We start from the raw sequence: 53,715 nt of genomic DNA, 5'->3' as shown, positions 1-53,715 counted from the left end.
TAGTTGAACAAAATAAAGCATGTTTACTTACTTTTTACTTTAAAACTTCAATTCAGAATTTACTACGTGCTGCTTAGAAATGTGTTAATGATTCAGTTTAAAAATCTATCATCCTCCATTCAGTATTTTTATAACATAAAAACTAAAAGGTTAGCCCATATTACAAACAGAGAAAGAGAGAGTGCTTAAGTTTCTCCTCCCATTCTCTCGTGCCTGTGTTGACTCTCGCGCTGTGGTCATGTGACTGACTCAGAGCGAGAGCGAGCGAGCGAGCGAGAGAGAGAGAGAGAGAGAGAACTTCAGTCTGTATCTCTATCAGCACTCCTCACTCTCTGTACGCAGCTCGAATGGACTGGACTCTTCGTGACTGAAGGCGAAACTCAACACGTCTCCGCGGGCAATGCCGGAGTTCCGACAGTTTGTGGAGTTTTTCTGATATTCGCCGACGTAGTACAAGACATTTTTTTTAGCGTTCACCTAACTCTCAGTGCCACTCGTAACAGCGGGGTGTTCGTTTGTAGCCTCATCAGCCAGTGGTTGTCCATAACTGAGCTGTGTTTCTGAAGAAGGGAAAATAAAGTATCCGTCGTAGGTTGGAAGCAGGAGTTTGGGGAGAGAGCGTGTGTGTGTGTGTGTGTGTATGTGTGTGAGTGTGTGTGAGAGCGAGCGAGCGACAGAGAGAGAGAGAGACTGAAGGAACGGAGGGAACAAGTGGCCCCCACAGCTTCGGGACGCCGTGCTCTTCTCCCTCCAACCAACGACCGCTTTTCGAATTTTTAGAGGTAGCCTGTTAAATATGGTGGGGGAAATGGAAACGAAGGAGAAGCCCAAGCCCACTCCTGACTATCTAATGCAGCTCATGAACGACAAGAAACTGATGAGCAGCCTGCCCAACTTCTGCGGCATTTTCAACCACCTAGAGAGACTACTGGACGAAGGTAAACACGCTTTTCTCTCACATTCCGATAAACCCGATTTTACTGTAGACTGACCGTGTACAACTTCAGCTGTCGTTTGTAAATCCAAGCTCGTCTGCGTGAAACTTTTTTGAACGGCTGTTGTTGTTAACGGTCGATTTTTCAAAAAACTTTTTGTCGTGTTCATGGGTTTTTATTCACAATCTTTGCTCTACACACGGGTTACGGAGAGGCTCACATCTCCCAGACGTGGTGCTGGATGCGGGTGTGTGTTAGATCCATTTTCTCGGATCGCATGAGGCAACTCCCCATAAAACCGCCCTGTAAACTTTTGACTGATTTAACCCCTTATACCCCGAGCACAGTTTGGCTACGTGAACCCACAACTCACGTTCTCATAACTACATAAGCATACACTTTTGGTGTTTTATTAAAATGATTTTTTTTTATTTAAAGCTCTTAGACTATAGCCTTTATTGTACGTTTCTGGTTCATATTTCTAGGTTAGGGTTCGTAGAATTCACAACTTCAGCATGACTACACTATGAAATTATGTCTTAGGGTGGAACTAATGATGTCCATGCTGGCTACAGTGAGATCCATGCGATGGCAGTATGTGAAGAATGTGTGAGGGAGGTGTTGGTGTTTTGAGAGCGTTTAGATTCTAACGTTCTGCGCATGCGCTCTATCTGTCGCCAGGGGGCTCTGTTGAGTTCAGACGAAGGGCGTGGAGCCCTGGGCCCCTCACATCACCCTTAAAGCTCCACAGCAAACTGGAGCTCTGTTGGGTGGAAAAGTGAGTAACTTTTCAGATAGTTTCCTCTTAGGCCCAAGAGGCTGCCTTGGTTAGCTGTGATTTTGTTAGATGACCACACTAAAGAAATAATCACTTGAATAGACAACTGAGATATTCATACATTCAACATGGATATTTTAAATATTTTTAACAGGGAGTTATAATGGTATTAGAATCATATACACATTTGCTTGATGAGGTTTTGATATCAGATTTGTATTTGGCTTGAAATATCGGTATCACACAGATGTTTACGTAGGATTGACTTTTCTTACTAATATATGGAAATCAAATTCTGTTTCTAAAAGAACTAGGAACTCTTTAAATGCTTTAGTCACATTGTTTAGCCTGAATGCAGATTATAGAGTTGTAGTCAGAATGCTGAGGAGAACTGTCCATTTCCTTTTCCTGCACGTGCTAAGCATACATAGCTCCTGGCCATGGCTTATTTTCTTCTCAGTCCATTGCTAAAGTTAATGTATCATAAACAGTACCTCTGTATGTGCTCGCCTGAAGAGAGCGGCGCTTTGACTGATTTATATCTTCAGTATTGGTCAGAAGGGATGGAGTCTATTCAGAGAGGCTGCTTGAAATGCACAGTCTCTTGACTATTTTACCAACTCAGAGATTGTGCCATACTGAAGTCTTCAGATAAAGCCGTGTGTCACAAATAACTTTACTAAGCTTGTGTTTTCACTTCCCCTATTGGAGTCTAGTTTTAGTCTGCTTGCAACACTGAGCAGAGGGAACTGGAGGATGAAATGAGACAAAGGTCTTTAGGAGTTGAATTTAAAGTTTGGTCTGCAAATAAGCAAGCAGCAAGGACAGCATTCTTAAACCTGCTCTTCATTCACACTCTCGCACTGTAACCAGTGGCAACCTGAGATTTTGTGTGCTCTTTTTAATGCTTTGTATCTTACAATGCACTTTTGATAGTTTGGTTGTGAGTTTTTGTGATGTTAATTTCCTTTTATGCAACCAGCCTTATACAATTGTTTAAAATCCATGTACATTATGAGCTTTTCATGCAATGAGAATTAGATGAAAATATAGAATACCTTTTTTTGCATTAGGAATTTTAGCACACAGTTGTACATGTTGAACAAGATTTATCATCATTGGCTGTTGCGTCACTAAAGAAGAAGCTTAATGAGGATGGTATTTTCTTAGAAATGTTACATTTGTCATTGCTAATATTTGGTGGCCCAGTGAGAATAGCACATGTGCATATATTGTGTGTTTCATGTTCATGTCTTTGTGCTCTCTCTTCGGAACAAACATTCTGCTTTTATGCAGCCAATTGAATTATCTGAGTAATTAAGCCAGTGGGGAGCCAAATATCTGGGACAGAATCCAGAGCCATGTCGAACCTGTGCATGGAATGACAGCCTTATCTGTGTAATTCAGATAGCATGGAGGGGTTGTACTGCATGCACACCCAGAAGGCCCCTCTGTTAACATTTGGCTCAGCACAAGTTGCTGACCTCTTGACAAGCAGAAGTGATTTTAGAGCCAAGTGGTAATTATAAGCAGTATTATTGACAGTGTTTATTGAGGTTGCTTGATGAGATTAATTGTGAACAGTATTTCTGCTCTGCTCAATATATTCTTAGACACAATAGAATATGTAGACTGTATACTGTTTTTCTGTTGAATTAGTTTTGTTTATTGTGTAGCTAATATAATTCAGACTCTCAAAATCAAATACTCTACATCAAGTATTGTCTGCCCATGAAATTATTTATTATTACACATAAGTAAGATGTAAAAGGGGGGAAAAAAAGTAAAGGTTTTGCTTGGCCAAGGATCTCTTTCTGCTGCCTGGATCTTTTCAAATATAACGGTATGAAAACGCCACTTATATTGTTAACCTTTTCTTCTTCTGCAACAAGTGTTTCTATTTTTACATCTAAATAAAGTAGTTTCACATAGGAAGTGACTTCAGTGGCTCACATTGTGCTTTGGCACACTTGAGGTATTGTCATATTTGAATGGTTGATATGTCTGAAAGGATCCAGTGCATTATTACAAATGGAAATAGTAAAAGTACATATTAGTATCACTGTAAATCTCACATAACAGATTTTTTTTTCTCATAGATTAGTGTTCATGAACTGTCCTAGACTCTTATGAGATTTCTCTAATTTTAGATCAGTTACTGGGTGTGCTTATGCATGCACCCATATTACTTTAAAAAAATAGACTCAACTACCTCACTTGAAACCATGGAAATGAATGTTTATTGCTTTGGCAACCCCCAAAGTGTGAGTTAATATATGAAGCACTGGACTGGCTCAACCTGATACAGTTTGAATGCTAAGGGTCTGGCTGTTTCTCAAAGCAGTAGTTCCTTCTACAGTCACTGGACCAGGGACCACTTCCAGTCTATTTCAGGACCACTTGTAATCTATTTCTAAATGGCCTCTGATAAACAAAGTGTAAAGTGAGCTTGTCTGTGATGTTTTAACCTTTGATTGTACTGGCATGTTCTTTTGCCTAAGCAGGGCCACAGCCCCCTCTAACCTGAACACACTATATGAACACCATGAGCATGCACACACAGTTTGTGACAAACACCATAATTCATGAGGAGGGTGAGTTGGGGGGACATGAGAAAACTGTACTTGGGTAGGAAGTGTTCATTCCAGTGAACTGTGGCAGTGTTTCATTGCTGTCAGCAGGCTTCGTCCACTTCTCCAGATGACTCGAGTGAGCGTGTCACCAGTGTCACAAGATTGTCCACTCAATAGGCAGGGAAGAAGCAGATTTTTAAACAGGAACACACTTGCCCTTGACATGAAGCACAATGTATCCAGTTGAAGACATTTTATTGGTCATTTAAATGCTCAGTTTCTTTCAAGACACTCCTTGTCAAACTAGATGCAGTGGTATGATTATGATGAATGAATGAATGAATGAATATACTACATAGTATTATATAGTACTATATTTTAAATATATCCTACTCAATGCATTTATTAATGTGTCAGTAAACATGCAAAATATTATCACATATATACCTTAGAATCTTAAATGTAGCAAATCTTGTGTAAAGCAAGTTTTCAGTTGCCAAATGCAGGCATATAACTGCTATTACTATCATTTTTGCCACCAAATCTACTCTGATGTTGACTCGAATTTCTGGCCTTCCAAGGGGTCATCTAACAGGCTTCACTCTCACTTCATAAACTAAAGAAACAATCATTAAGATTGCAGTAAAGACTCTCCCAAATGGAAAAGGCAAGTGCTCAGTAACCAGGGCATGTTTAAACAGAAAAGAAATAAGTGATATTTTATGTGGAATGTGTTGGTGCATATTTAAGTACGTTTGTTCTGATGTGTGTGTGTGTGTAGATCTCATTCACTGTGAGACATTTTTGACCTTTTGATCTGTGAGCACATGTGACACGAATGCTCTTTGATTTGAATTGCATTAAGCCATTACCTTCTTAGCCAAGTCCTGTGACACAGAGAGAGGCCTGAAGATGCAGGAGAATGCAGGGAGTGAGGAAGGCTCACTAGTCCATTAGCCTCCCTCCGAAAGGGAGGAGGTGCAGTCAGAGAAAATGTCAGTAAATACATGGTCACTGTCGTATCACAGGTTTGTATCTACAAAATCGTACATTTACAGGAGAAAATCTTCTTAAATTTAATACACTTAAGTAGTAGTAAAAATGTAGTTCTTATTGGTCCATTCACTGTGGAATGTTAAAAGTTACTGGGCTGTTCTCTGTATCCATATAGGAAATTTCAGCAATGAAAACAAAACATCTACTGTGAGGCATGTTTTTGATTTCCAAATGACCTGGATTTTCCTGAGGGTTCTAGGGCTAAAACTGTCTCTATCTACCACGGTTGACCCTGGCCTGATAACACCTTGATACAAGAGGGTGATGTTGGATGAGGGTATAAAAGCTCAGTAGAGGTTTGAAGATAAGCTGAGTCAGACCAGGCTTACACCATTGTTATTATATCATCAGGTAAATAAGACTGTTTGTTGGTGTCTTTATAATGTTCTCATAGAAAGAAACAATGTCTCCTTTCAGTGGCAGGTGTCAGTTCAAAATATGTGAACCAGGGCCAGGATGCTACAGCTATGATCTCATCCTCCAAGCCTGTAGTTTGTCTGTTGTGTCGTTAAAGTGCGTTATCCTTATCCTTTCAGGGCTGATCTGTTTGATAAGATTGCTGTGCTGATAAGCCAGTGTGTCGTTTTTGTCTCTTTGATCACATCATTGCACTAGTCTTTTTGTACCCCATTCCACAGATGTGAGTGCTTGTCTCTGTAAATACTCAGCACTTATCTCCCCCCACTAAATGCCACCTTGCTGGAGGCTGAAGTAAGGCTCACCATTGAAACTTGTCTTTCCTTCGAGCTGCTCAGCCTAAAGGGAGACCCTGTCATCAACCCACAATCCCATACATCATAATAGCTCTATCTCCATGGCTGCCTCTTCCAATCACATCACGTATGGTGATCTCATACTGGTCACAGAGCCACAGTCTCATGCTAAGAGCACAGCTTGGCTATCAGCAAGCACATCTTCTTGACAGAAAACACAGCTAGGTAATGTGGTGGGAAGATAGGAACAGGGCAGAGATCCTGAAAGACAACAAGAAGGCTGAAAAGCAATGTGTTTTGCTTTAGACAAAAGACAGGTCCATTTTATCATGTTATGAAGTAAACTGATAAGTTGTTCATTGGTGGAACTAAGAAATAAATAACAATGATGTTTTCTGGCCTTGTCTTGGGTGTGGAGTTCTGGGTCAGCTCCAGTAGTGTGAGAGTTAAGTGAGAGCACTTTCTTGGCAGTACAAGTGTACCCAGATGGTTTCCCTGTTTGAGGCCTGCTCTTTCATCCCTCTAGCAACCTTTCCATCCTCCAATTTACCTTTCTTTAGCACATATTATATCCATTTTTCGTGAACCCATAATTTCTGTGTGCTATTTAAATGCAGAATCCATAATGGGCATTATAAGGAATCACCTCATACATGCTGGGGTGTTTTTTATTTTATTTATTTTTATATATGTTTTAGCAGTTTTTAAAGGGGATGTATACCCTTTACCCACAAGATAAAACAGTTACCACTATTCAGGGTCTTAATGAAACATCTGTGACATGCTTTGATCAAAATGGCACAAGGATCAACCACATAACAATTTTCTAACCCTGTATAAAGAGCACTGTTAAGAAAAACTGGTTTCAGTCCCTGTTTAGATTGTACCTCGGTGTAAACCAAGGGCAAGTCACCCAACAGTGAAGCACGAAGCACAGAAAGGCTGGGTTTTAGTCATTTTTGCTTTGCTGCCTGCCTTCTCCTTTCTTTTTTTTTTATCATTTTTAAATAGTACATTTATTTTTCCATTTTGCTCCATTTAACCCAGTGCTGTGATTGGAGATCCTCTGATGCGAAGGCGGTACAACCCTGAAGTGCCTGATATCTACATAAGGAACAGGACAGAGTCAGAATGACTCATTGCAAGTTTCCATGTTTACAGACATAGGCAGATCACAAAAAAACTGGACTAGATTGTCTTATTTCACAGTTTGTGGGCTGGTAGGAGCTACACATCCCGAAATGAATGTGCTAACGCACTCAGAAAGTGATTTCTTAACTATGTCCCCTGTTAAAATTACAGCTCAGATAATGTATCGGAGGAATGCGTAATAGAGACAAAGATGGCTCTTCCTTGTTGTAAAAGTGTTCATATTTGCAGATTCAGGCTCTGAGCTTGTCCAGCAGCACTGTGCCACTGACTCTTAAATCACAGTTTGTGACAGTTTCAGAGCAACCATATGACAAGAATTTAACGCCAGCTCTGGTACTCAGGGCATACTTATAATTAGCTTTGTAGTCGCAGGAGAAATACTTCACTCTGTGTCATGAGTCATTCGTTTTCTTCATATGTCTATCTGCTGTATATGCTAATGTTGTTTCTCTCTCTCTTTCTTTTTCTATCTCTGTGTAATTTCTGCATTAGCTCCTAGTGCAGGATTTGTAGAGTTAAGTGACCTCTTTGTCTTCAGCCAGAAAGTCCTTCAGTCATGATGGTGGTTAGTTGTATCTGACAGTGGAAATATTTCTCTACACCACTGTGGAATCTGTCCTGTATCTCCCATTAAAATATACTCAGTTCTCTGCGCGCTCAGATCTCTGACTTTGACTCATTTGGATACTGATCATGGAATTTTCAAGATTTCAGATTCTACTTCCACAGAGAATAAATATGGTATATTTTTTCCTGCAGAGGTCTGGACTTTGTCTCAGTCCCCCTTTCAAGTTTTCATCAAACCAATCCTTTTGAATTTATAGAGAAAAATGCAATTCATTTATGCAGTTTCATGGTCAAAAAGAATCATAATGGGGGCCTCCATGGACTATACATGCATAATATATCAGCATTTCCTCATACCATATCAAAACATAAAAAGAGGTATTGGAAGCTGCTCAGCTAATCCTCAATTATTTTATTAATGAAAACAGTCATATCAGTCTGATCATGTAAAACAATCAAGGTTTTCATTCTTCTGTGTCAGGAAATAAATGTCAAATTCCAGCACTTAATGTTTCCACCTTTTGCTTTTATTGCATCCATTCTATTTGAGAGACTTGGTTTCAGTTTTTAAGTAAATGAGAAGAAAGGATTTTTCCACATTTCTAAATGTTCAGTCTTAGAAAGTGACATTTTCTACTTCTCATGATCCAAGAAAACTTAAAAACAACTGTTTAATAGCTGGGTTTTGAGGTGTCCAGTCCATTCTTCTAAGAACACTAGGTATTTTTCCCTATTCCATTCTCAGTAACAGCTTCCTGGCAGCTCTACTTCCTTTTCAACCTATAGTAATGAATCGTCATCTTTAAGTGGAAGGGCCTACCAATTTTGGAACTACCAGTTTTGTATCCTGTGTAAGCCATATCATTGTTGGCTTTTTAAATGAGCGGCTTGTTTTGTCAAATGTTTGTCAGGTATATTTTCAGTTTATAATAGAAAATACATGAAAAAATGCTGATTATGCAAAGACTTATGAGTACTCTACATCACAACAAAATAAATATTTTAATAGGTATTTATGCACTCATTAGTATCTGCACATCTTTGCTATAAAGTTGCAAAACATGGCAACATGTCATTATACATATGATTACAATGTTACATTATAAGATTAGAATAATTGAAGCGTTTGTCAGTAAGTGTATATTTTTGAGGCACCGGACGCCACTCTGGATGGTGGAGGTGATATTTATGCCTTATGGCTTATGCCTTAATGATGTAGACATTACATGATAGCATACCAGAGCCACTGTATCATGGTGGAGCATTGGGCTGGTGGACTCAGATGGCAGTAAACAAACACAAACTGTAATTGAGAAGTCTCTCTCTCTCTCTCTCTCGCCCCCTCTCCCGCTAATGATGGTCTGCAGTAGGAAGGGCTGTATGTAATGGCTCTCCTGTGCTGACCAGCAGTCTGTAATGTTTGTTTTTAGTGCTGCTGAAGGTTGAGGTAATGACAGCTCAAGTGGAGGTGACAATTATTTCACCTTCATTCTGCTGAGGACAAAGGCTTTTACACCTCTCATGCTGCCACAGACAGTAGTTTGTGTGGGGGGTGTTGTGTTGGAATGTATGTGTGCTTCCGTACATTAGTCAAGCAGGTTGCTAAAAGCTACTTAGTTTGGAACATTGAGGCTGTTGGAATTTTTAGTTGAGCAACACTAAATATAAACCTTTGAGAGGAGGCTTGATCGCCTTCTAAAAATGTACATAATTATCCTCTGCAGAAATCTTCTGGACAGTACTATAAACTGAAGAACTTGTGTAATGCTTTCCACTGTGTTATGCTTTTGCACTTCCTAATTATATTTTTATTACACTCAATGTATAGCGTTTTCACCTTAAGAACATTTTACTGAATTGCAGTTGCTTATGAATCTCAACACAGGCCATATTTTTGCTGTCTGGCTTTGCTTTTACCTTAGTCAATAAATAATGAATTCTGTGGCAATGCTGCATCATTAACATTAGACATTGTAAGGGATGTCTACGATCGTGAGGAAATGCAGTTCTCTCTAGTTGTTTACGTTTAGAAGCTCTGTGTCTTTGGAACGGTGTGTTTTGAGGGGGGAAATTACAGCTGTTTGTACGTCGCTGAAGTTTAACTTGTCTGTTAATTTTTATTCACTGTTTGAATTACCCCAGTAACCCAAGTTGGTTAGTTTTGTAGCACTTTTGGTAATGCAGTTAGCTGTCTGTAGACTTACGAGACATTTCCACCTTAAGTGATCAGGATCAGCAAAAATGTCAATATTACCCACCTGTGGCGCAAGAGCAGAGTATATTCTCATCAGGTTTGTGCTTTTTAATGTTTGAAGTTCTTTCCATTGTCTAAACTGTAGATGCCTCTGCCAAGAGCAGAGAGAGACATACTGAGACAGTTTGTTTTTTACTCATTTACAGAGTTCATAAACACATTAGTGTTTTTTTTTTTAAATAAAAAGTCATTTTTGATTACATCGTGACTGTCACTTTTAATACTACACATAAGAGGAAACCTTTTTTATAGTTCAACCGAATCTTTAAACATCTGCTGTTAGAAAACACCATAAAGCTGGATTTCTGGAATAACCAGTGAAATTGTCATTTAAAATTTTCACCTTTTTAACGATTCACTGTTTATGGGGCTGCAATACCATGCCCCAGGGTTGGTAAATTCAGGATTTCACATCATAAAGTGCTTTTGGAACAATCAAGGTGAAATGTCTACCCTGTAAATGATAGTCGTGTTGAGTCTATGATTACCCATTAACCTTTTGGGGTCTAAGGACATATTCTCAATTTTCTGAAATTCACCTTTATAGTACTTGTATTATAATATATTGCCCACATGTTTTATATCAAAATGTTCAGAACAATCTCAGCTCTCTCATTAAGAGAGGCCCATGTGACCTAGAGCATTTTATGAAAAGATAATCTGTCTCTAACCCTGAAAATCTTAAATCCGATTTTTTTTAGAAAATCTTTATCTCTTGTGAAAACATCCCTTTTACTTATGTGGATGATTTGTTTGGTGATTGAAATAGATTTATCAGAGTCTTAAAAACAAATGAATCCACCATTTAGACACGACGAGAGGCAGAGGAGGCGTGTCTCCAGCTCATTCATAGTTTAGTAACTCGGGATGTACAGTATCGCATACATCGGGTAATTTCTGCACATTCAGAGAGTGTCTAAACTGTATTTCTGCGCTGTGCTATTGCTAAGATATTAATAGAAATATCGCGTATGGTCGTATTTGATGCGCCGGCATGTTCTTCGACCCCAGAGGGTTAAACAAAAATGGAAATGAACTGATTAAGACACTTTTTTATCAAGCTACTGTTAATTAAAACATGTAGCTAGCAACTCATTCTCTCAAATCCATGTTTTTGTGATATTTCAGGCTACATTGGTTAAAGAACAAGATTAGGTTCTGTCTCTGATATCTAATCCAGCATTTTGTCCAGGTGTCTGCCTGACGGTGAAAGTGGATGTCACACTTGTATCATGCCTATTTAATGCACAGTTTGCACATGTGCTGATTTATGTGTATGAACACTTGCCTGGGTTTTTTGGCTAACGTTAAGAGACTGTGGAAACTTACACTGTCTAGCCTCTTCTGACTGTCCCTGTGGAGGCAAAGGGGTCTGAAGGAAGAGGGTAGTGTAATGTCTCGTAGCAGATCATGTTGCTGTAAGTTTGCTCAGGCCTCAGATGTACTTCATCTGGGAGAATCCGCTGGGACCCCCTCTGGCTATGACTGACTGGACTCAGGGTTACATTAAGATTACATTAATCGGGTAGTCTGGCCTGCACTTTGATGTAGTCATTCCAAACCTTATTGTACATCATAGCAAATCCATTCTAATATAGAGTTTCTTTTGTCTAAGAGCTTTTGTTAAATAATGATCTTTGTCTTTGGAGCTGGTCTCGGGTGAACTGCATGTATTTCAGTAGAGAGCACTCAGAGGGTTGATGTCTGATTGACTTTTGCAAATACTTATGATGGTTTGCATTTGCATGACTGGTTTGGTTCACTTGCCTTGAGGGAGTTGTTTGAATTCACAAGCAGCTCTTATCAAAAGTAACAGTCATAATTAGCAAGAATAACATTTCGTGGTACTGATAGATGCAAAGTAGTTATCATGTATTTGTTGTGTATAATTTGTACTGGTTTGTGCAGGATTAAGGAAAATTGTACTAAAAAAGGAATAATGATTTCCTGTATTTTGAAGGTCTGAAAAACTGTTTGGCAGTGGCACTGAATATTGGTCTAACTTCCAGTTGTATTTGAACAGGTCTTAAAATTAGGCTTTTATATACACTGTGGTTCGTTTGTTTCCTGCCTTAAGTAAGCACTCTGTGAGTTGACCTACATAACCCTCATGGAGATTAAGCCCAGTTTGATCTTTTACCTTAAGCTCTGACTTTGTCTTGAAATCTCTTGTGAATTCACTCTCTGCCTTTTTGCTCCTACAAGTCCATTTCTCCTCAGTGCCTTTGCGTAATTGGCTTTTTTATGGCTCTGTTTGGCAGAGATCGGCCGGGTACGGAAGGACATGTACAATGACACACTGAACGGCAGCACGGACAAAAGGACATCGGAGCTGCCAGACGCCGTGGGGCCAATTGCTCAGCTCCAGGAGAAACTCTACGTGCCTGTAAAAGAATATCCAGACGTAAGTGGCACTTCATTACCAATCCTATGAACATTTACACACATGAGAAAGATTGTGCTTCTGTGTGTTCCTTCTCTTCAAGAATCACTAGGAGCGTAACAGAACGCCAATGTAGATATCCTTTGGATCTCTAATGTATTGTAAGGGAAAGGAGGTTAATGTGGAATGCCATATGAAAACATTAGTTGAATTAAAAAAAGTCACAGAAGGCTGGTATGTCATTCATGCTTTATTTAAAGTGCTCTCCGGTATTTCTGGCTGGATATACACTGCAGTAGGTTAGTGGACATTTATTTAATCCACTGTTTGTAAAATCCAAACAAATGGTGTGACTTTTTTAGTGTTATTGCAGGACAGAGTTTGACGCCTAATCCACTTGAAAGTGTTTTGAAATCTTTGCATCTATAAGCTGCTTAAAACCCTTAAAGCAATAATTAGAAATACAGGCTACTTCAGATGTCTTCTGTCGGATGAATTTTGGGTGTGGATGCGTGAAACAAATGATGCTGCATTGACAGGCTTTGCGGAGGAGGCTGCCTGCAGATATGGGAGCTGGATCATTATTGTAGAGATTTTTAGCTCTTTCTAAATGTAAATTCGGTTCAGTCTACAACTGATTATTGGATTCTTTTTTTTTTTAATAAAAACAAATTCTATTGGAATCAACTGAAAAATATCCATATACAGCCTGTGTCCCAAAACTTCATGAAAAATTGCAACTTAGCTTGAATGAAATCCAGTGTTGAAAATCTTTGAGTGAATAGTTGAAGTTGTAACTTAGGGACTGGTATTGTTTTAAAAGTTCTTTAATTATCTCCCACCAGACTCTTTATTCAGAAGATCTGTATTGGCCTGGAGCTGATTGATCCAATTAATTTATTCCTGCTAGTACAGCAATAATCAAAGGAAAAAGAATTACCATTGTAAATATTGCTTAAAACATACACTTGCAGCCTCTTGTTGCTCTTTCATTATTGTGTGACAGTGCTTGTAGTCTTGTCAGCAATTAGTGTTGCAGATAGAAACTCCATTATATGTCTTTAGCTAAGCATTCTACTTCACTGTAATCTTTTTCTGGACTTTTCTGTCCCTCAGAAAATAATGAAGGGACAACAGAATGCTTTTCTATTGCAGATTATGCAATTTTAGGAAGTTCGTGACAAATATTTTAAATTTGTTTTTCATCTCACAATTTTTAAAATTAGCCTGTATATGAGTGGTCCTCAGTGTCAGTTCTTGGTAAGTGTTGATACAAAAGTGATATTGAGGGCGGGGTAACTCCTGAGAATCATCTCCTGTCAGAGGGATATAAAAATACTCATATCTATAACTGGAAATATAGCTATCTTGAATGAATAAATGAATTGTGTGTTGAGGATTCCTCAGGATTTGTTTCTGGTATCTAGTATATTAAGCAAAGTACTGTTTGACAGCTTACATGGAACATCACATTGTTATTGAGTTATTGAGGTCACAAACTTTGTAAAGTAACACATTTGTAGGAACAACACATCAGACTCTCCTAAGGGGGCCACATAGCTGCATTTTTTTTTCTTTTAAAAAATAACCCCATTTATATTTTTATTTTTATCTGTCTCTCTCTGTCTCTTTTTGGCCCAGTCCTGTTGTAGATCAAATGAAGAAATACAAATCCTCAGTGCCTAAGGGATCGTTAATCACTGTGCTTGTTTTGAGTGTGACTTTTTCTTCCTGAAACACAATCAGGATTCTGATAATCCCACAAAAATCTGTCAGGCTTCCCACAATACCTCTGCAGCGGCAGGGTCACATGCCCAGGCTGGAGAGGGTGGCACGTATAAACTCTGGCTCCTGTGTCCTCTCTGGTCCAGCTAATTAAGAAAGAACCATCTAGAAAGTTATTACTGCCTCTCCAGCACCTGCCCTCCATGGAAATGAAAACAAATGAGAGCTTTGAAGGAAAAAAGAGCAAGAGAGAGATGCAAGCAGCAGAGATGAGAAGTGTTTACATTCAGCCTCTGATTATTTTTTCATTCGGCTTGCATTCTTTCTCTCACTTTGTGATAAAATCATTGCAAGTGATTTTGAGACTGCTGGACCCTGCCTCTCCCTCTCTCTGTCTGTCTGTCCGTCTCTCTCTCTGTCCATCTCTCTGTCTGTCTGTCTCTCTCTCTCTCTCTCTCTCTCTCTCACTCACTCTCTCTCCCCATTCGCTTTTTCTCTCTGTTGGGCGGTAATGAGATTTGTTCAAAGCTTTGTTGTTGTTAATTGAAAGCAGAATTCAGATGAATTTTTGCAAAACTGGTAAACAGCGCAAGGGAGAAAAAAGGTCCTGATGTGAAGAATTCAATTATGTGTATCGTTATTTGCTTTTCATTAATATTCTCTGAGCATGTTTGTTTGTTTGGGATTCAGCCATGCTTGAAGCCCTCGAAAATGGTCTTTATAATGGAATGGTCATATTTCATGAAATAGCAACATTTTTCGAGAAGGAAAACAGATTTTTAATTTGAATGTAGTGTAATGTAAAAAGTTTTTAATCTAAATAATTTTATCCCATTTGTATTGATCCATTCATTGTGAAATTGTCACTCAATGCAAAGGGCACCTAGTATTTTCAAATAGAGAAAAACGTTAGATTTTTTGTTTTTGCTAAGATATTTTGATTTTATGTCAACTATATAATTCATAGTGATGTATGCGCATAAATACACACACTTGCATTGTACATTGTAAATTATTATAATAGTAGTTATACCAGTGCAATTAAATTTGCACAAAACACTGAACAACAAAACAACAGGCCCTTTGCCATGAGTGCACAGTAGTGTGATGAGCTCAGCTCTAAATATACAGCACAGAGGGGCTCCGTGGCCACAGCAGCTGTGATCAGCCGTAGAGAGGAGATGGGCTTTAAAAGGAAGAGAATGCATTGTGACCCTGAGAGAGAGAGGCAGCTGCTTGGCTTATCACTCAGCCCTCGTGACAGATAAGGTTAAACACTCGGACAGTGGCCTAGCCGCTAGTCTGCAACGCCAAAAAACACAATGTATTATTCCCGGCCCTGACACTGCTGGAGATGCAGCCCACTAAATCACGCCAGGGCACAAATAACTGCTTTAACTTAGGTGACCGAAGTGATCACTCAAACCCTCTATATTCCCTTGTACAAATCCCTGCTCTGAGCCCTGCTGTTTGCTCCCAGGAAACAGCGGTTAGCGTGTCAATCAACACTCTTAATTCTGTTTACTGTCACAGTGATGTGTCCTTTTTTCCTGCTAGGTCATTTGTAAGCCTTTGTCAAGTGTGTGCCAAAGACTAGAGTGAGCTCTTTCACACAAAGAAATGAGGTTACTCAACATATTTTTGTTATTGTAATTGTGAGAGAACCTTTTAACTTGTTTTTTCATTATTTTTTTGACACAATTCAGAAATGCTTCTTTCAATTTGTGTGAATGCTTTATTATGTACAGAGCAATATAAATGGTACAAATGACATGGAACTTGGAAAGATGTGAAGTTAAAAATGTTTTCTTCTTACATTAATGTGCCATTTCACAACTGTAAAGAGCTTCAATAAAAACAAAGTGCAAAAAAAGTAGAAATCCTCTTGAACCTCAAATGACTTAAGTGTGAAGACTGATGCCTTGTGTGTGAGGTATACGATTTTAGACTATATTTTCTCGAGAGGCCCTTGAGTGTGCATCCATTCTTGGCACCATCTTTGATCCTTTCTTTTTTACTCTGTAATGATGTGCCTGTGTGAATGCACATGTGCTAATTTTTCATAGTCTTTCTCTGTTCTCTCTACTGTGCCTCAACGATTTTACATTAGCTGTGTGCCTTTTCTTTTCCTTTAGATCTTGCCACATTTGTAATTCTGCGTAAAACTGATTACTGCTTTTTTACATTCATAAGAGAACTAGGAACTGTAAATTTACTAAAAGTCAAATGGTTCATTTGAATTAAAATGTGTTCCTCATTAACTTACAGAGTAAGTGCATAAGTAGTTGAAAGGCAAATTGTGGAAAAGATTGATCATTTTTCATTTCAGTATGACTCTTCATACTGAAATGAAAAATGAGCAATCTTTTCCACAATCTGTGAAGAGAACATGTTGCTTATCACAAATATCAATTTCATGTCATTTAGAGAGAGGTGCGAAAGAGTTAGGTGTGAAATGAATGCTCTCTCTCTCTGTGGTCATGCCCCGATGTCAATCTCTCACAGACATGAGAGAAATGTTGCCAACTGAGCGTGTTTAACAGGAGAGATGTTGTGTTAGCGCATCATTTATGACAGAGTGGAAAATAGAATATTATTTCTGGGTTGTGTATATTAGGGTTAGGAGAAACACATTCACAATAATTTGCTTTAAATACAGTCTTGGTGTACTTTATATTTGTGGTGTTTCATTCATTGTTTGTAACTGCTTATCCAGTTCAGGGTCACGATGGCTCCGGAGCCTAGCCGGAATCTATGTGGTATTTGGCATTGTTAACAGTTTTTAATCAATTCATTCATCAATTCTTTTTGCTTTTGAACAAAAGTAAAATTATATTAATAAAAACCTGGGGGGTGGCCATCTATTGATTCCCAAATAAAGACAGCCCTCTCAGTAAATTATATTATAACTGATACAGAGTATAATTCCCTGATCCCAGTGCTAATCTATTTTAAATCACCATACAATGTCTTTACCCATTAGCCTGAAATAAATTCTTAAATACTTAAGGTGTTTTTTTCCATATATTTTCAAAACAAAAATGTTCTGGCTATTAAGGAAAATGAGAAAAACAATGTGACATCTAGGGATGCACTGATATGAGGATTCTGGGCTGACGCTAATATTGTATATGTATGTATTTGCCAATGCCGATTATACACATTTACAAAATACAGAAGATTCTCTGGATAAACATTATTGACAAACGTAGCACTTATTTGCATAACATTTTCAACTGTTCCAACTGTGTGCAAACAAAATAAAATGTGGCTCCTGAGAAAATTGTTAGCCATTTATTTAGCTAACAGTTCCTTACAGACACTGGTCACAGCTTTATGTATGTTAACATTAAGCACAAATAAATACAAGTAGACCTATAACAATGTAAGTATGTGCTTCTCCACATTGTCAGAGGGGGAGGAATCAGAGCCAACTTTTTATTTATATGTTCATCTGTCTATTTTTTTTTTTTTTGTGTCACCCTGAATTTTTCTGGCATAAAATACTGTCAGCAGTTATTGATTTGAAATATTGGCAAAAAATTAAAGCATAAAAATGTATCTTTATAAAAGCAATTATCTGCCGATACTGGTATAATTATGATATCATCATACATCACTAATAATATCAGCATCAACAAAATATTGTTACAATTATAGTCTTATTTCATTTTAAAATAAATGTTAAAAACGTTGGTACATGAATATAATACATGTACTGACATTGTATTAAAACAAATGTGTGAGAGTGAATGGTGTTTTTTTTTTTTCACCCCTTCTTTTTCACCTTCAGGGTGGGAATGGGGTGGAGTTGTGGCTGCTGGCAAATGGTACATTCCAAAGGGTATTTGAGTACTAGATGTCCCTCACACAATAAAAGGAGATTATATCTTTATTACAATGATATTACCAAGCTTTAGTTTACATTACCATTTTCCTATGTGAGACCCATTAGTGGATGCTTTTATAAATGAAGATGTGTTTAAAGAGAAACCTGTGCTTTTTGATATTACTCTAAATGTATGAAATACAGTTAAAAAAAAGTGTCCATCATTACAAGTGGTGGATGCCCTGCTACAGTCTTGCTGATGTTTATATATCCAGTGCTTTGCCAAGTACAAACATGAGCATGTGCTGACAGAAGCATTATTCAGCTGAAGGAACATCTTTCTTCCTAAAGCCTGTAGCAGGTGTTTTCTTATTACACAACATAGGGAGGATGCTGAGCTGTTGCCACACTGAGGGCTGTGTGATGTGGAAGTGTATATTACGTGTTTGACATGCAGATGTGCAGTCATGAATTAAGTCTTGTACCTCCTCTCTGTACAGTTCAACTTTGTGGGAAGAATCCTTGGGCCTCGTGGGCTCACTGCCAAACAGCTGGAAGCTGAAACAGGCTGCAAGATCATGGTGCGAGGCAAGGGCTCCATGAGAGACAAGAAGAAGGTAAGTCTGTATTGTTCTTTATTGTTTGATTGTCTGATTTCCTTTCACTGATGTAATGTTATATATATGTATATATCCACCATGAAGAAGTATGTGTGTGGAGCGTGGACATCTGGAATTTTTTTTTCTAAAGTAAGATTTTATTTTCTCTGTAAAGAAAGACATATTTTGCACCAATGCATAACTAATGCATGCCAAATGGCAAGGGATAAAATCCAGGCAGCCTCTATTCTAATGGAGTTTCTGTTGGAGTCTGCATGGCTTGCACCACTCTGGGACTGAGACAGACATTCTGCCTGCCTCCAAGGGTGCCTGACATAGAGGAAAAATGACTCGCATTAAAATGAAAATGAGTGCCATTAGAGAAAGAGAGAGACATGGGGGGAAAAGCTCTCTGCTTTTTAGAGCTAAGCGAGAGGGTTGCTACACTTCTTCAATATATGTCTCTCCCTAGACTATTTAGTCCATGTTTTTAGATTAAAAGACAACCTTAGTGCATTGCCACATCCAATTTGACTTACCAGCAAAACCAAGTGCAGAACAAATTATTCTGCTAAAGACACTCTATCTCTAATGAAAGCTGTTTCTCTTCTCAAAATGTTACATATTTCCTAGCAGCATGTGTTTATATATGTTAAATTTTTTTGCCTTCTGAAGTAGTTTAGGCTTTTTCATGGTACATGTAGGGCGGCACGGTGGCGCAGCAGGTAATGTCGCAGTCACACAGCTCCAGGGGCCTGGAGGTTGTGGGTTCGATTCCAGCTCCGGGTGACTGTCTGTGAGGAGTTGGTGTGTTCTCCCCGTGTCCGCGTGGGTTTCCTCCGGGTGCTCCGGTTTCCTCCCACAGTCCAAAAACACACGTTGCAGGTGGATTGGCAACTCGAAAGTGTCCGTAGGTGTGAGTGTGAATGTGTGTGTGTCTGTGTTGCCCTGTGAAGGACTGGCGTCCCCTCCAGGGTGTATTCCCGCCTTGCGCCCGATGATTCCAGGTAGGCTCTGGACCCCCCGCGACCCTAAATTGGATAAGCGGTTACAGATAATGGATGGATGGATGGATGGTACATGTAGTTTCTATTGGCTTTTCTGAAAGACCTTAGAAACTATCTCTAGGGAAAATCTCAATAATTTAGTCAAGAAATGTAGTCAAATTATAATTTTAAGTTGAGAATATGAGTTAATTGAGAATTAAAGAAACTGGAACTGAAGGACCTAAAGAAGGAAGGTACTCTAGGAGCCTAAGTATTCTCTTGTTCAGTTCAGCACAGATTCTGTGGTGCCAGTGGTTGCAATAGAATGACAAATAGAAGCATATTCAAAAGAATAGAGTAGCAATGTGGCAGATGAGATACTTTGCTGTGCAGTGTTGCTAATTCAGAGTGATGGGGAATTAATGAAACACAATGAGCTGAGATCCCCCAGGCACACTGCCATGTTCCTGCAATGTTACACAAGCTGCATCGCCACAAATTTTGCCCAAGCCCTCAGCGGACACAGTAATAGAGGGCATTTAATTGGACAGGATGGAAACACATTCTGGCGAGTCTGTGTTTGGAGCTGCATTTGCTGTTGTATGTCTGAGAAATATTTAAAGAGGATTTTAACTGTGCCAATAAACACTGCTTCTCAAAGCTGACATCAGCCTTTTCCAAGAGTAGCCACAAGGGAGCTTCTCCTGATCAAGGCTGTGGATGCTATTGTCATGATGACTTGTCAGATTCACTTCACTGTGTGCTGCTTGTGTGTGCACATCTAAATATTCCTCAGACTTTGTACGTTTTAGAACACAGCACCTTCCAGACATGATTTCTGAATTACTGGGCAAGTTGACATTGCAGGAGAAGAAAAGAGTGAATAAATGAATGAGGCTTTTTTAGAATGAGGGGTTTTTAGTAGAGGGCTGCAGCCAGGAGCATACAAGCCAGGCATCAAACAGGGGCGCCATCTGGATCCATGTACTCTCTCTTATTTTTACCCAAATTAGATGTACAGTCACAGATATAAGGACACACACAAAAGATGGTGTGAATATTTACAGCTATAAATTTGCACTGGAACACTTCCTTTTCTTATATTTGTAAGAGTTTTGTAGAGTCTTAAGATTGAGTCTAGTTCATGGGTGTCTCTTTACATGACACTATGCACATGATGACTAGGAATTCGCAGCAAAAAAATAATACAACATTGTTGCAGTCTAAATACATTTCAGTCAGAACTTTGTTATAAAGAAATACTCTTGCTATCATAGACATGGTGATTTACTGTAAGTTATTCCAGCTACTGTTAAAGGGTGACTGAGCTGCCATACTGCTTCTCACTTGAGGGTTTAAAGAGCACAGCACCTGAGCATGCCAACTATTCCTAACAGGCAGGCATGAACAAATCCACATGCTCACCATATGTAGGCCAATGCATAACCTCAGTAGCACAGTTTTGTTTTGACTCCTTAGACTGGAAAATTCTTTCCAGACATCAAAGTAGGACTTGCTTTTAGCATGTAACTAGCTCCCAGGAGTATTAGACTGTATCTTGTTATTGAGTGCAGATATTTGATCAAGTAATTGCTCGTTTGTGAGTAGGTGGCAGCCAGTAATTAGCAAAAACAGGGCTTGTCTACAGTGATCTAACACTGAAACATGACATGGGGCTACAATGTGACCTCAGATGTTTTTTTCCACATGCTCACTTCACTGTCCCATCTTGCAGGCAAGCCCACAGATGAAGGACCAGTGAGATCATTTGAAATTGATTGCCCTGTAGATCTGAGCTGTAAACATAGAGTTGCAATCACAAGTATTCAACCCCCATAGCAAATTATGGCTATTATCAAAATGTACAAACTTTCAACCATTTGCAATAAACCAGTCAAACAGAAAATATTTGAATAGCTCAGTGCAACTAATATAACAAGTGGCTACTCCAAAGTCAACAAATGCTACTTTTAATGACTCGTGCAGTCTCAGCATTATTCAACCCATTCATGACAGGAGTATCTAGGGTTTAGTAGAACACACATTTGATGTTATGACCTGCTGCAATTTTGCTGCATAGCCAGACACCACCACTTGCCAACGCTCCTGATGGAATTTTAGCTTGTCTCTGATTGGCCATAGCCCCCAGTTCATTAATATTGTTGGGTTTGCATGCTGCAACTGTCTTCCTCAAAAGCCATTAAATATTTTCTTCAGGGTTTAAGTCAGGTGACTGTGACAGAAATTCCTGGATATACCAGGATTTCCAGAAACCTTGCCTTGGTGACCTTTGAGGTATGCTTGGGATCACTGTCCTGTTGGAAGGTCCATGCTTCAGCTTCCTCACAGAAGGCATGATATTTTTTCTTAGAATTTCTTGAGATTTTATAGAATCCATCTTGCCCTCCAGACACTGCAGATTTGCAGTACCAGAGGAAGCAAAGCAGGTTGGCTTAAATCTCACCTGATTTGCAAATGTGTTTTATGACGCATTCTGTTAGGAGGCTTGAATAATTCTATGACTGCAGTAGTCATTAAAAGTGGTATTTTGTGTTGAATTTGGAGAAAATATGTTTATATTTTTAAATCATTCTTGCATGATTGATTTATTGCAAAGAGCTGAACTTTTATGCATTTACTTATAAATCTAATTTACAATGGGGCTTGAAAAAGTTTGAAACTGACAACACGTCTAAAAAGGCTTTAGCTTTAAAGCATTCATTCTATAGAAATAGGCCTAAAATGCACCAACAGTCCTCTGATTTAGGAGAAGTCAGTCCAATGGCTGGTGTTGTTGATCACCTGTAGACATACAATTAGGCATTTGAATCCTTACTTGATGCTATAGTTCAATTAGAAGGCTACAACAAGTGCTGTTTTACACAGTAACCATGCACAAATATCATGATTATCTATAACATAAATGTATCCACAATAACTGACACTACAGTAATAGTTTATAAGAAGGCAACATTGTAACCGTATTGAAACATTGAACCTAAATGTAGATACAGATTTTATAGTAGTTTATCTGAAGGTTAATAAATTATGGGATTAAAACAATGTGTCTGATGTGTACTCATGTATGCTACATGTACCACCTTGTGTGTGTGTGTGCAGGAGGAGCAGAACAGAGGAAAACCAAACTGGGAGCATCTGAACGAGGACCTACATGTTCTCATCACGGTGGAAGACTCACAGAACCGTGCTGAGATTAAACTGAAGAGAGCTGTTGAGGAAGTGAAGAAGCTGCTGGTCCCTGCAGTGAGTAACATATCCACTCTCTTACCTTTCTACCCCTGACTCTGCGTCTACTTATCGGCACACAGAAAAATAGAAAATGTGTTGAGTAGCAAAAACACATTGATTTGCTTCAACAAACAAGACTCGTGGGTTTCGGTTAAAGAAATGCTGCATAGGCACTGATAAATGTATTTACTCAGAGGGAGCTAACTCAATCTAAATAGCTGTCCTCAGCATGGCTGCCATTTCCACGCTAGCTATACTGAGTCTGTAGAGGGAGTAAGGTACACGGAACATAAAACAGAAGGACTGGCACTGAGGGGAAAACTGCCATGTGCACATGCAAGCTTCTAACGTGCAAAGGTGAGCAGCGTGGGCAGTTTTTAATGGGCTTAATTACCTGTGCTTAAAAATTTAATGAGGGGCACGAGACAGAGGGGTCGAGACTCCAGGCCCCCAATGGGGGCTTCAGAAGCCTCTGTGTTTCTGTCAGGCTCAGAGCTGAATGGTAATGAAGCTGTGAGTCTTAATGAAGTGACAGCAGGTTAGCAGGAGATGCCAGTGGAAACCCGCCGAGGTCTAAAGACAAAAAGAATATATGCAGAACTATGTGCCCTACCGTAGCGTGCCCTACCGTACCGTGAACTGTAGGCCACTCGAAACTCCACTTTTCAACACAGAAAGATTCACATGTTTGTCTGAAGTTACACAAAGATAGCAGTGGAGAGCAGAAGACCTTGGAAGTCAGCAGCAGTTTTCACTGCAGGAATAAAGTGCTGTTTTAAGTGCTAGAGATGAGTAGAATAGAAAAGAAGGGAACGTTTGAACACTGTAATTCTGGCTGGAAGTGGCGCTCCACTGTGGGATGGGGTGGGGGGGCGCACACCAAACAGTGCTGCCATGGAAACGCTCATGGTTATCCGCTGATCCATGATTGACAGTTGTGCCCTTTCGGTGGCACGTTAGTTCTGAATGGAGGCTAAGCTCTCTTTAAAGTTTCGCACTGTTGACATCAGGAAGCACTGGCTACAGATAAACACTGTGCTACTCATGTTCTCTTAGTGAGAAATCATTACTGAAGATATATCTAGTGACATTTGAGTCTGCTTTTTTCAAAGATCATCACTAAAGACTTATTTTATGTCAAATAACAAAAAGGTTTTAGCTAGTTCAATATTTGTGCCCAGAGAAAAAATATTTTATAGGAAGGCCTTAAGTAGAAACATGGCACATTATTGTGCATTCATAGTAAATCTGTCTGTTGCCCCTTTCATCTCTTTCCTATTTTCAAAGAGCTGTTTTTGAAAATTAGTTTGTAAAGAACCCTTTTAAAGTTTAAAGAACTTAAGTTTAACCTTTCCACAAATTCATATTGATTTTTTTTATAGTTTTATTTTTATCTAATTAATTGATTATTTGTTTATTTATTTATTGAAAGCTCTAAGAAAGCAACAGGTCAAAAAATTATGTTGCAAAAACATTACAGTTACATTTTAAGGTTACAGAATTTTCTTAACTAATGGAAATTCTGTTTTAAGTATGTATGTTATGTAAGTGTGTGTGTGTGTTACAAACTTTAAAAAATCATGCCTTGAAACACCTGATTCAGCTTCTAACATATTTGAAGATTACCACATAAAATATGTACTCTAAAGAAATTCAGATTATTAGTTAATTAAAAAAAAAGGATAGAATCATGTGTGCAAGCCAAAAACTAATTTGGAAGTAAAACCATGCTAGAACAAATTGGAGCCAAGTTCTAATTGATAATAATTCCATGTTCCTATTCATCTGGTTGTAGTATGTTGTCAGCCAATATGTTATGTCCCCTAGTAGAGTGTCCTATTTACCTTGAACAGGGAATACATTCAAGTGTCTCACACACTTTGTGATCAAATGTTTTCAACATAAAAAATGCTGTACAAATAATTTCCTTCTGCTTCTTCTTATGTCTCTATATTTTCACTATGCTAAAAAAACATGTAAACACACAGATACAGATAGACAAAGACAGACACACACAGTCCTGTTTAACAATGCACTTCCACAACCTCCACCCAAGACTAACAGGATAGGAGTGGATTCCACAAACAACTAAAAATAACCAGCTGTCTATTTTTGCAGGCTGTCTGAGTGGGTGACCACACCACCCTCTAGTAAAGTGCAGTGTGACAAATGTCTTTGCTAAAAAGGTTCAGTTCAAAGGGGTAAAAATCTTTTTACATCAAGGTGAGCCATCATTGTCATTGAGCTCACAGTCACGCGCAAGCTGCACTTTAGACTTAACGGAATTCTCTCATCATTCTATGTCAGTGCCGGACCATATCATGGCTTCAGGCCATTTGACAAGCAGACATCAGCAGTGTAAGCAAAGGACACACACACACACACACACACACACACACACACACACACACACACACACACACACTGATCCCACTCTGAATGGTTCTGCTTTTCTTTCGCCTCTGTGCTTGCTGACATAGTTTAGATCATTCTGTGGCCTGTCTGCTCCGGCAGACCCTGACCTAGCCTGAACTCCACTGCAATATCTAGCAGCACATAAAAATCCCAGCTTAGTGATTTAGCTGCACAGTGCAGCCAGCATCTGTACTTGGCCTTTACTGAGAAACCAGTGCTGCACTGGTCCATTTCTTTTAAGAGGTGTAAGGTACTAACCCCACAGTTTGCCAGCGGTAAAATATTTTTTCAGATAACCTACTATTTCCAAACTAGTAACTTGTATAGAGGAAAACAATATATTTAGCTTTATTTTATTTGTACATTGTTATAATATGCAACTCATAAGAATCAAATTGCATTTTATAAAGCTTATTTTAATAGTTAGCATTTGACCAGCTCTATATGACAGAGGGGCATGATCTCTTGCAGAGGTGTACTGATGAAGGGGAAAAAAGAAGAATATATATATATATATAATACAAATTATTCTTACTAAATAAAATGTTCTTATCAGTAGGTTAGTGATGTAAACAAGATGGTAGTCAGTCAAAATCAATGTTTGTATTTAAAAAATATTTGTTTGTGTTGCATTTTCCCTGTATAAGCTTCAGTTCGCAAACAAAGTCTAGAGAGACATAGCTATTGAAGAAATGTTTTTTTTTAATTACATTACATGTTGAAAAACAGAAAGAGAAAAGATATGGACAGCAAAGAGCATGAGAGAGAGATGACCACAGAGAGAAAACAAACTCAGGAAAAATCAGAAAACAGAATGGCACAGAGTGAAGCTGCAGAAATGTAGGAGAGAGTGAGAGGTGCTGATGGCAGACTGCTGAGGGAAATGCAATCTGTTTTGTTAACCCCTGTACTCTGTGTGTTCATTTTGGCTGGCTTGTTTGGACAGTCCTGAAGTAAGTCATATTCAGTATGTTAGCCTAATATCGCTAAGACTTAGCAGTGCACCACACAGATTTGGAGCTCTGCAATAAAACAGACTTCCTTCAGGTATTTGGTAATAATGTCCCAAGAGTAAATACACCTTTTACATTTTTTTTACATGATTACCTTTTTTTATTAATTAAATTATTTTGTATGGATTATTATTATTTTGGAATTAATTTTGCTCATATAATATAAATTCATGAGTCTGTTTTAATGCATGTGTGTGTTTGCTGGCAGGCTGAAGGTGAAGACAGCTTGAAAAAGATGCAGTTGATGGAGCTGGCTATCCTCAACGGCACATACCGAGATGCCAATATCAAGTCACGTAAGAACAAACCTCTTTATAACTCACCCAGTATACAGTCTGTCCATCTAGCTCTATTTCTCTGTTCCTATTCTTGAGCACAATTCAAGCTGTGTTAGTTGTACAAGAAGAGGCTCTGCATTATACTTTGCACAAAAAAACAAGTACTCCTAAGTCTCCTAAGTACTTAAGTTGTCTAGGTGTTGGCCCCATCATTAGGATTTTGCCAGTTTAATCTCTGCCAATGCCTTCTCAAAGACAGGAAAACTGACCTGCCCTCTACCATCCTCATCACATAGCTAAGTCACATTAGCCAACACAGTTTTTTGCTAACGTGACAAAACCTGACAGTTAGTGTTCTTCACTGAGCACACTGAGCTGTCCAGTGTCTTAGTGGCAGGTTAAAAAACCTTGTCTGTGGTTGACTTTACATGTCTCAGAAGAATGTGCATGAATTCACCATCCCAGCTGTATAACACTTTGTTACTGGGGGTTAAAAATCACAAATCTCCTTGCAATTCACTTATGTTATGCCCAGTATCCTTGCAGGTAAAATTAATCATGCTCAATTTGGATTTTTAGCATGGGTTATTAGAGTGTTCATATTCCTGCATGATTATTGGTGTTGAGCATTTGGTAGCAGTTTTTGTGTGTAGCTTTATATCTCTATGAACTTGCCTTTTTTGACAACACAAGATGAGGTAAGGTGTTCATTATTTATTCATAGGTCTTCCCTCTTTTGACATCTCCTTGTACATGTGTTCTCTTGTGTGTGTGTTCCTCCTCTTCACCCTGTGTAGCAGCTCTGGCGTTCTCACTGGCCGCCACTGCCCAGGCTCCCCGCATCATCTCCGGCCCCTCCCCTGTGATGCCTACCGCAGCCCTGCGTGCCCCTGCCCCTGTTGCCCCTACCCTCATGCCCCTTATCCGACAGATCCAAACATCAGCCATCATGCCTACAGGCACCCCCCATCCTACTGCCACCCTGGTGCCTCAGACCCCCGAGTCCGGCATCATCTACACCCCATACGAATACCCCTACGCCCTGGCCCCTGCCACCTCCATCCTTGAGTGTCCCATTGACTCCAGTGGTTTATTAGGTAAGTATGTTTAGCCATGTAAATGTGCTTTTGTGAGATAAATACATACCTATTTTACATACAACTTCATTCAAAGGTTTGGTATGACTAGTCATTTTAACAGTGTTTTGATTTATAAACCCCTCTTCCGGAAAAGTTGGTACATTTTGTAATACATAATCTATTTTTATATAACATTCTTTTTCCACTGATCAACAAGATAGTGTTTTGTAAATATTAACAAATGTTTAATTCGAGGCATGCAATACACTCCAAAAAAATTGGCACTGGACAAAATAAGTGTGAAAATATTATAGAAAATTCATGTCACACTGTTCTAAAGCATTACACTATAAGCAGGAAAATTTAAAATTTATAAAAGCAGCATTCATCAGACGCAATGTCTTTGCAAGCAAAAATAGGTAATTGCTGATCACTTTATGCCAAACGTCATGAGAGAATTGTCAGAGTTTTTAAACAGAACAGTTTTCTAGGGGGATTGCAAAGAATTTAGGTCTTTCATCTACTACTGTACTTATTATTGTTAAATCATTAAGAGAAATAGAAGTCCATAGAGGGACATAACCTGGACACCAGTGTTGAATGAGCATGACCATATTGCTCTCAGAAGGTACTGCATAAAATCTGTCAAGTTAGAGTGATAAATATAGCCCGATGGGCTTGGGAGGATTAAAAAATCTGGTGTTGACAAGAGTCCTCCAGTGCACCAAGAAATGCAACTTGAAACTCACACAAGGAGAAAGCCATATATCAATTCTATGCACAACTGCTAATGAGATCTCTAGACCCAATCCCAACTCAGATGGTCCAACTGAATGGAATGTGTGCTATGATCAGAGGAGTCCAATTTCAGAAAATGTTTTCATGAAAAATGAATGCCATGATTTCCAAGCGAATGATGAAAGGGACCATCCAGACTGTTATCAGCAATAGGTGTAAAAGTCAAGATCTCCCATGGTACTGTTGGGGTGACTTGTATATATGAGATATTTGGGAACACTAGGAATGTAGGTAGATATGCTCCCATCAAGCTGATGGTTTTGTCTTGGGAAATCCAAGGTTATTTCAGCAGGCTTCATTCTGTAAATGCTACAACAATATGGGTACAAAGACGCACAGTGCATGTGCTTGACTGACCTGCCTACACTCTATATCTGTCTCCTATGGCACATTGTGATAAGGAGAATCAGGCAGTGGTATCCATGGACTTTTAGCAGCTGAAATCTTGTATCAAGCCCTAATGGGCAAAAAGCCTTTTCTCAGTTCCCAAACAATTAAACAGATTAATAAAATTGTGTTTATATTTACCATAAACACATATAAATGTCCTGTGTTTTCTAAAATGAGGATTTGTTTATCTACTCCCGTGCCCAAAAGGCACGAGGATTCATTTAGTATAAAGAGAAGTTGTTCAATTCCTGTGTTTCTTAAAGTACAAGGATTTGTTTCATTGTGTATTTCAGTGTTTTATAAAACATGAGGATCTGTTTCTCTGGCCTCGAGCCACAAGAGCGTAAGGATACACGGTGAGCAATCAAGTTCGTCAATGAAAATAAAGGAGATATTTTCGTAGTCCTTTTATCTGCTAAATAATGCTTAGAAATGTTTACATATTACAGATTTTTGTTGTTGTTGCATTTTACAAAATGTCCCAACTTCTTGGGAAATGGGGTTTGTTTATACAATGGTAATAAATACAATGCAAATTTTAATATTATAACATAGACTCTAAATACTGTAAACTAGGTATTTGTAGATATTTCAGGTATTTTGGGGAAAAGTTATATGTGTGTGTGTGTGTGTGTGTGTGTGTGTGTGTGTGTGTGTGTGTGTGTGTGTGTGTGTGTGTTAAAAGCTTTTGATGTCTATATTTACCTGCATCCAAATTGATATATTATTCTAAATATTAATTCCCAGCTTTTTAATAGCAGTGAGTAAACTACAGTGTGTGTCCAAAAGTTTACAGACACTTGTTCATCAGTGTTTTTGTTTTGTTTTATTTTTCCCCTGAAATTAAAGTATTAATGTGGAGCTTGTCCTTCTTTACTGTAATTACCACCTTAACTCCCCTGGGAAGGTTATCCTCCAGATATGCTACACTGTCATGAATTTCTTGCGTTCAGCCCCAAGAACATTAGTGTGGTCAAGTACTGATGGTGGACTATTAGTTCCGGATCACAAATGCCACCCCTTTCCCAGTATTCAGTAGTGCTTAATGCTTCTAGAGAACACAGCTTCACTGCTCCATTGCCCAGTGCTGGAGAATTCTTATCACATCTAGCTGGTATTGGCATTGTGTATGAAGACATTACGTTCATATATACTCATTCTTATACAGTGTCCCGTTCTATTGGCTGGGCTATTTATATATATATATGTTTAAGCTGTGTGTAGTTGTTTCTTTAAAGAGTGCACCATATTCACCAATTAGAAGATATGTATGGATACTTTTGGACATGTAGTGTAATTTTGTCATGCGCTCAGCATACAGGTTCTTGAAGTTAAAAAGCAATTATTTTGGCAGATGCGGTTCTTCATTTTATATGTTTTGAGGTACCAAATAAACTAATTTCGGAACTCTCTCATTTTTTTAGGTATGGCTTTTCCAACAAAGGGCTAGTATTGTTCGTTGGACAGTCTGCATCCCCCACAAATGTTAACATGCTTTGTTTTATAGCTGTCACAGAACAACGGAACATTAAACAGCAAAGACGCCTAATATTGTGTTAGCTAAAAAAAAAACCCAGATAAACCAAGTCAAAGAGTCACAACTACTGATGTTTACACTGGTCCTAACATCCAGAATTTATAATTGTTTCATTGGTTCCTCTTGGAATTATGAATTAAAACGAATTATATCTAGAATACTGACGATTAATTAAATTTGTCACTCACAGTGTTCTTTGAATAATATTGCAGCGTATAGTTGAGCCAATGTCAGTTGCAATCTCTGTGCTTGAATCAAATCTGAGATTTCTCAGAACACGATCAGTATTATAGCTGACTTATGAATTGGAATAATGGGATAGATGAAGCACTCACAGTGGGATAGCATAAATCTGTCTACAGGGATCAGCCTGAAATGAATCCATCTTATTAAAAGCATTTTGTATGTTATGACTGATTTAGGGTGGGTTTTAAAGGGCTCCGTAGGCTTGGTTCAGATAAATGGAGCAAATAAACACTTGCGGTCTTATGTCACCTCCTTGAAATGACAGATGTATTTACAATTTGCTATGGCAGATTGCTGCACTTTGAAAACAGCTTTTGGGCTTCTAATAGAAACCATTCTCATTATTTCATTTGAGTTATTTGGTCTTACAAGCTTAATGTGTTAAATGTTTATGTTTATTTTTCTTATTGTAAAGAGGAAATTGTTGTTTTAATGTGTTGTAATGATTAATTATCTGATGTTGATTTCTGTTTTATTGGTAATGTTGCGCTCTGAGCAGGTGCAGTGACTACTAAAGTACGAAGGCAGGATATGCGCGTCCATCCTTACCAAAGGGTAGTGACCGCAGAAAGAGGTTAGTTTAGCCCCAGTGTTCAAGCAATACTGTGTGTGTGTGTGAGAAAGATTTGATAGAGATTATTACACTTTCAATTACATTATCATTACTGTCCAAAGAATCACCAAAATAGTAATTTTATAGACGGAAAAAATCATACCTTCGAATGAAAGTCAATATGAAAATATTTTATTCCAAGTAATGTTCACACAATATGAAGGACAGCAGCTGTGTTCAAATGTTGTGTATATTTAAAAATGGATATACATGTTTTTTTGAACAGTGATGATATCTAAACCACACTACATGTATCACACATGTATTGATATTGAAAGTGTATTTGTGAGCATGTGGTTGAATGCTGATGTGTGTTTGAATCAGTTATTTCTGAGCATGTTTAAAGGTTGGGGAATCACTGGAGTACACACGAGTAACACTTTATATGTGAAGGTCATATAAAACCTACAGAAAAGTGCTATTAAGCAGCAGTGTTGGTATGCATTACACAATAACATTTATAAGTGATTTTTCTTCGTGTAATGAAGTAGTGTAGTGTAGTAAAAAATAAATTTTAAGACAGTTTTAACTATTCCAACTGAGAAAGTTGTTGCTTTTCACCTAGCATAATATTTATCTAAGCAGAACTGGCTGTCTGTTAAGAGTAGAGTAAAAATATTTACATGGCTATAAATGATTATTGTAAAATAAGGGTTGTTAAAATATATTTTTTTAAATACATTAATTCCAGAAATTTTTGATTGAAGACATTATTCATTTGTAATGGATGATTGTTTTGGAATAAAAAATACCCCAACAATATTAAGATGCCATTGAATTAACATACTACACAAAACTACAAAACGGAAATATGACTCTTGTTAGCACTTAGGCCAACTCAGGCCTTAAATTTAAGTATAGGATGATTTTGTTATAAAGCTTAATGACACTGTTTTGTAGGTTAGATAATGCTTAGTGTTAAGTGTTACATCCAGTATGTATTTCACAGTTGGGTTTACCACACTGCATGTTTTGAGTTCAAATCTTCCCCTCACAGAGAGAGTCATTTGGGTTGTTAAAAGGTAAATGTACTGTTTGCTTGAGCACCTTTATTCTGATGACCATGGGATAACTTTATCCCAGTCCATGAAGGGTGATGGAGCTCAGTTATTAGCTTCTGTCTTTCTTCTTTTCATTTTGTTGATGTCAGTTCCACAGTCTTGTTGTCTTAAGTGTTACACTTTGAATTCAAATGTACATTCGCACCAACTCTATTCCATTTAGCCAGTTATTTGGCAATTGAAACTTCCTCAGTCTTCTTTGTTTTTGTTTTTGTTTTTTGTTTTGTTTTCTTGTTCAAACAAATTTATTCTACTGTTTCAGATTAATTTATAAAAGAAGGGGATTTATTTCATTGATAATGTTTACACATATAAGTCTGCTGATATCTGAAGACCAACATAACAACAAAAGAGTGTAACAAATTTAATGCAATGTTTATCACCACACAAAAAAATTTCCAGTACTGTATTTAGTAAACCCAGTGTTGTGTCTCATGTCATGATATATCAGATTTCATGGCCTGTTTAAAGTTGTATGAAGTTTTGATATGGATTTTCATCCATGAAAATTATTATTCTAATACTCAAAGTACACGCCCCATTTTGTGACTTTTAGAACTGTTAGTAATCATCGTAGTAACTATTGTGTTTCACATATTTATAGTTTGCATTTTCATTATCTCCCTGTGTTATGACCTCTTAAATATTGTTTGTTAATTGTCACTCATAAATACTACATTCATTAAGTTTGGGCCAGGACCATTTTTATTTGATATTGAGTAAAAATGTCTTAAGTAAAATCAAACCATATCTAAGGGACATTATAGAACCACCTTCAGTGAAACTACAGCATATTAAATAAACTACACTTTATTAGTCACATTGAACAACATTAGGTGTGCCAAATATGTGTATATATATATATATATATATATATATATATATATATATATATATAATATCAATTACTCCTGCATGAAATGTGAAATTTGAAATTAAATTAGCATTGTAAGAACTTAACACATAACCGACCAACCAAACTGACCAGATTAATGAGAAACAATTGTGAAATTGCACAAAAGTCAAATCGCCTCATCTGGCCTACTGCCCAAGACTTTATAGGACATCTCTGAACCCAAATAATAAAAAAAGTACCAGAATGCTATCATAACTCCAGCAGCCGAATCTTTAGCAATACGAATCTTACACACATATTCTACCAATGTCAAAACCGTATTTAGTGAAAACTCTTGCTGATTTGAAAGCACCTGAAGCCACCTTTATACTTTAGATAATTACTTGCTTACTGTTTCAGAATTTCAGTGTTTTAGTCAAATATATATTTTCATTAGGAAAACGAAGAAACAAAATCAATTTTGTAAATAGAAATTTTCAACAGTAATATTAAGAAAGTAAAACACTTCTAAAGGTGGAAGCATGTCAGATAAAAGCCTTGGTCAGTGTCACATGAGAGAGATTTGACACAAATGAAGGGTATGACTTGTTTGAGGAGAAACGGTTTAATAAAGAAAAAACTGAGCATAACTGCTTTTCATATGCAGCTGATAATCACCTCTTTTCTGCAACCATTAGAAAAGTTATATGCAGTGCTTATGAATTCTTTATTACTCCCCATGCAAACATACCTCTTCATAAAAATATAGCACAAATAGTTTGCACTGAGTCTTTTAAATTGCAAGGCGAAAAAAAATATCAGAAAAAGACAAAACAATAAAACCTCATACTAGGTTCGAGGGTGAGCGGTCTGTGATGGACGGGGTGGTCCCTAGATGGGCATGGTGTGAGATTCCAACAGCATTAGATCCAGATTATCATCATCTTAATTAGTAAAGAATGTTAGTGTAAAAGGTTTATTCTAATGTTTTGGGAAATCACACCTTGTCTGTCGGCACAATATGAACAGATGAACTGAAGAAATGCTCCATTTTTTATGTTTTGTTTTGTTGTAAATGTTTTCACTATTGTCATTTTTTTCATTTTCTTGTTTGGAAAAGAACATAGTATTTACTTGTGTGGACATTTTTTAAAGATTATGAAAACAATATGTTTAAGTAAAGAATTGAACATTTATGAAATTAAGATTATATTGTATATGTGAAGGAATAGGGAATATCTGCTAGAGGAAAGTGCAGAAAACCATGTTTTTGAACATTTTGGGGATACAGTTTCAAGTACATCTCAGAAAATTTATACAGCATCATTGTAATTTGTATCATTTTCTCTATCCTAAGAATTAATTAGTTTTGGTAAACAGTAGATTTGTGTATATTTTCCTCTTCATTACTTTAGCTCTGACATTAGTTGTTTTAGTATTTTTCTGTTTTCTTAGCATTGTGTTTTCATATTATTGTAAATAGACAAATTTTAAAGACAATAAAGTTTGACTGAGTAAAAAAATGAACACATTTTTGTTTATTTAGAAATAGATGCTTTCTCTTCTATATCTCAATTTTCTGCAGTCACGTCTCTTTAACTACTCATGAATTCAAACCCATTATCACTAGCAGCTTTGTTGCTTTTGACTGGATGACCACTGTAATGCTTAATAGCAGTCAGAGAATGACCTGTCATTTATTTACCCTGTTTAATCAAGACTACCTTTCACATCAAATCATCTGAATTTTTTTTTGTTTGACTGCTACTAACCATTAAGTGGAGTTAGTTTAATTTGAATTCTGTAATTGATTTGCCTCTCTGCTTCTTTAACCATTTTCACCTGGGAGTTGGGCTCTTGTGTGAAATCATGAGGCCTTCATGATTTTGCATTGTTAATGTAGATGTTGAGCAGTTTCTCTGACAGTAGCTTTGATTAGTAATGTCATGTTGTCATCCGACCGTCACTAGCTGAAACTAATCTCCTTCTCTATCTTTTTTCTATGTCCTTTTTTGTTTTATTTTTCCCACTCTTTGTATCTGTCTGTCCGTTTGTTTTCTAACCACCCAGCCGCCACCGGCAACTAACCAATGACCCTATGAGCTCTCAACTCTTCACCCAATGATGACCTGACCATTGCCTGTCTGCTGACCAGTTCTCTGGCTCTCGTCCTTCGCTTGTCTGTACTCGCGGCCTGCTGGTGAGCCTGGAAGCAGCTTTAAATCACTAAACACAGCACTGAAGCAGTGATGGCTCCACTTCAACCCCATGCAGCAGCCCCCTGAAATCAGCAAACTGTCCAATTCTGCATACTGAGGACCTCCATGGTCAGGTGATCTAGTTTCCACAAAATGCATTGAAGCGTCATAAAGCAATAATGTGGTCTGGAACAACACTCATACACACATTCATACACACAAAACTGACATACCAGCTTTCTGTCTTGCAAACACATCTAACAGACCTTAGAGATTGAGCATTAGATGATATGTTGGCTAAATTGCTGTAGGAGCCACCCTGGATTGTGGATGTGTGTTCATGTGGATCGGCATGCTTGTCAGGGACAGGGAAATCAACAAACCTTTTTTTTTTGAAGATGACTCCAAGGCAAAATGTAAATTGGGGAGTTAAAGCCATGCTTGCCTATCAGCTTCTTGTCCACAAAGATATTAAAATGCATCCAGTGATAAGAATAAGTATAAAGACACTGAACACTAATTAATAAACTTTTGATATGAAGGTGCTGCAAGGGAAATTTCTATATTTTTCAGAACAGATTCTTTTTGTATGAAACTACAGTATTGTCAAAATGTAACAAAGAAAAATCATTTATTTCTTTACAATGACAGAGCGATTTTAGAGACCAAAACAGCGTCTTTTCTTTTATTTGTAAACAAGAAACTTTTTAAAGTGCCTTATTTCACACATGATCATTGATTACAAATGATACCCATCAGTGTTTATAACAGCATATCAGGTATATAAGTTCTTCCATATCTTAGTATAAAAGGGAGGAAAATAGAAGAAGAATGCCAACTACAGAAATAACAATTAAAATGTATGCTTTGCCATTATTCCTTATCAGCACAGTTGTGCCATCTGTTAAACTACAGTTATACTAGTTGCGTTGTGATGCTCACTTTGGTTTTCAATAATGTGTCTAGGCTAGAGGTATGATAACTGTTCAGATCTTCTGCTGTGTAACTAAAATGCCAACAAATCGTTACATAGATGTCATCAATAGTCATTTGGTCAGTATTTCTGCATGAATTATCAAACCAAGTTGAATTCAGCAATCCATGTTTGGTATTTTCATTCAAAATGATCTTTAGATTTAGTGTTAAGTTTTTGTTTTCCACTATTAAAAAGTTAACTGTGAAATACTCTGTAAAATAACATCTCAAAACTAAAACACTCTATGCAATTGTTTGCTTTTGCCAAGTTAAATGAATTAAGCTTCACTCAGTAGGTCTTCCATGTTAGAGCCGAGGCCACAAATTAATATGGAAATATGAGAAGAAAAACACAATCAAGAACACAAACTTTGAGTAGATATATTATTTGAAACACAATTAATGAAGAATCAGATTTCTTATTTAGCTGTTGTAACTGGATTGTCTCTTTATGCCGATACGTTTGTAAGTAGTGCCATATATATATATGCAATAGTTTTTGAAGTCCTAGACATTCTCATCTTATGTCTCATTTCTTTTATTTGTTTTGGAATCTCCACAGCAAAATATGCAAATGCACTGAGAGAATGCATTTGTTAGACATTTTTAACCCAAAAAGTTTCTCAGTTACCTTCAAGAACTGGAGTGCTGTTACAGAGTGGTTCTTTCTGTTTAGTATTGTTTCTTTGTTTTCATCAGCAGTATTATTGTATGTGTGTTTGTATGTGTGAATGTGGCGCATGTGGGTGTGTATGGGAGTGCTAAGAAGTGTGTGTGGTGTTTCATGCTGTCTTTGATATCATGCATATGATAAACACCTATGAACTGCAGCTCCCTTTTTTAAGCAATCTTGATTTTTTTTTCCCATGGGAAACAGTCCTATTTATAACCATTGTAACAACTTTATAATGTATTTTTCTATTCATATTTTGTATGTATGAAATAACATTAAATCATGTTTTCTGATATGAACTCTATGCCTTATTATAAAAATTGATATATGACAGGTTTGTTCAGATCTTTGTTTGATTCCATGTTAAAACGATACTGACAACACTTTCAGTGAGTAAAATTGCCAATGGGTTTATGAGCATTTTGCGCAATGGGACATAATAATATTACACCCAACATAATTTTGTTTTTGCCATTGCTACAAGCCTCCAATTTACTGTAAATTGTCATTTACTGGGGCATTTTTTCAGTTCCAATGTTGCTTGACTTCTGTGCCTTTCCATGTAATGTGTGAGCTATTAACAATTTTAGTTGATGTATTTGGATTAATCTTTTCTTGCCACTTGTACTAACATTTTAAATATATCTTTACCTTAACAACTTCAATAATTTTTTGTCTGCTTTGAATCTTTTCAAAAAATTGTGTGAAATTAAGCAAAAGAGTGTTAAACTGACATTTATAAGGATGCTGGACTAAACTCTGTATTGAAAAGCAATAGCAGAATATTAAAATCATAGTTTTAAAAGAAACTAACTTTGTTGCTCCTTCTCTTGTGCTTTTATGTGCCAATACACTTTGCATACTAATCTTAGCCAGGGCTATAGCAGGCAAAAAGCGAGTTAGCAGCTGTTTTAGTCTTCTCCACTGCACATCAGGAAGAAGTTAAAATGGTAATTATGTTGGAAAAATAATTGTATGCTTGACTGGGCTTTAAAAATAAGATGCTCACACCCACACAACACAATTTTGCCCTCTTTTTCTTTCTCTTTCTCACCACCTGTCCATTGTGTATGCTTGTTTTCTGTCATTACCATCTTTTTAGTAGCTTTGGAATGCCAAACCTAGAGGCACACACTGAATGAATATCAAATGTTTACACCAGCCTTTCTCCCCCAGGTTCACCAGAGTGCAGATGTGAACTAGATTCCAGATTTCCAGATTATGGAAGAGATGTGAAAAAGGGATGCAAATTTTTCACTCAAATTCAGACATTCAGAACACCTGCCAATTAGAGAAAACTAATACCACGCCCACAAGATTAAAGGGTTTCAGTCTGTGTTCAGTGTATTGCACACTAACGCAGTCTCTGTCAGAGCCAAGCCTTATCACTCACTCTAAAATAGTTGTTATGGATAAGAAAGGAGAAAAACAAGTTACTAAGGCCATATTCCAAGTAATTTTGTATCAGTTGCATTGATCCATTTGCCATGACATTTTCATCCCATTTTCAACATTGTAAAGGGCAGGTAGAGTTATAAAATAAAACAAGATTTTGGTTCAGTTTGGATGTTTTTGGTCTGACTACCACTTCCCAAATAATCACAACTTGAAAAGTGAACATCCTAATTATTTCCTAAAGTGAATGTCCATCGTAGACATTTTATGAAATTTAACTCAACTTCAATATTTCTCTCTCACTCTCTCTTTTGGTGAAGCCACAACCTTTTGAATTTTATGTCCAGACCCCAACTCTACAAAGGAAAGTGCAAGACTTTAAAAAGATTCCTAATAATCCTCTCAGCTTTCTCTGTTTGTGTTAGCAAATTTTTGTTTGTGAGTCAAAGTTAGGGGGGGTCTGTTCTCAGCTGATAAGATTATTCTCACCAAGCTCTTGTGGCTTCAACAAGACCAAAGTGCCACAATGCTGCACTGCTGGAGCGGGGGAGTGTTTGAACTTTCAGAGTAGCACACATCCACAGAAATGACCTGATGCACTTTATGCCAGATGTGGACTGGGTTATATATATATATATATTTTTTTTTTTGTGTATGATGACCAGCCAAAAAAAAAAGGAAATTAAAAAACGCTGTGATCAATTTGCCCCCACAGAAACAAAACTGCTAAACATCACACTGTGTGGCAAATAAACCCTGTCTAGACCAAATTGCTAGCTGCCATGTAAGGAAATCGTTCCCTCTGCCTTCTTCTACCCTTTCTCCGTCTTTGTAACCTGCAATTAAAAGCTCTGTTTCTTTTGCCCTTGTTCAGCTCCATCCTACGCCTTGGCCTACGCCTTTAACTGTATAGTTGTCTTACGAGACCATCTCCAACTCGCCGTGTCAGGTCCACACACATACACACCCAAACTAATGATGCATAATACAGTAGGGTAGTTTAATGACTGGATAATGGGCCTAGCTGAAGGTTTGGGTGGAAAGATGAACTCGGCACAATCCCTATAAAGAGCCCTCAGAGAGTGTGTCATGTCGACAGACACTCACACACTTCCGCCTGGATGGCTCCAGCAGCCTCTGTGACCTTCATTCCCACAATCAAGTTCAGGAGCTTCTGCCCCAGCATCTTCCTTATAAATAGATGTTGCTCCTACCATTCTTCCTCTTCCTTCCTTCCCTGACTAATTATCTTAGATGGTTAGCTGACTGAGAGCATTATATCTCTGTTCTCCACATGGGCCTTCTGTACTTGCTCTATCTGTACTTTCCATGTCATAACTTCATACACTTCTGCCCAGTGCATGGTGGTTTTGACCTTCATCTGCAGCTACTTCAGAGCTTCCCATGTCATTTTTCTGTGTCCATATGGGGAGATTAAGTGGTTTTCAAAGAATTAACTCAATTCACTCAATTATTTTCATGAACATCTATGAAAATAAATTGCTAGCCTAAAAATGGCTGCTATAATCGTTTTAAATATGGAAGACCTCTTAAAACTTTCCTAGATAACAGCAGGTTATACAGGGCCAAAACTACAAAAGCACTTTGTTAACAAAGAAATAGAAGTTAGCTGTGTGATGTTTTGTGCATACACACTGCTGAATTGTGTAAGTAAACTTCCATTTCTTTATTAGTAACATTATTCATGCAGCTCAAATTCATATTTTGCATTATTCTGATTTTAGAGGAGTACACATACTAAAATACTTGTTGTTTGAGTAGTATATTTCGTAGCTATCGGGGGATAGGAGGTGTGTCAATATGTGAGGCTTGCTATGGCTGAACAAACAGCACATAATGTGAAACAATGAGCACAAAGAAGACATGTCCTACAGGAGGATGTGGAGTGGGTGTGGAATGTCCTCCTGGGGTCTCGCATGGAACACAGGAGACTTCGAGGAACACTTCCCCTCTGCTGTGTAAGACAGCTGTTTACACACACACACACGCACCCATCCATCTCAAGTTTATGTAAGAGAGGAAACCATTACTATTTACTCACATTGTCCAATTGTCTCAAGATCTGAGGAGTATCAATGAATTGTACTGGCACAAAGTTTGCAGGCAGGATGTATGCCTGTAAAGAATACATAAACAACACCACATTAATAATAATAATAATAATTAATTAATGGTCATTTAATGATATTATTATTATATATATATATATATATATAGTGAGAGAGAGAGAGACATTCACAGAGAAATCACAATCATGCAATGTTCTAACATTTATTAATGCACATACACATGGAAAGTGACTTGTCGTGGAGCTGCAGGATGCATCAGAGCTCTGCTTTATGTCCCACTCCCTTCTGTCTCCTCCTCCACTCCTCTTCCTCTCCTCCTCCTCCTCTGGATGCTCCTGCCCTTCCTGCCCACTCTCAGGGGATGGGGCCTGGGCTCTGGCTCCAGTCTGACACCCTACTCTGGCTCCTCAAGCCTGGACACTGCCCAAACTTGGTGGGAGAAGAAAGTCTGGCTGCAGGCATCCAATCAAAGCAACAGCATTGACCACCAGCCCTGAGGAGAGTACAAATTAGATGAGACTACTAAAATATAGTCAAGGACTATGCTTTAGTTTTTTAGAAAAACTGTCATTTGTTAAATGTATTGTAGAGGGTTAACAAAATGTTGTGGGGAATGCATCCTGAAGTTTCAAGGACCCACGTATTCTGATGTTGTTCCAATTAAAATTTGTCTCATGAAGATTAATCATAATCACAGGGACTAGGCTATAGCTAACATGTCACCAAGCTAATTAGCATGAACTGTACATGAAGTGCACTGAAATTGTGAAAATAAAAAACTTTCTATTTTACTCAATTTCGGACACCCATTTTCTAGGATCTAACCCAGTTAACAGCCAGATAAGTTTGTGTGCTGCTCTAGACTAATACATAGTTTGTTATGGTCATAACTTTTATTTGTTATGAATTCTCTCCCCACAGAGCTAATACACGGACTCTGTGTGTTAGTGTGAGTCAAAAAGCTCAAAAATGAGTGAGAGTTTTTAAAATCTTTATCTGGAAGATTGGGGAGAAGCTTTGTATAAAGCCCCTAACGCCCTCCTCTCATCTCGTCCAAACCAGTTTAAAGAACAGAAGCACTGCACAGCTTTCATGTCTCCATGGTAACTCAGTCCTTTGGGGTGCTATTGGTGTGTGTGTATGTGTGTGTGTGTGTGTGTATACCAAGAATATATCACATTGTGGGGACCAAAACCTCTTTAAACACTCACACTGTAGGGACTTATTTGTGGGGACCAGCTAATCACTACATTTTGAAGTAAAAACATGTTTTTTTCTGATTGGGTTAAGGTTCGTGTTTGTTAAGCTAGTAGTAGTTATGGAAAAGTTAGTGGTAAATCTCCACAAAATCATGGAAATCTATGTAATGTTCACAAAATACACAGATACGAGATTGCGTGTGTGTGTGTGTGTATGTTTAAGTTCCGGAATGAACAGAAGTCTTAGAAGGGGAAAAAAGTGAGTGGCTGAAGTAAAACAGAGACTGAATGTGAGAAAGACCGTGGAGATGAAAAAGAGACATACTGAGAGATTCATTATGATGACATCACACTCATTTCCCACTGCGGCCATTTTCCACAGGGAGCCCTCACTGTCTATTCTGCTGCTTTAGTGTCTCTTCAGCTCTGTGGGCTGCCTATGGGAGGCCATCCACTGGCTGTGAATGGGCTTTTTGTTGGGGAACAGTGAGCCGTTTCTGCTCCCACAGAAAGCCCTGGATAATTTAGTGTGGATGCCAGGAAGTCTGAGCTCACAGAACGACAACAATAGCAAACGTTATTGCTCCACCTCAAGGGGTGGAAAAGAAAGAGAAAGAAAGCACAAGGAGAAAAACAGCTATAGTGGCTGTATTCAAACAGACGTTCCTCCCACAGTCCAGTCATGCCATAGTTTTTCGTTTATTATTCCAGATACAGGATAGACCAAACTCTACTGAACTTTCATTACATTTATAAATAAACTAGCCATCTGCAAATACGCCTTTGTGCACTGATATGCACAAAGCTGTTGTTTTACGACCAAAAAAAATTAAAAACCTCTAAAAATGCCAATACGTGCAGCTCCCGTACAGATTTAATTAGCCTCGGGTGCCATCTAGCGTTTAGTACGGCTTATATAAATGTCAAGCAAACTTCACATCTAAGCAATAATAATAATAATAATAATAATAAACTAAAGAATAATACACATAGAAAGTAAGCACTATTTTATAAAGTTAGCAATCTTTTATTTTATTCTATTAAGAGATCTGTACTATATAGTGGTCCACTTATACTGCTTAGATGCCCGTATTTTCCTGTTCTGTCACAGGGAACGTTCCCACAACTTTGGCTAATGTAAATGTTTCGCTATGTAAAGCTTCTCCTAATATTAGACGCAAACAGTCTTACAATGCCGTTAATGTAACTTTCCATAAACGTTACTTGACCTTGATAAAAGTTCTCTTAATTTTAGTCTGAAACGTTCCAGGTGAAATTTACATGAACGTTCTTTTAAAGGTTTATATAAATAGTCTAAAGGAGTATATGTATGGTATTCTTTGGACACATATTAGGAAAGAGTCACCTGTTTTACATCAATGTTTGAGATTAAGGTACACCATTGAAAGATGTGGATCCATTGATTGTGTTCAACATCATGAACTTTTTTTTTGTCTTATATTTAATTCAATAAAATATTTAAGATAATCTATTACTTACTTATGTTTTACTTACTTTATCTTTGACTTTTTCCTTATTTTTTCAAACTGAAATTTCATAACAACTGCACGAAAAACTGCTGTTAGGATAAATGTTTTCCACATTCCAACCCATTTTGCATACTGTTGCCAAGGTTACAGAGATGGATGGAGCTAGTTTGGCCGGTTTTCTAGAAGGGGCTGTTCTACTGACAGGAATAAAATAAATGTTTTGATATTATTACCTGTTTTATAAGGTTTGTGCGAGGTTTGTAGAGCATTATATAAATAGATCCCATAGATTTAGTACATTTAAGTTAACTAACTGATTTTACCAGTGCAAACATTAGTTAACAGCTATTTAATGTTATCAGCTAGCTAAGATTAACTAGCGCAATTTAGCTAGCAATATCTGACTAGTTATGTCTTCATTAGTCATGAGGTAAAGCTGATTGTATAGGCTCATATATATATTAGGTTACCTCGCTAATTTTAATGAATAAGTTTTTCATTTTTAAGCAGTTTTGTGCTTGAATGTGGCACTGTTTCTCCGTTTAACACGCCAGCGGGCAAAAACACTCATTGCTTGTAATTGTCAGTATATCTCAAGTATTACAGGAACCAAATTAAAGCTTTGTCTCCGCTTATATATATATATATATATATATATATATATATATATATATATATATATATATATATAGGATAAATAAGTACTTTTGGTTATCGACCAATAACGGTAGCTCTACAGTCAGACCAGGCTACTTCACCACGCCCCCTTCTCACTCAAGCGAACCAAAAGGAGTAGGGGAGGGCGGGACTAGTTTGTGAACGAAACCCTTCTCGAAATTCTATGTTAATTTCTTTGTTCTGGAAAAACAAAATCCCGGATGTTTGTGAAATTCCGCCCAGAAATTTTTTTAAAATTAAAAAAGAGGACATGTCCAGTTAAAAGAGGACGTCTGGTCACCCTATATTAGTGGCAGTATAGATATTCAGGTCTTTCACTAAGCCAGATTTGAGTCAACGTGTAAATAATGTGCAATTGTTTGTCATTGTATAACATACAACGAAATGTGTCTTCCGCATCTAACCCGTCTCTGGCAGTGGACACACATACACACACACACACACACACACTAGTGCACTAGGGGCTGTAAACACACACCCAGAGCGGGGGCAGCCATCCCCAGCGCCCAGGGAAGTAAGTAATGTAGTCATGAATAAAGGAATAAGAAGCCACAGGCACCCCTTGCACACTCATCACTTGTAAGTCAAAAACTGCAGTATAAATTAAAGAAAACTTTGTGTTTTATCTGCCCCGAATGGCTTGGGTAGTCTGGAACAATCCTTTACATGAACTGATAAATAATAAGAAATACTTAATAAACCTGTTTGTGTACTTCGCAGGTGGAACATACAGAGACCCCCTAGTTTGGATTTTGACAAATGTGATGATGATAAAAATAAAAAAATATATTTTTTTAAGTCATTAAGCTTGCATTGATTATGCTTCAGTATGTCATTATCTTATATTGAATTAGACCATCAGATTTTTTAAAAAATGCGAATGTTTAAGCCTTCTTAAGGGTGGTTAAAATTAATGGAATGTTAAAAGGACCATCATTTTAAAAAACCTCAAGTTTTGACACTGCTCTGCTGACTGTTCCTTGTATCTGATACAAGGAAAAATAAATAAATAAAATAAATGGAGTGAACAAAACATGTTATAGTGTATATATTTTACTAACTTGCAATGAGTGAATAAGAAAGAACAGGAAAACTGAAACTATAAACCTTCAAAAAAACATTAAATTGTCAGTGTAAATAATGTTAAGGTAACATTCAGGGGAAAAATGCTCTAGAAACATTAACCCTCTATGGCATAGTGTTGCCCTCAGGCAACAAACACATTTTTGACCCTAAAATCTTCCCTTTAAAAAAAAATAAATATTTAAATAATTCGTGTCAGTGACCAATAACATGGGGTCCTGAAGTGCTTGTCCTTGTCTGTTTGAGGGTGGAGCAACCCTTTCAGTAAGCAGTGTTGCATTGGTCACAGTGCTAGCAAAGTGTAAGAAAAAGCATTAGTTTTTCATAGACATACATTCACACAAAAAATACAAACCGGATTCCAAAAAAGTTGGGACACTAAACAAATTGTGAATAAAAACTGAATGCAATGATGTGGAGGTGCCAACATCTAATAATTTATTCAGAATAGAACAGAAATCACAGATCAAAAGTTTAAACTGAGAGAATGTATCATTTTAAGGGAAAAATATGTTGTTCCAAAATTTCATGGCGTCAACAAATCCCAAAAAAGTTGGGACAAGGCCATGTTTTACCACTGTGTGGCATCCCCCCTCCTTCTTACAACACTCAGACATCTGGGGACAGAGGAGACCAGTTTCTCAAGTTTAGAAATAGGAATGCTCTCCCATTCATGTCTAATACAGGCCTCTAACTGTTCAATCGTCTTGGGCCTTCTTTGTCGCACCTTCCTCTTTATGATGCGCCAAATGTTCTCTATAGGTGAAAGATCTGGACTGCAGGCTGGCCATTTCAGTACCCGGATCCTTCTCCTACGTAGCCATGATGTTGTGATTGCTGCAGAATGTGGTCTGGCATTATCTTGTTGAATAATGCAGAGTCTTCCCTGAAAGAGATGACGTCTAGATGGGAGCATATGTTGTTCTAGAACCTGAACATAGTTCTCTGCATTAATGGTGCCTTTCCAGACATGCAAGCTGCCCATGCCACAAGCACTCATGCAACCCCATACCATCAGTGATGCAGGCTTCTGAACGGAGAGTTGATAACAACTTGGGTTGTCCTTGTCCTCTCTGGTCCGTATGACATGGCGTCCCAGTGTTCCATAAAGAACTTCAAATCGTGACTCATCTGACCACAGAACAGTCTTCCATTTTGCCACACTCCATTTTAAAAGACCCCTGGCCCAGTGCAAACATCTGAGCTTGTGGAGCTTGCTTAGAAATGGCTTCCTCTTTGCACTGTAGTGTTTCAGCTGGCAACGGCGGATGGCACGGGGGATTGTGTTCACTGACAATGCTTTCTGGAAGTATTCCTGAGCCCATTCTGTTATTTCCTTGACAGTGGCATTGCTGTTTGAGGTGCAGTGACGTTTAAGGGCCCAGAGATCACGAGCATCCAGTAGAGTTTTACGGCCTTGACCCTTACGCACAGCAATTGTTCCAGATTCTCTGAATCTTTTGATGATATTATGCACGGTTGATGATGATAACTTAAATGTCTTTGCTATTTTACGCTGGGTAACACCATCCTGGTATTGCTGCACTATCTTTCTGCGCAACAATGGTGGACTTGGTGATCCTCTTACCATCTTGGCTTCAGAGAGACACTGACACTCTGAGAAGCTCTTTTTATACCCAATCATGTTGTCAATTGACCTAATTAGTGTTAATTGGTCTTCCAGCTGTTCGTTATATGCTCAATTTCCTTTTTCCAGTCACTTATTGCTACTTGTCCCAACTTTTTTGGGATTTGTTGACATATTTTTCCTTTAAAATGTTACATTTACTCAGATTAAACTTTTGATCTGTCATCTATGTTCTATTATGAATAAAATATTGACATTTGCCATCTCCACATCATTGCATTCAGTTTTTATTCACAATTTGTTTAGTGTCCCAAATTTTTTGGAATCCGGTTTGTATTTATATTTACATAAATCATAAATGAACTGCATTTTATTGTTTAAATACATAGTTTGTTTATATTTATATACTAAATCTTCATGTATTCATTTGTTGCCTCAAGGCAACATTGTGCAACAAGACTACTGTTTAGTTCCAGATGGATGGATATGTGGTAGGGTGCAAAATAATGATCACATTGAATGTTTTTGCTGTCCAATCTACCTGTTCTCACAGAAAATGAGACACAAAGAAATTGTATGGCCAATAGAAACCTGATCAAGCAGTTACCAGAGTAAAACGTGTAAAATGTTTTAACGTAAAATAAGATATTTCCATGAGCTTTTTGGTGAGGAATTATGATTTGTATGAAATACATCTTGTGCCCAATGATAGGCTCTGGACCCACCACGACCCTGAACTGGATAAGCACTTACAGATAATGAATGAAATGCATAAGATCTCATTTATCCCTGCCTGCTTTCTTCTTGAAGCGGATTGTTTGCCAGTTGATAATGATGAAAATGAAGAAAATTATGTTGACATTGCATTGCATAGCATATAGACTTTACTGCTCTACAATGACTGGCAAAATGTCTTCAAAAAATTGCTTGAAGTACTCCAGGGGGGACCAGATTCTGAGTAATCAGTAAAGTTCGCACTGTGTTGGGTTCTACACCGTGGTAAGCATGGAACATCATTGTCAGATACATAATCATTCCTGTGAGTGAATGTGTGTGTGTGTCTGTGTTGCCCTGTGAAGGACGCCCAATGATTCCAGGTAGGCTCTGGACCCCCGCGACCCTGAATTGGATAAGCGCTTACAGATAATAAATGAATGAATTATCATTCCTTTTCAGCATTTTTCTGAAAACATGTTGCAAGTCATTGTAGAACAAATCTATATGCAATGCAATGCAATGTCAACAGGCTCCTAAATCTCACTGTCATAGAACTGGAGCAGTTTCTGTGTACTGTGATGTATATGTCATTATTTGGGTTGCCAGGCACATGCAAAAGCTGGAATTGTGATGCACACCTGTGCTTCACAACCACCAAAAAGTGTGAAGTTCCACACAGAATAGGAATTTACAATTAGCTAAAAAAGAAACATTCATTCATTCATTCATTCATTCATTATCTGTAACTGCTTATCCAGTTCAGGGTCGCGGTGGGTCCAGAGTCTACCTGGAATCATTGGGCACAAGGCAGGGATACACCCTGGAGGGGGCGCCAGTCCTTCACAGGGCAACACAGACACACAGATACACATTCACTCGCACACTCACACCTACGAACACTTTTTGAGTCAAAAAGAAACATTTTATCAAAAAATATCCCACAAAAAACACACATTCCATCACACACGCACGCACCCACACACACAAAATACCTACAGTATAGAAAGAGTTCCAATGTTACAATATTGATGCATAAGTCTTATTTTGTGGTGATTAATAAATCCTGGATGAAGCTTGTTGTAATATAATATTCTAATGCATGTATTACACGTTTTTACATTGTTTCACATATTAAATGTATTATAGAAATACTCTGCGTTTTAGTACAACTGTTTCCCTGAGGCAACAAAATAACACTGGCTTGTGGTGTGGGGGGAGTATCACATTTTATGAGTGATACATTATCAGGGACCCCAATCTTCAAAAAATAAGCAGTAATATCTTTTTCCTAAAAAAATAAAGATTCATGTCATAGAGGGTTAAGAAAAAAACTTTTTTCACTTTCTGAGGACATTTCCAAAGCAATGTTTCCATGACCATAAGAGAATGTAAAGAGAAGGTTTTTACATTGTACATACTCAACATTCAAAGACAATGTTCCTGGAATGTTAAATTGTCTGTGCTAATGAGGTTGAGGTCATATTTTGGGAATGTCGTAACTTCAGTATTAAGTAAACTGGATTGATTATTGTTGAGGGAATATCTCAAAGCAATTTCCCCAACAACCAAAATAGAACATTATGGGAATGTTCTAAGAACATAATTTTGCAATGTTCTAAGAATGTTCCAAGGCAATGTTCCTAGAATATTAAATTACTTGCATAAATAAGGTTGAGATAATGTTCCCTTGAGGTTTTTGTAACTTAAGTCCCACTCCGGGTGACTGTCTGTGAGGAGTTTGGTGTGTTCTCCCAGTGTCCCCATGGGTTTCCTCCGGGTGCTCCGGTTTCCTCCCAGAGTCCAAAAACACACGTTGCAGGTGGATTGGCGACTCAAAAGTGTCCGTAGGTGCGAGTGTGTGAGTGAATGTGTGTGTGTTGCCCTGTGAAGGACTGGTGCCCCCTCCAGGGTGTATTCCCGCCTTGCACCCAATGATTCCAGGTAGGCTCTGGACCCACCGCGACCTCAAACTGGATAAGCGGTTACAGATAATAAATGAATAAATATATATTATATTATTATTAATGAATAATAATAATAATAAATTGGGATCCATTAAACATGTATTTTGTTATAGCACCCTGGAAAATCTCAAAACAATGTCTCAGACAGCGCATTTGATATAAAAGCAAACATTTTTCAGTTGTGTCAGCTCAACTGAACTCAGTGCAGAACATTTTACATTTACTGGCTCTGAAAAGCATCTTATTGGTCTTAAATTCAACCAATGGAATTCCAAAAATCAGTCAAGTTCCTCTTTAAAAAGGTTGGATTTTACATTTCTGAGCAAGCTCTGTGTCTAACCACTGCCCTTTGGAAGACCCTGTTCCAGGCCTTAAGTAGCCCCTAGCTTGTTTGTAGTTACAGTGAGTGCCATTGGTTTAGATAAGGCAGTAAACACTGATGTGCTCACAATAATGAGAGCATTTTATGAGCTGAAAGGAACGAGTCTGGCAGCATGGACCAGCTCATTGTTTCACCATCACCATAATAGTCAGTGTGTGTTTGAAGACTTTGGAGCTTGTTTTAATGGTTTAGTCTATGTTTAGTAGCTTTAATGAGTGGTGAGGAGCACCTACCAGATGCTCTATGTGGATGCAACTTTTCTTCTCTCTAATTACATATAGACAGAATGTCAAAACAACCTGGAAAATGGGATGCACTTTCACAGTTGCCACATGATTCATGAACAAAGTAATATTTCAAATGCAGTCTGGCTACCTGAACACTTCAGCAGTAAACAAGGCATATCATTGGTTTCATTACTTTGACATGGTGTATAATTTATGAAAATTAAATTGTAGCATCCTTATTAAGGAGATTCTAAAGCATTTGAACACATTAGTTTCCAATATTTGTTCATTTAACTGGTATCCACTGAGCCTTGCTTTTACAGGGTTAATTAAGGTTGTTAACTATCCTTTTGATTAACATGTCAGATCAAATTGTCTCATTTAAACAAATACTAGGTTTTTAGAATTAGCTTTTGTTTGGTTCCTGCTTTCCCCTACAGTTCCTGAGTATAATTCACATATACAGCATTGTCATGAAATCAAGTCAGAAACCTCCCCCACTCCCTTGACCCCATCCCTTCTAACAAACTGAAAGAACATAACAATGACAAAGATTTACATACGCTGAACTACTATTTGTTTCCAACTTCTTTAGACGGCAGGTTTGCTAGGTTTTGAATTCTGATCCTAGATAATATGTGAAATCGAATTTACTGTTAACTACAAGTAAGCTCTCTCCAAATATACACTGGACGGTATTATTACTAGGGAGGACAGGTCTGGTATCACATTGGTCTGATATAGACATCATTCACTTAAGGGTCAATACACTTACAATCTATATTACAGTTCGGAGCTTGCGCTGGACCATGAACCGGACCATGAACCAACCTTAACAGCATAACATAAAATTACACGTCACCAATCCACATTCCAGTGCACTTCTCACCATGAATCCACACCAGCTTCAGTCTGAGTCCCTGAAAATGCATTTGTTTTATGGGTGCTTGCCCCTTGTTTACATAAAAACTTTTCTACAACGCTGAAGAGTGTTTCAGGAGAGTGTGTGTGTGTGTGTCCAATGTGAAAAGCCAAAGCCACTATAGTGGGGGAACTTGCATAAAAGCGAAATGGATTTATTCTTTACATGAGCTCCTATGGGTTTTGGGCAGTTTCTCTCTATCTCTACAGTCTCTCAGTGGGTTAAATACCTGTGGATTTGCACCTGTTTTAGATGAAGCAAGTTACAGATGCACAAATGTGTGTGGGGCAAACGTATGAGACTCGAGCACTTATTGTCTCATTCTGGGTCACACACTCTTGCACCTTTTAAAGTGAGTCAGATAATTAAGCCATTAAATTCCTCTCTTAAACATTCCTGCATCCAAGGAGCCAAGCACAGCCAGCATCTGCACAGGTTTGAGAATAGCACGGCATCTGCTCAACTCTTTTTAAAGCTGGCTCTAAATTGTTGCAATTAAGAAAAATGGATTTCGGCAGTAAACGGCAGCTAACCATCAAGTGATCACTCAGCCAATAAACCTGTATTGCCTTCAAAGACGCTACATTTTTTTGCCGTAGAACTGTCTTAAATCCAGCACATCAGACATTACATATGGATATGGATACACATGTGATATGAATACTAAACACTTACCGCAATGATTTCAATTTAGCGACAAAATTTAGCAAACAATTGTCCTTTTTCTAAGGTTATTTGCTCTGAATAATAGGATATATTAGGAAGAGAATCATTGGGAAATGTTGTTATTTTGATTTACTTCATACATTTTAACGTTTAATTACATTCAATTAAAGTTCAGACATGTGAAATAATAGTCTTTCAAAGTTTACACACTTTACATGCGTTTTCAGGAGCAGGTGTAAATTTTCCATGTACCTACAAACATTTTGATGAATCCAGGTGTTTATGAAAAAAGTGATTTACAAATGATGATAGCCAGTGTGTGTTTGGATTGAATGTTGAGTGTTTACTGTAAAGCGTCCTTGGGTTTCTAGAAAGGAGTTGTAAGAGTAATATTAAATAAATACTTTTTTTTTTCCTACGTGCTGTGTGGTCTATGGGTGGCATGGTGGTGCAGCAGGTAGTGTCGCAGTCACACAGCTCCAGGGACCTGGAGGTTGTGGGTTCGTTTCCTGCTCCGGGTGACTGTCTGTGAGGAGTGTGGTGTGTTCTCTCCGTGTCCATGTGTGTTTCCTCCGGGTGCTCCGGTTTCATCCCACAGTCCAAAAACACACATTGGTAGGTGGATTGGTGACTCAAAAGTGTCCGTAGGTGTGAGTGTGTCCAGGGTGTATTCCCGCCTTGCGCCCAATGATTCCAGGTAGGCTCTGGACCCAGCACGACCCTGAACTGGATAAGTGGTTACAGATAATGAATGAATGAATGAATGTGTGGTCTATTTCAGCCTCTTGATGAACCCCTAAACACAAAACCATTAATAATGATAATATTAAAGTAAAAAGAGCTCATATTATAATCAGTATCAGCAGTTACGCCTCTGTATTGGATCAGAACTGGGGGGCGGGGGTCACTAGGAATATACAGGTACACTTAGAATAAATAACTCTGTTTGTAATGAAACAGATGTTACCATTCCCCAACAAGGTATGACATGAATTTTCTTGACAAATTCAGAGGATTTCTTCACCATTTGCTAGCTCTCCATTCTGTTTGCATGCTGGAAACAAATGAGTTTGCAGAATCCTGTGTCATTAAACAGATTAAAAGTAAAATCCACACACTTTCTCTTATTTTTTGCAATGCCAAATTAATATAAACAAAACACTTTGACATCTCCCTATGGCACTGATCCGACATATTGTTGCACATTGCATATTTTGCACATTACTTCTTGTAATGTCCTACTGTTCCGTGGCTGATACCATGAAGGCTGCTGTGCAGATCTTCTACAGATAACACTGCACATTTTTGTCTGCATTTTGTTGTACTGTCTGTCTGTGTGCACTTGTGTTTCTGTCTGCACTCGTATTTTTTGTTGCATCATGGTCCTGGAGGAATGTAATTTCATCACACTGTGTTCTCTATAAAGTTGAAATGACAATAAAGACTCTTGAATCTTGCACTCCATTGATTTGAATGAACTGGGCCTCCACCTCCGGACCAGAAGGTCAGAACAACCCATGGCTGGACTCTTCCCTGTCCCTGACACTTTGGTCCTCTTGTTGGTTAGCAGAGAGGCAGTCAACCCTAACTCAGAACAGCAATATCTGTCCTAGAGACGATCATGGCTCAGTAGCCAGAAGATGTGGGAGTCCACTGTTGTGCACCACTGATTCCAAACACAAGACATCATTACATTTTCTGCCAAAAGAACTTCATACACAACTTGACAGTTGACAATCAAATCTCAACAAGTCAATCACTTCAGTTAATTGACAGTTAAAATACCACAGCCTTTACTATTCCCACAAGCATAATTTCCACCCCAAAAATTTTTTAACTAAAGCAATAAGATATTGTCTGGAGTCGCTTATTGCCATTATAAAACCACGGCCAACATATAATACACCAATATATGTATTTACAAAAATCATTCACAATAAACTACTCTTCCACCACACAATATAGACCTTTTGTTTCAAGCTTCAAATTTAGTCATTTTCACAAGATGTCAGGATATTTATGCATTGAAATCCATGCGGTGAGACACATTGTCAGGTCCGGGTTGACTGAGGGAAGCGGACACAAGCGCTATAAGACAGCAGTTTTATTCAGAATACAGACAAAGAACAGAGATTCTTTAACAGAGATTCTACAACAAAGACCTAGACATGGATATTTACATAGATCTAGATTTGGAGACGGGTACAGAGAGGTCTTATACTAGAGAGACAGATACAGAGAAACCTAGACTAGAGATAGGGAAACAAGGAAATGCAGGGTAGCTGAGACAGAGATACTTATATTAAAGAGAGAGGGAATTACTAACTGATAAGAATGATAGGGAAATACTAACATTAGAGAGAGAGGGAAGTACTAACAGACTAGGAAGAGAAGGAAATACTAA

The 53,715-nt window shown here is 37.9% G+C and overlaps 1 protein-coding gene and 1 long non-coding RNA gene across 5 annotated transcripts; one reads left to right on the top strand and one right to left on the bottom strand.

Moving 5' to 3' along the window:
• The first annotated feature begins 310 nt into the window (after positions 1-310).
• qki2 (QKI, KH domain containing, RNA binding 2) lies at positions 311-37,713 on the top strand. Of its 4 annotated transcripts, none has more exons than XR_010801836.1 (8): positions 311-938; positions 12,290-12,432; positions 18,466-18,582; positions 22,671-22,814; positions 26,436-26,523; positions 27,303-27,602; positions 30,197-31,129; positions 35,135-37,713. XR_010801836.1 is itself a non-coding variant. In XM_066663469.1 (8 exons), exons 1-8 carry the CDS (start codon positions 797-799, stop codon positions 35,149-35,151), a joined length of 1,026 nt encoding a protein of 341 aa, XP_066519566.1. In that variant the 5' UTR covers positions 311-796; the 3' UTR covers positions 35,152-37,713. The 4 variants fall into 4 exon arrangements, 3 of the variants coding, with proteins under 3 accessions (XP_066519566.1, XP_066519569.1, XP_066519567.1); XM_066663469.1 differs by having other exon boundaries at positions 31,055-31,129; XM_066663472.1 differs by lacking the exon at positions 35,135-37,713 and adding an exon at positions 29,066-29,128 and having other exon boundaries at positions 30,197-33,067.
• Positions 37,714-40,362: 2,649 nt separating this feature from the next.
• On the bottom strand, positions 40,363-43,204 carry LOC136691003 (uncharacterized). The gene is made up of 3 exons (XR_010801823.1): positions 43,110-43,204; positions 40,614-40,888; positions 40,363-40,442 (listed from the first exon to the last, which is right to left on the bottom strand). It is a non-coding gene; the product is annotated as an uncharacterized lncRNA (long non-coding RNA).
• Positions 43,205-53,715: the final 10,511 nt, after the last annotated feature.

The sequence above is a fragment of the Hoplias malabaricus genome, chromosome 3 (genome assembly GCF_029633855.1).
Source record: "Hoplias malabaricus isolate fHopMal1 chromosome 3, fHopMal1.hap1, whole genome shotgun sequence".
NCBI classification, from domain to species: domain Eukaryota; kingdom Metazoa; phylum Chordata; class Actinopteri; order Characiformes; family Erythrinidae; genus Hoplias; species Hoplias malabaricus.
Note: the sequence above shows the minus strand (reverse complement) of the source record. Positions and strands in the feature narration are given on the sequence as shown.

Bases quoted from the DNA above. Each gene is read 5' to 3' on its own strand.
- qki2 (XM_066663469.1), top strand. From the start codon at position 797: ATGGTGGGGGAAATGGAAACGAAGGAGAAGCCCAAGCCCACTCCTGAC. The intron at 939-12,289 runs GTAAACACGCTT...TCTGTTTGGCAG, and splicing joins AGAGAGACTACTGGACGAAG to AGATCGGCCGGGTACGGAAG. The intron at 18,583-22,670 runs GTAAGTCTGTAT...GTGTGTGTGCAG, and splicing joins CCATGAGAGACAAGAAGAAG to GAGGAGCAGAACAGAGGAAA.